General features: G+C 45.1%; 1 long non-coding RNA gene across 1 annotated transcript; it reads left to right on the top strand.

Moving 5' to 3' along the window:
* Positions 1–13,146: 13,146 nt before the first annotated feature.
* Positions 13,147–14,665, top strand: LOC147988844 (uncharacterized). Its single transcript, XR_015598924.1, has 4 exons — positions 13,147–13,598; positions 13,698–13,774; positions 14,343–14,403; positions 14,558–14,665. It is a non-coding gene; the product is annotated as an uncharacterized LOC147988844 (long non-coding RNA).
* Positions 14,666–72,089: the final 57,424 nt, after the last annotated feature.

The raw sequence follows: 72,089 nt of genomic DNA on the forward strand, positions 1-72,089 counted from the left end.
AGACACCTGTAGAGCTCCTTTATAATCACCCAGTTACGTTGTGATGTTTGGTAGCACACAAAGTGTTCCTCCGGCAAACGGGAGTTGCATAATCTCATAGTCATAGGAACATGTATAAGTCATGAAGAAAGCAATAGCAACATACTAAACGATCGGGTGCTAAGCTAATGGAATGGGTCATGTCAATCACATCATTCTCCTAATGATGTGATCCCGTTAATCAAATAACAACTCTTTTGTTTATGGTTAGGAAACATAACCATCTTCGATTAACGAGCTAGTCAAGTAGAGGCATACTAGTGACACTTTGTTTGTCTATGTATTCAAACAAGTGTTATGTTTCCGGTTAATACAATTCTAGCATGAATAATAAACATTTATCATGATATAAGGAAATAAATAATAACTTTTGTATTATTGCCTCTAGGGCATATTTCCTTCATGTTCTCTTCCTCATACGTGCTCCAGAGCTTCTCTAGGCACATCTTCAAAGACTGTGGCCACTCTTGATCAACCCACTCCAAGTAACAACACTTCCGTTCATCCTATAATATTTAAAAGTAGATCAGTAAGAATTGTAGGGGAAATGGGTTTATAGCAACATAGAAAATCACCAATGCTTATTTTGAAAAGTTGAAGAAACATGTTAATTATGACATATCTTCTCAAAAAGATCAATGTGCAAATGAAATAATTGGTAGTGAGACAACAACCAAATTCTAGAACATCAGAAGCTATAATTAACTACAATTACACTACAAGTTCTTACTCATGTACAATAAATAAAAAATTGATCATTTTAAGAGGAAGGTAAATATAACTGCAATAGCATAGCGAGAGTGTTTGGATGATAGCAAATTGATACTAACAGGTGTGTACATGCACAAATTTAGTAACATAGAACTAATAGCACTAAGGTCGTCCACTATGTATGCCAAAACTAGGGTAAAGACAACTGTTGCTACATATCGCACCGGTGCCTTGCACTGGCGAGCCGATGCAGCAGAAAAAAAATCAGGGGCACGAACTCCGGAGCATGTAGTTGCTCGATGGACAGTTCCTTTATGCCATAAAGATTTAGTATTTTACTGCTTGGCTGCTCGGATGTGTGAACCAAAGTTGGCTGCACAAACTTCTGAAGCGGTGCCAAATAATTTTCTAATGGCACCGCTGATGAGATGGCAACAATTTAAGATACTAGGTACAAACTGTGACACTGCCTTAGGATGCGGTTGGTTGAAGGTGTGGTATGAATGGGTTGGGACCGTGACAGTGTCTGAATCACATCTAACAAATGATTTGTAACAACGAAAGAGGGTCTAACCTTCTCTGCACATGCCAGAAACTTCCTGCCACTGTCCACAGAATCAAACACAACTAGCTTCACGCATGGGGATTGATGGTGACAACGAGCATATAGATATTAAGCTACCCCGCTCCATTCGTTGCCATTGATGGTCCTAGGGAGATACAAGAGGAAGAAATGATTCAAATCGACCGACGGGTAAAAATCCTTCATTCCAAGTCATAGCCCGAGAGAGAGAAGAGAGGCATACCCGGGTGGTGAAGGAGTAGTCGCCGAAGGAGGAACCACTGGAGAGGTCTTTGAAGAAGACCATGTGATGACCCACAAGTATAGGGGATCTATCGTAGTCCTTTCGATAAGTAAAAGTGTTGAACCCAACGAGGTGCAGAAGGAAATGATAAGCAGTTTTCAGCAAGGTATTCTCTGCAAGCACTGAAATTATAGGTAACAGATAGTTTTGTGATAAGATAATTTGTAACGAGCAACAAGTAGCAAAAGTAAATAAAGTGCAGCAAGGTGGACCAATCCTTTTTGTAGCAAAGGACAATCCTGGACAAACTCTTATATAGAGAAAAGCGCTCCCGAGGATACATGGGAATTATCGTCAAGCTAGTTTTCATCACGTTCATATGATTCGCGTTCGGTACTTTGATAATTTGATATGTGGGTGGACCGGTGCTTGGGTGCTGTCCTTACTTGGACAAGAATCCCACTTATGATTAATCCCTATTGCAAGCATCCGCAACTACGAAAGAAGTATTAAGGTAAACCAAACCATAAACATATGGATCCAAATCAGCCCCTTACGAAGCAACGCATAAACTAGGGTTTAAGCTTCTGTCACTCTAGCAACCCATCATCTACTTATTACTCCCCAATGCCTTCCTCTAGGCCCAAACAATGGTGAAGTGTCATGTAGTCGACGTTCACATGACACCACTAGAGGAGAGACAACATACATCTCATCAAAATATCGAACGAATACCAAATTCACATGACTACTAATAGCAAGACTTCTCCCATGTCCTCAGGAACAAATGTAACTACTCACAAATCATATTCATGTTCATAATCAGAGGGGTATTAATATGCATAAAGGATCTGAACATATGATCTTCCACCAAATAAACTAACTAGCATCAACTACAAGGAGTAATCCACACTACTAGCAACCTACAGGTACCAATCTCAGACTTAGAGACAAGAATTGGATACAAGAGATGAACTAGGCTTTGAGAGGAGATGGTGCTGGTGAAGATGTTGATGGAGATTGGTTCCCTCCCGATGAGAGGAGCGTTGGTGATGACCAATGTTGGGGATATCGCTTATCGGGAACTTATCTGTCGACCTACGATAAGGGGTAAATCGGCCAGTTTATCGGCATATCGGCCGATTTATCGCCATATCGGTTGATTTATCGGCCGATTTATCTGATCGGTCAGACCATGATAAGCGATAAATCGGCCGATTTATCGGAATATCGGAAGATATCTTGAACAGTGGTGATGACGATGGCGATGATTTCCCCCTTCCGGAGCGAAGTGTCCCCGGCAAAACAGCTCCGCCAGAGCCCTAGATTGGTTCTGCCTCGTGGCGGCGGAGTCTCGTCCTGAAAGCTTGCTTATGTTTTTTCTTCGGATGAAAGACTTCATATAGCAGAAGATGGGCACCGGAGGGCCAACAGTGGGCCCACGAGGCAGGGGGCGCGCCCAGGCGGGTAGGGCGCGCCCTCCACCCTCGTGGCCAGGATGTGGGCCCCCTCTGGTATTTTCTTCGCTCAGTATTTTTTATTATTCCAAAAAATAACTTCCGTGGAGTTTCAGGACTTTTGGAGTTGTGCAGAATAGGTCTCTAATATTTGCTCCTTTTCCAGCCCAGAATTCCAGCTGCCGGTATTCTCCCTCCTTATGTAAACCTTGTAAAATAAGAGAGAATAGGCATAAGTATTGTGACATAACATGTAATAACAGCCCATAATGCAATAAATATCGATATAAAAGCATGATGCAAAATGGACGTATCAACTCCCCCAAGCTTAGACCTCGCTTGTCCTCAAGCGGAAGCCGATAACGATAAATATGTCCACATGTTTAGAGGTAGAGGTGTCGATAAAATAAAATACGGACATGAGGGCATCATGATTATTCTTATAACAGCAACATATATGGATATTGTCATATGATTTCTTATGCTTAAGTAACAATCTATTCACAATGTCAAGTATGAATTATAAACTTTATTGAGAACTAACAAACTATAATCTCAGTCATTGAAGCAATTGCAATTTATCATAACATCGGAAAGAGTCTATGTCAGAGCTTTTTAGCAAGTCCACATACTCAACTATCATTTAGTCTTTCACAATTGCTAATACTCACGCAATACTTGTAGTTATGGAGTTTTAATCGGACACAGAAAGATAGGGGCTTATAGTTTCGCCTCCCAACCTTTTACCTCAAGGGTAATGTCAACAATAATAGTTCATGCTAACTTACATCCAATTATATATATATATATATATATATATATATATATATATATATCAGGATCTTTCCAACACACTGTGCTTGCCAAAGGATAAAAAGTAAAAAGGACAGGTGAAGATCACCATGACTCTTGCATAAGGTAGAAGATAAAAGTAAAAGATAGGCCCTTCGCAGAGGGAAGCAGAGGTTGCCATGCGCTCTCAGGGTTGGATGCACAAAATCTTAATGCGAAAGAATGTCACTTCATATTGCCACTTGTGATATGAACCTTTATTATGCAGTCCGTCACTTTTATTTCTTCCACATCACAAGATCGTATAAAGCTTATTTCCTCCACACTAATCAATCATACATATATAGAGAGCAATTTTTATTGCTTTGCACTGATGACCACTTACTTGAAGGATCTTACTCAATCCATAGGTAGATATGGTGGACTCTCATGGCAAAACTGGGTTTAAGGGTATTTGGAAGCACAAGTAGTATCTCTACTTGGTGCAAAGAATTTGGCTAGCATGAGGGGGAAAGAAAATCTCAACATGTTGGATGATCCATGACAATATACTTTATCTCAGATATAGGAAAACCTAACCCATTACATTGTCTTCCTTGTCCAACATCAACTCTTTAGCATGTCATATTTTAATGAGTGCTCACAATCATAAAAGATGTCCAAGATAGTATATTTATATGTGAAACCTCTCTTTCTTTATTACTTCCTATTAATTGCAACGATGACCAAAGCTATGTTTGTCAACTCTCAACAATTTTTAATCATCATACTTTTTCTATGTGAAGTCATTACTCTCCATAAGATCAATATGATCTCTTTGTTTCTTTTTATTATTTTTCTCTTTTCTTTTATTCCCCCAATATCATAGCAAAATAATCAAGCCCTTGACTCAACACTAATCTTTATTATTTAGCTCACGGACTCGATTACATAAAAGGGATCATAAAGCAAAACTCAAAACTAGATCACAAAAAAACTTTATTCTACTAGATCAAGATACTACTAAAAGGATCGAACTAAGAAAAACGGTAAAGATAGGAGTGTGATGGTGATACGATACTGGGGCACCTCCCCCAAGCTTGGCAGTTGCCAAAGGGAGTGCCCATACCCATGTGATTATATCTCCTTTGCCGGTGAAGAGGGTGGTGGAGTTGTTGATGATGTGGGCTTGTCGTCCATCTTCCAAGGCATAGGCTCGCCATCATAGAAGGATGATCGAGTCTCCGGGATCCTCAAATCTGCAGCCAAACTCATCCTCTTGAATCTATATTCATACTGACAGTTTTGGTTTTGCAGGTCATAGATTTGAGCTTGGAGGTGCTCGATCTTCTCGTGAATTTTCAAGATGGTCTCCCCAATGTTCTTGGCATCCATCTTGTGGTTGTTGGTGAACTCCGCGATCATCATATGGTTGGCGTTGAGTCCATGTTCCACCATCCCCTGACACTTGAAAACTTGTTGCTCCATTGCTTCGAGTCTCGTCTCCACGCTTCCGGTCCTCCGTGGTCCCTCAACATCGCGGATGTGCAGCAACCCATCACGCATCTCAATGATTTGAGGGTGTTGCAGCACCTCCGCGAGGTAGGGGTTGATGACCTTCTCGAAGAACTTGTCCTTGGGGGCGCTTGGAGATGTCATGGTGATCTAAATCTGTCAGAAAAACAGCTTGAAACGAAAACATAGGATATTTGCGTGATACAGGAGTCAAAACCTACGAGGTGCCCACGAGGTAGGAGGGCGCGCCCTCCACCCTCGTGTCCTTCCCGGACTGCTTCTTATTTTTCTATTTTTCTAAATATTCCAAAACGGAGGAAAATTGCCATTAGAACTGTTTTGGAGTCGGTTTACTTACCGTACCATATACCTATTCCTTTTCAGAGTCTGAAACGCTCTGGAAAGTGTCCCTTATGTATTCCTCTGGTGTTATGGTTTCAATAACATTGGTTTCAACATTTATAGGGTTACCTGAGATATAATGTTTGATTCTTTAACCGTTCACCACCTTCGGATTTGTGCCTTCGAAGTTGTTGATTTTTATGGCACCAGAACGATAGACCTCCTCGATAACATAAGGAACCTCCCATTTAGAGAGAAGTTTTCGTGCAAAAAATCTTAAACGAGAGTTGTATAATAATACATAATCACCTATGTTAAACTCACGCTTTTGTATCCTTTTGTCATGCCATCTTTTAACTTTTTCTTTAGATAGCTTGGCATTCTCATAAGCTTGGGTTCTCCATTCATCAAGTGAGCTAATGTCAAATAACCTCTTCTCACCGGCAAGTTTGAAATCATAATTGAGCTATTTAATATCCCAATATGCCTTATGTTCTAGTTCGAGAGGTAAGTGACATGCTTTTCCATAACCATTTTACACGGAGACATACCCATGGGATTTTTATATGCAGTTCAATAGGCCCATAATGCATCATCAAGTTTCTTGCACCAATTCTTTCTAGATCTGTTAATAGTCTTTTGCAAAATTAATTTGAGCTCTCTATTGCTCAATTCTATTTGACCACTAGACTGTGGATGATATGGAGATGCAATTCTATGATTAACATCATACTTAGCAAGCATTTTACGGAAGGCAGCATGAATAAAGTGTGAACCAACATCGGTCATTAAATATCCAGGGACTCCAAACCTCGGAAAAATAACTTCTTTAAGCATTATAATAGAAGTTTTATGACCAGCACTACTAGTTGGAATAGCTTCTAACCACTTAGTAACATAATCAACAGCAACTAAAATATATGTATATCCATTAGAGGCAGGAAACGGTCCCATATAATCAAAGCCCCAAACATCAAATGGTTCAATAACAAGTGAATAATTCATAGGCATTTCTTGACGTCTACTAATATTATCAATTCTTTGACATTCATCACAAGATAAGACAAACTTATGGGCATCCTTGAAGAGAGTAGGCCAATAAAAACCGGATTGCAATACCTTATGTGCAGTTCTATCTCCAGCGTGGTGCCCTCCATAAGCCTCGGAGTGACACTTGCGTAGGATCTGTTCCTGTTCATGCTCAGGAACACAATGTCTAATAACACCATCTACTCCTTCTTTATAAAGATGTGGGTCATCCCAAAATTAATGTCTCAAATCATAGAAAAACTTTTTCTTTTGTTGGTATGTGAAACTAGGTGGTATAAATTTAGAAACAATGTAATTAGCATAATCAGCATACCATGGAGCAGTACGAGAAGCATTTATGACATTTAATTGTTCATCAGGAAAGCTATCATCAATAGGTAGTGGGTCATTAAGAACATTTTCTAATCTAGACAAGTTGTCTGCAACGGGGTTCTCAGCTCCCTTTCTATCAATAATATGCAAATCAAATTCTTGTAGTAAGAGAACCCATATAATAAGTCTAGGTTTAGCATCTTTCTTTTCCATAAGATATTTAATAGCAGCATAATTAGTTTGAATAGTTACTTTAGAATCAACAATGTATGGTTTGAACTTATCACAAGCAAATACAACTACTAAGAATTCTTTTTCAGTAGTAGCATAATTTCTCTGTGCATTGTCTAGAGTTTCACTAGCATATTGAGTAACATTTAATTTCTTATCAACTCTTTGCCCTAGAACAACACCTACAGCATAATCACTAGCATCACACATAATTTCAAAAGGTAAATTCCAATCAGGTGGCTGAACAATGGGTGCAGAGATCAATGCTTTCTTAAGTATTTCAAATGCTTCTACACAATCATTATCAAAGAAAAATGGTATGTCTTTTTGTAATAAATTAGTCAGAGGCCGAGAAATTTTTGAGAAGTCCTTAATGAACCTCCTATAAAACCCGGCATGACCAAGGAAACTTCTTATACCTTTGATGTCCTTGGGACACGACATCTTTTCAATAGCATCAACTTTAGCTTTATCAACTTCGATACCTCTTTCAGAAATTTTATGCCCCAAGACAATACCTTCATTAACCATAAAGTGGCACTTATCCCAATTCAAGACAAGGTTAGTTTCTTCACATCTCTGCAAAACTCGATCAAGGTTGCTCAAGCAATCATCAAAAGAGGATCCATAGACGGAGAAATCGGTCATGAAAACCTCACAAATCTTTTCACAAAAGTCAAAGAATATAGCCATCATGCATCTTTGAAAGGTAGCAGGTGCATTACATAAACCAACAGGCATACGTCTATAAGCAAAAGTACTGAAAGGACAAGTAAATGTGGTCTTAGCTTGATCATCAGCTGACACAGGTATTTGAGAGAAATCAGAATAACCATCTAGAAAGCAAAAGTGTGTATGTTTGGATAATCTTTCTAGCATTTGATCAATAAAAGGTAAGGGGTAATGATCCTTTTTAGTAGCCTTATTTAATTTGCGGAAATCAATTACCATCCTGTAACCTGTAATAATTCTTTGCAGAATCAATTCATCTTTATCATTAGGAATGACAGTAATACCTCCCTTCTTAGGAACACAATGGACAGGACTTACCCACTGACTATCAGCAACGGGATAAATTATACCTGCCTCAAGGAGCTTTAATATTTCCTTTCTTACCACTTCTTTCATCTTAGGATTCAGCCGTCGTTGGTGATCAATAACTGGTTTGGCATCTTTCTCCAAATTTATTTTGTGTTGGCATAGAGTGGGACTAATGCCCTTAAGATCATCAAGAGTTTATCCAATAGCAGCACAGTGTTTCTTCAGAGTTTTCAATAATTTCTCTTCCTCCTTCTCTGAAAGGTTAGCACTAATAATAACAGGATATATCTTCTTTTCATCAAGATAAGAATATTTAAGAGTATCAGGCAATGGTTTAAGCTCAAACACGGGATCACCTTTGGGTGGAGGAGGATCCCCTAGGATTTCAACAGGCAAATTGTGTTTCAGAATAGGTCCTTGTTTAAAGAACACTTCATCTATTTCCCTTCTTTCATTCATAAACATATCATTTTCATGGTCTAGCAAATATTGTTCTAAAGGATCACTAGGAGATACGGCAATAGAAGCAAAACCAATAATTTCATACTAGGCAATTCCTCTTCGCGGTGTTGTTTACGAAATTTAGAGAAATTAAATCATGATTCATATCACCCAAACCAATAGTAACAACATCCTTTTTGCAGTCTATCTTAGCATTAACAGTGTTTAAGAAGGGTCTACCAAATATAATGGGACAAAAGCTATCTTGTGGAGAACCAAGAACAAGAAAATCAGCAGGACATTTAGTTTTCCCACACAAGACTTCAACATCTCTAACTATTTCCATTGGTGATATAGTATCTCTATTGGCAAGTTCAATTGTGACATCAATATCTTGTAACTCAGCAGGTGCAATATCATGCATAATTTCTTTGTATAAGTCAATAGGTATTGGACTAGCACTAGCACCCATGTCACATAAGCCATGATAACAATGATCTCCTATTTTAACAGAAATAACAGGCATGCCTACCACAGGTCTATGTTTATCTTTAGCACAAGGTTTAGCAATTCTAGCAGTCTCATCACAGAAATAAATAACATGCCCATCAATATTATCAGCCAAGAGATCTTTGACAATAGCAATATTAGGTTCAACTTTAACTTGCTCAGGAGGTGTATAAGTTCTAATATTGCTTTTACGAACCACCATTGAAGCTTTAGCATGATCTTTTATCCTAACAGGAAAAGGTGGTTTCTCAACATAAGCAGTAGGAACAATAGGATCATTATAAGTGATAGTCTTTTCTTCAACTTTAATAGGTGCAACTACTTTTACTTCTATGGGAGGATGATATTTAAACCACTTCTCCTTAGGGAGATCAACATGAGTAGCAAAAGATTCACAGAAATAAGCTACTATCTCAGAGTCAAGTTCATATCTGGTTCTAAATTTATGGAAAACATCGGTATCCATAAAAGACTTAACACAATCGAACTTAGGTGTTATACCAGGCTCTTTACCTTCGTCGAGGTCCCAATCTTCAGAGTTGTGTTCAATTCTTTCCAATAAATCCCATTTGAATTCAATAGTCTTCATCATAAAAGAACCAGTACAAGAAGTGTCGAGCATGGTGCGATTGTTGTTAGAAAGCCGAGCATAAATTTTTTGAATAATCATTTCTCTTGAGAGCTCATGATTGGGGCATGAATATAACATTGACTTAAGCCTCCCCCAAGCTTGAGCGATGCATTCTCCTTCTCGAGGCCAAAAATTATATATATAATTACGATCATGATGAACAAGATGCATAGGATAAAACTTCTGATGAAATTCCAATTTCAATCATTTGTAGTTCCATGATCCCATATCATCACATAGCCTATGCCATGTCAATGCATCTCCCTTCAAAGATAAAGGGAAGACCTTCTTCTTGATAACATTATCGGGCATACCTGCAAGCTTAAATAATCCACAAACTTCATCCACATATATTAGGTGCTCATCAGGATGTAATGTTCCATCTCCTGCAAAAGGATTAGCTAGCAGTTTTTCTATCATACCCGAAGGAATTTCAAAGTAGACATTTTCATTTTCAGTAGGTTCAGTAGGTTGAGGAGCAACTCTTTGCTCTACCGGTCGGGGTGAAGATACCCCAAACAAGCCCCTCAGAGGATTACTTTCCATAGTAACAAGTGACAGTAAATTTCAACACACTATATAAATTTTCCTTACCAAATTCCACCTACCAAAGGCGCTTCACTCACCGGCAACGGCGCCAGAAAAGAGTCTTGATGACCCACAAGTATAGGGGATCTATCGTAGTCCTTTCGATAAGCAAGAGTGTCGAACCCAACGAGGAGCAGAAGGAAATGATAAGCGGTTTTCAGCAAGGTATTCTCTGCAAGCACTGAAATTATAGGTAACAGATAGTTTTATGATAAGATAACTTGTAACGAGCAACAAGTAATAAAAGTAAATAAAGTGCAGCAAGGTGGCCCAATCCTTTTTGTAGCAAAGGAAGCCTGAACAAACTCTTATATAGAGAAAAGCGCTCCCGAGGACACATGGGAATTATCGTCAAGCTAGTTTTCATCACGTTCATATGATTCGCGTTCGGTACTTTGATAATTTGATATGTGGGTGGACCGGTGCTTGGGTGCTGTCCTTACTTGGACAAGAATCCCACTTATGATTAATCCCTATTGCAAGCATCCGCAACTACGAAAGAAGTATTAAGGTAAACCTAACCATAAACATATGGATCCAAATCAGCCCCTTTACGAAGCAACGCATAAACTAGGGTTTAAACTTCTGTCACTCTAACAACCCATCATCTACTTATTACTCCCCAATGCCTTCCTCTAGGCCCAAACAATGGTGAAGTGTCATGCAGTCGACGTTCACATGACACCACTAGAGGAGAGACACCATACATCTCATCAAAATATCGAACGAATACCAAATTCACATGACTACTAATAGCAAGACTTCTCCCATGTCCTCAGGAACAAACGTAACTACTCACAAATCATATTCATGTTCATAATCGGAGGGGTATTAATATGCATAAAGGATCTGAACATATGATCTTGCACCAAATAAACCAACTAGCATCAACTACAAGGAGTAATCAACACTACTAGCAACCTACAGGTACCAATCTCAGACTTAGAGACAAGAATTGGATACAAGAGATGAACTAGGGTTTGAGAGGAGATGGTGCTGGTGAAGATGTTGATGGAGATTGGTCCCCTCTCGATGAGAGGAGCGTTGGTGATGACGATGGCGATGATTTCCCCCTCCCGGAGGGAAGTGTCCCCGGCAGAACAGCTCCGCTAGAGCCCTAGATTGGTTCCGCCAAGGTTCCGCCTTGTGGCGGCGGAGTCTCGTCCCGAAAGCTTGCTTATGATTTTTCTTGGGACGAAAGACTTCATATAGCAGAAGATGGGCACCGGAGGGCCAATAGGGGGCCCACGAGGCAGGGGGCACGCCCAGGGGGTAGGGCGCGCCCCCCACCCTCGTGGCCAGGGTGTGGGCCCCCTTTGGTATTTTCTTCACTCAGTATTTTTTATTATTTCCAAAAATAACTTCCATGGAGTTTCATAACTTTTGGAGTTGTGCAGAATAGGCCTCTAATATTTGCTCCTTTTCCAGTCCAGAATTCCAGCTGCCGGCATTCTCCCTCCTTATGTAAACCTTGTAAAATAAGAGATAATATGCATAAGTATTGTGACATAACGTGTAATAATAGCCCATAATGCAATAAATATCAATATAAAAGCATGATGCAAAATGGACGTATCACCATGGCGACCCCAGCGGTAGGATGCGAGACGGCGAGAGCGAGGAAGCGACAATAGCTTAGCAAGGAAGGAAGGAGGAAACAGGGGAAATGTGACTTGTGGTCGGGGAGAAAAGGGGGTGGGGAAGGGGGGCGTGGGTAGATATTCGGCGATAGGCCAAAAAATTTGAAATGTGGAGGGAAACTTTGCACGCGGTGCCGCCGAACCATTCACTTTGAACGATTGTGTGCATCGCAAACGTCTTCTGCTTTACGCGCATGGGATGAGTTTGATAATTCAAATTTTGGTCTCAAGGCATGGGCACATTCACTTTGAACGCGCGCGGTGCCGCCGGACCATTCACTTTGAACAATTATGTGCATCGCAAACGATTCTTCTGCTTTACACGCATGGGATGAGTTTGATAATTCAAATTTTGATGGAAATTTTCCTGGGTACGTCATTGCATAATTTAACATCGTTTGCTAATTTGGGCACACAAAAGAGCGTACAACAGACAGAACACACTTCGCTAGTTTTTTTTCGTCACCTCCCCCACCCCATCCCACGCAGCCACTCAAAAACACCCACGCCCAACAAAAAAAATCCATCGACCCCATCCTTCATTGCCCAATCCCATCGATCCCGTCTATCGTTTCCGCCGCCGCCGCCGCCGTGAGAAAACTCCATCGATCCCCATCCTTCCTTGCCCACTCCCATCGATCGTTGCCACCACCGCCACCGAATCCTCCGCCCTGCCGCCATTCCGCTCGTACGCCGCTGCCGCCATTCCGCTCGCACGGTGCACCCCTCCCGCATGCCGCCGCCATCTCCCATCGCAGTTGCTCGGGCGTGGAGCTCGTGTGCCATGGGCCATGAACGCCATGGCATCCATGGCTGACAAGAAGGGACCCTCGGCCTCGGCCGTGGGCGCCTGATCGGGACACGGGGTCGCCACGTCGGCCGCCGCCAGCGCCTCATGGATATGCCTAGCGCCCTCTATGCCGCCGCCCATGATCGGATCACCACACCACCCGCGGAGGACGATGCCTCCGTGCCTGGCCGTCGGCTCCTACACGCCCGATGGGGCTGCCTCTCCATGCATTGAGGATGTCGTGGATGTGACGACGTGGAGACGAGGATTGCATTGTTGTGCCCCCGTAGCCGCCGCCACTTCCTACAGACTCCCTGACTCACAGTGCAAGACATCCCAACTCGGGTCCATCCGGGTAAACGCCGCCGCCGCCTTGGCAAGATCCCTTTTTGGCGGCTTGGATCCAGGCAAAAGAGGAGCGGAAGGAGAGAAGTACTGGTCTATGACTCGGGTCATGGGGATGGATGGATCTCTCGGTAATGGTGGATCCAGAGTTCCAGACTCAGTTCATCTTATAGGCTTAATTCGTACTGTATCATTTTGATGAATACGTTGCCCCCCTATTTTTTCTACAATCAAGATGATTTTCCTCTGTGGGGTATGCATATCATCTTCTTTCGTTTTCATTAGAACATATCATATTTTGTTTGAGAGGCAGGTACAACGATGTCAAATATTTGTTTTCATCAGAGGTATATTTTCATGAGATACAATGGCAATCAGGTTTGTGTTTCACGAGCTTTCTTCATATCAATGCTTCTCCCTAATCCGCCTTCACTCTAACACATGGCCACCCAACATTGTCTTCTCCTCGGTTTGCAGGCGGCACATGCAGAAGAGTTGTGGAAGGTTGATTGAGAAGTCATAAGGACTGGGTGAAGCAAAATGCAATCTCCAAGGTTAGGTTACCTCTCAATGCCCTTGATGATATGAGTGCAACTAAACTAATGTTTGTTTCTTGTGATCTATGGTTCCCACCTGCCATACTCATACATTTCTGTTTCCACATGATATATCTTCTGTATGAAATTATATTCTTTGATACAGTAAGTTATTCCTTCAAATTTAACAGTCATGGAAGAATCTGAATATGGCTACGATTTTTTTCTTTCCTAAGCACTTCTCTCCTATTAGAACCCAGCATGTGCTTACCCACTGCTGCTTTAATGTCTAAATCTTTTGGTTTATAGTTTATGGCAAACCAAATTATGAATCAAGTGTTCATCTCTGAAGTTCATAACAGTGGTCGGTTTTTAGTGTGTCTAAAGGAAATGCACCAAGCTTTTCTACTGAAAGATTATCCTGACATGGGATTTTTTATTCTTGAATGAACATGGTAGCCTTTATTATTACTTTTAGAGAAGATGTACACAGCTAGGATACAAAGCTACATTCTTACTCTGATTGGCTTAATGCAACTAGACCAAGGTTCCACAAGGCTATGTTGATTTGTTAAATTCCTTTCAGTTTCAGGTTTCAAAATGAGAAATTGGAGCATTGAGACCTTTGAACTGAAACCTAAATGAAGGTATACATATTTATGTTGGTCTAAAGCCACCATGTTTTATCTGCAGAAAATAGAAATCGCCGTTCGGTTCCATTTAAAAACTAAATTAAACTATAGACATAGTCCACGACGTCGGAACAAATAGAGTAACTAATTATTTGTATGTTTTTTCCAGCAAAGAACTTATTATAAAACGGGACACCAGAAAATCCAGTAGGGAAATTGATGGGCTCCCCTCTTTGTAAAAAAATTACTTCACGGCATTGCCTAATGTACAGAGAAATCACAGGTTCAAAAATTGCTTTCCCGTCCATGACATAATTTATTCAGCATCATAGAGTGCTTTTTTAATGCATAATCGACTTCCCTCGGAATAGCATTTGTATGATAGCTAATTAACATGTCATTTGTTCTTAATTCAGAATTGTGCATGCATCCAGCAGAGAAAGGTGCGTACATATCCTGAGGGACAATAAAAAATGTGAGTTCTTTATGGCATAATATCAGGCACCGTTCTGAGTGATCTCTTTGCAACTCAAGATACCGATTAGTTATATTATTTCCTACCGGTAACCAATTTCTGCACACCAAAACACAGAGTCAAGTCAGATCTATAGGAGGATAAGTATTCTTGGTGTGATTACTAATGAGACAATGTAGGGAATTGTTTCTAGAACTCAATTTTATTATAAGTTCAATATCAGCACCACACAATCTTTCTACTACCATTCCTAGAGAAATATCAACCTGTTACACAGGACAATGCAAGAAAACATATGTCACACAAGACTATTCTATTACCGTGCGCTTCACCGCTGCCGCCGGTGTTGCCAGCAGGCCACATATCCTAAAATGGCAATCTCATGAGTCATCTGATGAGACCGATATGAACCAAACTTTTAGCTTAATGATGCATGGTTAGATATAGATAGAAGAACCGGTTGTACTATATCTTTTTTTTGCCCTGAAGTAGCGCTTCTACTTCTAATTCATGTAATGAATATCGAGTGTGTATATAGTTCATGTCTACTTTATGGTTGACATCTTAAAGAAAAAATACTCTAAATTAAAAGGTGCAAAGATTCTGTGGATGACATCCATGCATTGATGCATATAGCTCCAACTAGACTGAATCTTACTTTTCTCTTATATGTGAATCTATAATCTGCTTTTGTCCAATTGTACAATTTCTCAAGTTCAACAAGGGTGTGGTTAGTGCCTTTTGTCCATTCAATCCAAAAACGGATCGGGTTCTACTATCGAAAGCGATAACGAAAAAAAACAGGAAAAATCAACCAGGTTAGTTCCTTTTTTGCTAAGATTTACTATTAAAGTCAAATTAGTACTTAATGTAATGAAGGTCAAACTTTTGTCTTTAATGATTTTTGTCTGGTTCGCAGGAGAGAGGGAGGAGTTTCCGGGCATGGGGTCATGAGTGGTACAAACTGGAAGATGCATGCCGATGGTTCTGTCAGTACAATTTACTTAGATTTTCAGTTCTTTTCACCTCATAATTATCTTTTCTTTATGTGTTAGTGCGGTTAAACTTCTTTATCTTTAGTTCCTTCCTACTTGAGGCCTTCGTGTGCACCTTGATTAAGTTCTGGTGTTTATTCGGTGCCAATGTCTTAAGACAATAGTTTCATGCATGGATTTATTCCAGCATTCTAATTTAGAGACCTTTGTGCCAGACAGTTTGTTGCATTCACCTTAATGGAGATAGTAAAGTCTTACTGAGTAACAAGCATAATGATGGAGGAATGGACGTCAAGTTAAAGGTGCATATTATTCAGCTTGATTCATTGCTGAGGATTTTTTAATATATGGCTTCTAATTCCAGACCAAGAACTTAATTCAGAATCTAAAAATTGAAGGGGAGGTAGAGGGATATTGTTGGTGCTGTCTAGAAGCAATGCTCATTTATTTATTACAGTCGATGTATTTCTTGTGTGTCTCATTGATTGAGTATTTGAGTTGGAGCATAAGTATATTAGTGTCTTAGAATTTGCACATATGCTTTATCCACTTGTCATTGCTATTTACAAGTCACATATTCATATTTGGATTACAGATTCTTTGTACTTATTATTGTACTTCGTGTTTTCTATTGAGTGTGGTACCTCTTGAAGGAGGGAAAGCTAGGATTCATTGATGACTGAGGTGCAGAAACTGCTGGATACGTACAAGGACGAGGAGGTGAGCATCACGGTAATGGGTCACAGCCTCGGGGCGGAGCTGGCCACCCTGAATGCGTTGTACATCACCGAGAATGGCCGGTCACGGTGTTTGCGTTCGACAGCCCACGACCGTGTGCAGCCGGCTTCAAGAAGCGGTTCGACGTCACTGCGGCCTTCGCGGCCGCAACGCCGGGACATCGTGCCCAGGTACTCGGTGCTGCTGTAACATGATATGGGCTCCGAGCTGGCCATCGACATCGGCACATCACCATACCTGAGGCCTGAGGGTGTCGCAAGGTCAGTCCAATCAATCTCGTACGCCATAGACGATGCCCCGACTTTTTTTATGTCCATCGACAATGATTCCTCACATATAAACCATCCGACAACCATGGACGACCTTTTGCTGAAGAATCTATTGTTTGCTCCGGTGGATTTGATCTTTAGTCTTCCCTTTCTTTTCTATGGTTGTGAGTAATCAAATCCAATTCGCAGCTCCATGCACGATCAGGGCTAGGGTGTGAATTATGACTGTGTCATATGAGGCCATGATTGTGGCAGGGATGTTTGGTTGGTGGCACGAAGTTGTTTAGTAACAAGATGGGTCTAAACTCAGCTACTAGAGATTTGAGCTGAAGCACAGGAGGAGTTCCTATCATCAGTGCTGGCCGTAAAGCCGAATGCCTATGTTGGTGAGCTCTATAATCCAAACACCCGGAAGATGGTACCCCTTCGTTCCCTAATATAAGATCTTACTACATTTGATGTAATAAATGTAATAAGATGTTATATTATGGGATAGAGGGAGTAGATGTTATTTTGTACTCTTAGCACATAAGTTGTTTTTAACTTTTTATAAGCAGCTTGTGACATTTCTAAAAAATAAGGTCATGTAGGCACATGGAGCGCTCCTTTTTTTCGTCACTTTCTACTCAATTGTAGAGGTTTATTTATTGCAGTATAATAATTACTTCTTGTTGAGGGTACTCTGCAGCACTTGCTGTCCTTGCCTTTTCTCATATCAAGGGGCCAATACAACTTCTCTGATTATAAATGCGTGCAACATGACTATTTGAAAGAAGCTCTGTTTGAGAAATTGAGGCTAGAGTTCTGATGTAAGTACGGCATCAGCATTTGTGAGCACCTTTATGTGCTGACCATCTCATCTTTGCAGCAAGTAAGCAGTTTGATATACTGCTCGCTTTGATATAGGCATTTTGCGATGAAAATTGTCATCTATTCATGTTTACATATACTTTATCTGATGGAGACATGAGCCTGCCGAATGCCTCCACGTTAGTAATGCACATCTCAGACGATACACTCTTCTTCTTTCTTGACTAAACTTTCACACTGATTATGCATCATGGAACAGATCCAACATATTAGTTTATTTGCATGTACGTAGACGGATGACAAGTAAAATAAATTCAAGGATCTTAGTGCAGTTTGACAGCTACAATTTCACGATCATTTCTGGGCTTAGGGAGTCATCATCGTCTCCCCCTTCGCCTTAACTGTCATCACCTACAGTCCAACAACCTCCTGGAGCTCGATTTTATGCTCGGTTTCAGATTTGTTAGTAAGAGCATCTCCAGCCGCGCCCCCAACAGGCCCTCCCCAGGTGTTTTTGCCGTGCCGGTGCCGAAAAAACGGCCCAGTCGCGCCCTCAGAAGCCCGTTTTTAGCCGGCTCGGGCCAAAACTGGTGCCGGCGAACCCAGGCCGAACCCGGTGCCCTGGGGGCGTCTGGGGAGCCGGCAGAAGCAAAAAGGGCGCGTGGGTCCGCCCTGTCGGCAAGTCGAGCACCTCTTCCCGCCGTTTCTTGCCGCTTTTCCCCCACTTCCCTCCCGCTCGCTCGCCTTCCTCCCTCCATTCTCTTCCTTCCTCCCGCCAAACTCCCTCCCGCCCGCCTTCCAGTCGGCCGCCATGCCACCGAAGAAGTACGCCGCCCCACGCGCGGCGGCAACCGTGACCGGCACCGTGGCCCAGCCGAAGCAGAGGAAGCCGAGGGCACCGCCGTCCAAGCCATCGGGGGGCGGAAGTTCAGCGACGCGAGGCTATCACCGCCGACCGACAGAACAGGGCCATCGCCAAGAAGGCCCGCGACAACGCGGCGCGCGCGGCTGCGGCTGCCTCCTCATCGGCAGACCAGGTGGGGATGATGAGTCCACCCGGCAGCCACGCCCAGTACGCGCCTTGGGGACAGCAAGGCGTCGGTTCTCCGCAGCCATGGGGATCGCCCTCGCCGGGCTACGCCGACGGCGACGCGCATGGTGGTTTCAACCCAAACGTGACCTTCCCCATGGCCATCCGGCCCAGCGCACACCCTCGCCCGCCTTCGCCGGCGTGCAGTACCCTCCATACAACTACTCGCCGCCCGCCTACGCGTCCTCACCGACGCCCCCTTTCCGCCGTGGCCCGCTGCCCTTCTTGCACCCCGGCGGGATCAGGTATGCCACGCTGTTCTCCCGCCTCTCTTCGTCGTCCACGCCCGCCAACTGTTTGTTCCTCCGCGTAGTTGCTGCGCATGTTCGCCCTGTATCGGCATGACAACCGCGACATCGACTTCAAGTACCTCCACATTTACAAGCGCATTGATAAGTGTGAGAAGTGGGCGGAAGTCCGGCGCACCCTCGACAAGGCCAAGGAGACATACAAGCCGGACGTGCCGACTCCGGGCGCGTCAGAGGGGCGGCCGGACGGCAACAAAGGGGCCAAGAAGGGGAAACATGCCGACGCGGCTACCGCGTGAGTGCATGAGTCCATCGAGCATTGCCTTGCCGACGCACAGGCCTGGGCCGTCCTGCGTGAAGAGAAAACCGCGGCGGGGTGGTCGTCGTTGATGACGAACAGCGCCATCAAGCTCGACCTGCTTCGGACCAACATCGCCGCGAAGAAGAGGAACACCGACCTGGCTTTTTTGATGGGCGGGGCGGACATGCTCCAGAGCAACGACAAGAAGCTCAAGGCGTGGTACATGGTGGAGCGCGGCCTCATCCTGAACCAGTTGCCGACAACGCCAACTCCCGCGCCCACGGCCACGCCGACGCCAAGCCCGAGTGATGACGCCTCCACGACGCCGCCCAGCAGCACCGAAGCCGCGCCGACACCGCCCAGCACCGAAGCAGCTCCGACACCGCCGAGCCCGCGCACGCCGACTCCGCCGACGCCTGAAGCCAACCCCGCCGAGTGATTCGTTGCGCACGCGAACTTGCGGCGCTCTGGTTTTTGTACGATCGCCGAACGGTGACTTGTGATCGGCGGATTTGTGGCGTCTATTGTGATGAGTGGGAACGACCAAGTTCGAAATTTTCGCATCCTGGGGCCGGCGCCTGGGGTGTGACTGGGAGCTAGGTCGCCCCCAGGGGCCGAGTTAGCGCCGGTTCGCCCCCAGGCCACTCTTTTTAGGCGCCCTGGGGGGCCGAACGGCTGGAGATGCTCTAAGGGACTGCTGATCATATTTGTTTGTTCTCAGAACAACGAACATGTGAACTCCCATGACCACTCTTTATTCTATTTGTAAATTGATCTGATTCTTTCTATATGTATGTACAATGTTCTCGTTGCGGAGCACATGAGAGACGTGATACTCCAAACTCCCACTAAATTGCATAGTTAATGATTCAAATCTTAGCATCTCAAAATGGATGTTGAATTATGTTCAACTAATCTTATTCGTATATGGTGATCTGTTGTAGTGTACAGATCATTTTTCATATATATCATGACCTCTTTGTAATGTTTCTTACCATTTCTAAATGGGCACAGGTTTCTGCTATCACTTGCAATTATTTCTTAGGTAATTTTCTGGACCAGTACACAGCCAGATTTTCAGGATTAAGAACACCAGTGGGTTAATATGTTACTAAAACTGTTGGTACCTCATCTGGTTGGTTGGGGGCTTAATCTTGTTCTAAAAAAATACCAGTACACACATCAATTTATTTTAATGTTCTGGGATATATAATAAATCTGTCATGTTTTTGAACTGTGTTTCACATGGAACTATTGATGTTGTTCTGAACAAAGAAAAAAGTTTGCTTGGTAGGGTTTGAGTCCTTGTTGTTATTACTAGTAAGCGTGCACGTGCAGCGCACGATTTAGTCATAGTAACAAATTCCAGCATTCTGCATATTCAAATAGGCAATTATTTATCATTCGACATGAATGGATAGCTATCTTTAAAAAAAGTAAAATAGTCAATAAAATAAAAAATCTAATATTGTATGAATATAACAAAATCAATAGGTATGGTGAATGATGAACCATTACAGTAATAGGCGATATCAATAGTGTCTTTGTCAATCTCATGCCCTCAAATAGTAGTCCAACAACCAAACAATCCCATGCCCTCGAATAGCAATCCGGAATTCAAGATGAGAATTTTTATCTTTGCTCATAAAGTTTCACAAATCATATTGGATCAAAGTATTCTTTTGTTGTAAATTTTAAAATTTACAAATCCATGTACTTTTAACATTATCATCGCAAGCAAGCATTGTCACTCCCTCAAAGCCCAGACTATTAATTCTAGTAACACCTTCAGTAATGACATGCAACTTCAATGAGAACTAAACATCCGTCAAGACAAAAAATATACTCCACACAATAAGAGGCGTAAAGTATTTACTACATATTGGGATCACCAAGGCTATTTATACACCTAAAATTCAGCAAGAAACTTTTGAGAAATATAGGCATCCGTAAATTTTATCTACATCAACAAAAAAATTAAAAAAATTATAATAGTTGATATAGGATACCTGACTCACATAGAAAAATGTGTATGGTACCTATTTTATGTGGGATGCACTCCGTACTGACTGATACTATTGGTGTTAAGTTTTCAGATAAGTTCTGTGTTAAGATTCCGAACAATAAATATTTTATATATGCTATATTAGAAAAATAATCTCAACTGGTAAAAATAGAATTATGTATTAACAACATAACCTTATTAGTGATTCGGATTAGAAAACGGTCATTAAATTTGCTAAGTAAGAAGTTAGAAAGCTACTAATGGAGACACGAAAGAGGCATAAATTTCACACCCAGATTCGTGATGGATAGTGAACAATAAAAAAACAATTGTCTTGCACTACATTTTTCCAAGGTTAAGCTCATCTAAAAAACTGCAACATGGTCATTAATTAAGTAGGTGTCAGGAAAATGTCTATTGCAGTAGCAATTGCAAAGCCAATCTGACTAACATTTCTTTTTTTGAAACAGAACCTGGCTAATAATAAAGCACGTTCAGAAAACTAAACGGGGGCATCCCATCTCATGTTTGAATTTGTCGTGTGCAAGCTGCTGCTCTGTGAACCATTTTCTACAGCCCACTCCTGGAGTCTTGGTCAACTATATGAGCTTGATGCAAGCTCGAGTGGAGTCGAACAAAATATGAATATTAATTAAACTAACGCAAAAAAATAAATAGAAAATTAATGGACACAAGACATTAGAACCGTGGAGTGTACCCTTTCTCCTCGAGAAGCCCGGTCCACAAGATTTTTATTCACCTGAAACAATCAACAACATCTCTTACTAACAGTAGGTGTATAGAACAACAAATATTGCTACACACAGTTTGTGTGGCTACATTCGTTAACCTACTACCTAATCCAGCAAAGGCTCGAACCAGACACAGACAACATTGCGGCTAACCAGAGAAGACACTGCCTAAATCCAACACAGACTCTAACCAGGGCCTTGAAGAAATTAATCAGCCCAAAAGGTTAATAAGCCACACCACGCATCACATACTGATCAGTGGTGGTGGGATAATATGTGATCTGAGGCATGTGCTCGGAAGAGGTTGACAATGATGTGGTCGGGGAGGCAAGAGAGGTTGTGCAGGGTGGCAAGGCAGAGGAGCATGTCGCCCAGGGTGAGGGTGAAGGAAAGCAGGGTGGGAATTGCCGCATAGGCTTGGATCTGGATTGGCCTTGCTTGATAGGCCATCTTCCCTTCGCTATTGAAAGCTGATGCGAGGAGAGAAGTTGTGGCTACCGCCGCCGCTCCGTGCTCTTCTTCATGATAAACGATACGAAAAATATATGACTATGAGTATTTTTTCCCAAATGAGTTCCAGTAATATATCAACTCTTACAGAAATGAAGGTCTCAAATTGTTCCTTTTAGATCTACTATAGCAAAGAAATTTGAATAAGATACATTATTCAGCTTCAACAGATTTGAAAAGTAGAAAAAGTCAATGAACAACAGCTACAACATGTGTTTCTCATCATTTAAGGGTTACCAAATGCCATAAGAAGTCTCCAAAAAACAACATGCAGATGTCACTGTCCTTCTTTACAAGGCAAGCATGCCTCTTTTTCCTGATGAAAATGGTCAGTATATATCTCTTAAGAAACTGCAGCAGCAAATACATATATGAAACACTGGATACCTCAACAAAAGATGATGTTTCATGGAAGCCACCCGGTGAATCCCAAAACTATAAACCTCTCAGCCTCGGGTAAATGTTTTTCATCTTCACAATTATCTTGACATCTTGCACAAGCCATTCTGAAGCACATAAACAAGATTATGTGCCAGACATAATAGCTAAGACTTTCTTCAAGAGAAAACTGCAACAATTCTATGCAGATTCTACTACCAACAAGCCTATAAACATGTTCATTACTATTGCATCTCTCAACTCAACGTCTAGAAGATAATTTTAATAAACATGCACTTATTTTGCGGTAATTCGTCACCACAGTTGTATGTCTGTTTGGTACTTCCTCTGCAATGATGCCAAGTTAGGAAACTTCACTTGCATTCTTAAGTCCAAGAAACTTATGTGTTTGAAGTATTATTGATTACCTTCCCGTTGTGTTGGTATGCTCCTGTGGGAATGAGAATTCAGATCAAGCAACATTGATAAAGTCCAGGATTGGAATCATATTCTGTACATGTATCCCATTATGCAGTCCAGCAATACATATATTTGCAAATGTTTTAACTGTGGCACTCTAGGAAGCAAGCCTAGAACTGACAGCAAGCCTAGAACTGACAGCAGCAAAAATGGCAGCAGAAATTAGAAGGTATTGAACATGCGTACAATTAAACCAAAAGTTGTGACTGCAAGTAGGAAGAATCTGAGGGCAAAGCACACACCTGCAGCGTGGAGGTCCGGCGTGGGCTGTGTCCTGGAGGCGCGTGGACACGGCGACCCTTGTGCCTGGAGCGTGGACGGAGCGGTGGCCCGGGCGGCGCATGGCGCATGGACGGTGCGGCGGTTCGGGCGGCGAGTGGACAGCGCGGCGGTCCGACGGCGGGGAGGCTGTAGGGAAGAGGTGGGGCGAGGTGTGGGGGCGGTGGCCAAAACTGCCCCGACGGCGTGGGTCGCGAGAGGGCAGAGGGCAGCCACGTGTTCGTGACGGGGTGTAGACCATCAGATTGTTAACTTAACCCAATGGCATGGTGGGTAATTAATTAACGTAATGGCATGGTGGGTAATTAAAGCATAAAACGCGTTTAGTATGCTGGAGGGATGTAAACCATCAGATTGCAGGTTTTGATGGATAGGATGATTTGGTTCTCCGCCCTCTCGTGCTTTTATAGGGGTAGTAGATGAAATTTATATTTCAGCATCTTGAGAACTATGACATTTTAAACTCCTAAAACTTATGAAGCAGAATAATATTTAAAGTTGTTTACAATTAGGGTGGATAGGCAATAAGGCTTCTTGAACCTGACACAAGTCATGTACATTTGACAAGTGAAGATAGACCACTGAGATTTTGGCCAAGCCCAATAAATACATAGACCCCACACGTAAAAGCACTAAGAGCAAGGTTTATCCTCCATTCATCTTAACCTACCTTATTATTTTTCTTTCTAGGGCATATCGTCGATCTCTTTTTTAATACTGATTATTTTGTTTTTTATCTAAATTTTTTGCATGCCATACATCCAACTTTAGTAGTTAAGTTATGCTAACGTAAAGTAGTGAGTTTTGCTACATAAGAATATGAAGAGGGCGGTGAAGGAGGTATATTGGAAACACAATTTTGATAGCAATTCCATTGGAAACATTATCGTAAGAACCGCCCAAGGCATTTTCCAACTTGTCAAATTCATGTGAATAGAGTAATTATTTTAGGGGACTAAATACATTTTTGCATATAAATAGAACTTGCATTGCAGCCATACTTGAAAAACCACCACAAATACATGCCAATATCAGGGCCTCACTTATGAAATTGGTACATACAGTTCAAATTCTTTGTCCATAAAGTTCAAATTCTTTGTCCAGGTTTCTGGGTTCTAAAAATGCTCAAGGTTCCGCAATGCATCAATCAACTTACTCCCAGTGATGATCAAGACTCCCAAAATGCCTTTTTTCATGGTGAAAGATGCTCAAGCACACATCATTGTTGGTTTTCTCACATCATGCCATGCTTGGTTGTGTAACCGAATCTCGAAAATTCATAGGATGTTCGGCGAATGTGGAACCAAACTTGGACGACTTTATGTACAAATGCATTATTCATAATGAAAAAAATATCATTGTATGTGTCTAAAAAATTATGTCATACTTTCGTAAAAATATGGCATCTACTACCAGATAAAGAAGTGATAATGGCAAAAAAAATACTTCCTCTGGGTAATCTCCATGACTAGAAGGTTGCGTTGTTGAGATATCAGGGGGTGTGTGTAACGTCCCGAGGCCGAGGTGCCAGGTGTCTTCCAGTTATTCGCTGTCGTTATCATGTCATTTGCTTGCATGTTGCATCTTATCATGTCATCATGTGCATTGCATCATCATGTTTTGAAACTTGCATTCGTCCGGGTTCTCCGAGTTCTCTTCGTTGTCCGTTCTGAGCCCAACCACACTTGCACGCGCCCGCGGCATGTCTGAAATATTATTTTATTAGTGGCCGGAGAATGTTCTCGGAAAGGGATGAACGTTGGCGTGCGGTCTTATATTAGTGTAGGTAGGCCGCGTGCCAAGTTTCATCGCATTCGGAGTTCGTTTGACGCCCCAACGATTAACTATAGTGGGATTATAGCCGGTCTAACGTCGGACGTTTTCGGTCTCCGGAAACAGATGCCGGGCCCTCTCTCTCTTCTTCCCCTCGCAGTCTCGCCACAACCCACCTAGTCCATCCTCCTTCCCCTCTTCACTTCCGGAGTTGTCCGATGCGACCGCACGGTCTGAAACCCTCTCTGCACTATGCATCGAACCCCTCACGTGCGCGTCCGAAACTGTCTCGGACCCGACCCGAGCAGTCGTCACCGTTGGATCCGGAACATCCCGAAACATCTACAAAACATCACCGTTTTCTTATTTGGACTTCCTAGCTATTTTATTCGCGATCGTTCGATTGCGATCGGAGGGACGATATACCCCTAAGTCAACCCACCTACCATATATGTAGTCTATCCCTAGTCCATTTTGGACAACCCTAATTTCTAGGGATCCTACCCTAGCGCCGCCGCCCACTTTCTCCCCAATTTCAGTGCCCGACCAACCACCGCACCCCGTTCCTCGATCCCCTCGCTTCTGCGCCCCCGGACGCGTCCAGCGCCCGCCGCTCCTCACGACAGCGCGCCCACAGGGGCAGCATCGCCGGTCGCCCTTCCCCATCTCGATCATTCTAGGACCCCGTCGCCTCTCCCTTTCCCTACTTTTTCCCATCTCTTCAAGCTCTCTCTCAGTTTTCTCTCATCTCTCTCTTTTCTCTCTTTCTACAGGAACGTGAGGACGCCATGGAAGCCGTCCTTCCGTACCTCGTCTCCGGCCCCTGCCCGCCAGAGCCGTGCCTCCCTGGAACCGTGGCTGTGGAGTCGGTTAACAGTCTCGCCATGCCCACCTTGCCTCGCTCAACATCGTCGCCGGAAACTCCAAGCCGCCTCCCTGTTCGAATCCTTCGTCGTGGATCGATTCCATGGCGCATGTCGAATGCCGGAGCAGCCCGCCCTCAGACCGTCCTTGCTCCTTCCTGTCTCCCCCGTAGCTTCCTCTCCTTCTTCTCTCTCATGATCTCTCTCTCTCTCATGGCGTTCGCAGGTAGCGCCATCTCCTCCCGGCACCAAGCCGCAGCGTCGCCGCCCATGGAGCACCACCACCCACCGGATCCAGTGCCCCAAGGCCCATCCGTCCGTTCCAGCCGCCGCCGGACCGGCAAGTCCCTGCACCTCTTCCGCCGGAGCAGCCCGTCCTGCAGTCCCCTGCCTTCGTCGTGCCCTGCTTCTGCTCCTCCCGCTCGTCTCTGTGCGCGAGGAGAACGAGCGAGGCAACCGCTCGCGTTGACCGCATCTCCCTCTTCGCTAGGCCCAGCGCCAGGCCTCCTCTATTTTTTTGAACGGGCCAAGCCCATGGTAAGCCAGATCCAGCGCCCCGCCTTGCACTAATGGGCCAGCCAGTTTTGGCCCAGATCATTTTTTTCCTTAGCTGCGATTTTATCAATTTCCAGGGAATTGCACTTTTGCAGATGAGCCCCTAAACTTCATGCATTTCATTACTCGCTAACCATGCATCACATGGAAAAACTTTATATATGAAATATTCTTAGAATTTTGTTTAGTTCATAATATGCAACTTTCACCCATGTTTAAAATGCTTAAAATGTTGTTTGACTAAATTTTGCTCCTATGCCATGTTAAAAATGATTTAATTCATAACTAAATAACCGTAACTCGGAATTTAATAATCTTTATATGTAAACAGCGCAGAATTTTGCCTAGTTTAACATGGTGACCTTACTTTGCATGTTTAATAACTATAAAATATGGTTTAGAGCAGAACAGTACCAAACCTAATATATGCATATGAGGATTTTTCCGGATTTGTTGTTCGTTGTTTCCGGCCTCATTTAAACTTGACTAGATAGGTAGTTTTACTTTGCTTCACCCTCTTGCCATGTTTAACAACATTTAATATTGTTGGGTACATAAACGAGATCGCACTAAATAACTCGAATGTGGTGTTTCGTCAATATGCAACGGCGTTGCATGTTGAGCTCCACTTAATTTGTAGGATTGTTTGTGCATTTTGCCATGCCATGCTTCATTAAACCGGACATGCATCATACTTGATTGTGCTTCATGCCATGTTATGTGGTGGTTGTTTACTATGTTGTTTGCTTTCTTTCTGGTGTACTTCATCTCGGTAATCCGGTAACGTCGTGTTGTGAGGATTCGTTCGACTACGTCAGTTTGTCTTCTTCATGGACTCGTTCTTCTTCCTTGCGGGATTTCAGGAAAGATGACCATACCCTCGAAATAACTTCTATCTTTGCTTGCTAGTTGCTCGCTCTTTTGCTATGCCTATGCTGCGATACCTACCACTTTCTTATCATGCCTCCTATATTGTTGAACCAAGCCTCTAACCCACCTTGTCCTAGCAAACCGTTGTTTGGCTATGTTACCGCTTTGCTCAGCCCCTCTTATAGCGTTGTTAGTTGCAGGTGAAGATTGAAGTTTGTTCCTTGTTGGAACATGGAGATGTTGTTCCTTGTTGGAACATGTTTACTTGTTGGGATATCACAATATCTCTTATTTAATTAATGCATCTATATACTTGGTAAAGGGTGGAAGGCTCAGCCTTATGCCTGGTGTTTTGTTCCACTCTTGCCGCCCTAGTTTCTGTCATATCGGTGTTATGTTCCCGGATTTTGCGTTCCTTACATAGTTGGGTTATAATGGGAACCCCTTGACAGTTCGCTTTGAATAAAACTCCTCCAGCCAGGCCCAACATTGGTTTTACCATTTGCCACCTAGCCACTTTTTCCCTTGGGTTAGGCCAGCCCAAGGGTCATCTTATTTTAACCCCCCCGGGCCAGTGCTTGTCTAAGTGTTGGTCCAACCCAGAGCACCGTGCAGGGCCGTCCCTTGGCAACTTGGGTTACATTGGCTCCCATACGCTTAGCTTATCCGGTGTGCCTTGAGAACGAGATATGTGCAGCTCCTATCGGGATTTGTCAGCACAGCGGGTGGTCTTGCTGGACTTGTTTTACCATTGTCGAGGATGTCTTGTAACCGAGATTCCGAGTCTGATCGGGTCTTCCCGCTAGAAGGAATATCCTTCGTTGACCGTGAGAGCTTGTGATGGGCTAAGTTGGGACACCCTTGCAGGGATTTGAACTTTCGAAAGCCGTGCCCGCGGTTATGGGCAGATGGGAATTTGTTAATGTCTGGTTGTAGAAAACCTGAAGATGATCTTAATTAAAACACATCAACCGCGTGTGTAACCGTGATGGTCTCTTTCCGGCGGAGTCTGGGAAGTGAACACGGTGTTGGAGTAATGCTTGACGTAGGTTGTTCTAGGATCACTTCTTGATCATAGTTTTAACGACCGTGCCTTGCCTTCTCTTCTCGCTCTCATTTGCGTATGTTAGCCACCAAATATGCTAGTCGCTGCTGCAGCTCCACCTCATACCTTTTACCCTTCCTATAAGCTTAAATAGTCTTGATCGCGAGGGTGTGAGATTGCTGAGTCCCCGTGACTCACAGATACTTCCAAAACCAGTTTGCAGGTGCCGATGTTACCGAGCAGGTGGCGCAACCAAGCTCAGGAGGAGCTCGCTGAAGATATTGTCCTTGGTGTTGTTTCGTTTCAGTTGATCAGTAGTGGAGCCCAGCTGGGACGATCGGGGATCTGTGTAGCTTTTGGGGTAGTCTTCTTTTATTTTGGTTCCGTAGTCGGACCTTGATTGTATCTGGTTGATGTAATGCTTTATTCATGTATTTGTGTGAAGTGGCGATTGTAAGCCAACTATGTATCTCTTTCCCTTATGTATTACATGGGTTGTGTGAAGATTACCTCACTTGCGACATTGCTTTCAATGCGGTTATGCCTCTAAGTCGTGCTTCGACACGTGGGAGATATAGCCGCATCGAGGGCGTTAAAAGTTGGTAATCAGAGCCTTCCCCGACCTTAGGAGCCCCCACTGATTGATCGTTTTTAGCAGCCGTTGTTGAGTCTAGAAAATGTTTTGAGTCATTTAGGAATTATATATCGGAGAGTTTAGGAATTCTTTTTAATCCCTTGTCCCCTCATCGCTCTGGTAAGGCATCCTGACGTAGAGTTTTGACTCTTCTCTTCTCAAATTTCACTAAATTTTTTTTAGGATCACGCGGGTATCTTGTAATTGTTCCGATCGATTTGTGACGAGAACATTGTTCTTGGTGCCTCCTATCATTTAGGGGTTGTGGCAGTGTCCCGGGGAGTTGAGCTCCGAGGTGTTGTCGTCACAATTTTATCGTTGCAGTTCTGGAATACCTGAGATTAGTTTCGCCGACATCGAAAATCTCTTTTATGCAGTTGTTGGTGAGATAACCTCGATGCCACCCAGTACTGGGGCGGGAGTTCGGGAGTATTGCCATAACTTGTATAACGGATGCTTTTCGAAGGTTGAGGTAGACGATTTCCGAAGGTTTCTTGGTTATGTGTTGAAGGATGGATACAGCTGGATGTAGGATTTGCTAGTTTTGGGTGAGATATTATGCTTCCCCTGTATCCCCAACACCTGATTGCATAACCGGGAAAATTTCAGGAGTTTATAAGTGGGAATTCAAGTAGCTCTTAGGATATCTTTCGACAGATGTATGATATGAAATGGGGGTTCGACGTCTAGTGGTCCGCCTATTCACGGTTGGTTTTACAGTGGTCTCGTTGTGTCTTAAAGAGTCCTTGGCTATGCCGACTCGGGGACACTTCGTATGTCATGTGCACTGCCTTGTACATGATGGTGCTGTACGATCGAGCCCGTGTAGGCCCCACCACGAAAACTTCGGACGAAATCTCTATCATATGTTTGTTCCGGCTTATTCCGCAAGCCAATCCTTTGTTTTTGTTTTGAGTTGTGGTATTCGAGTTGCTTCGAAGTCAAATGTTGATTCCATACCTTCCCCAAATGGTGCTCTCATACTCCGAGGTGAATACCAATCCTTCATGATCATCGAGATTGCCATGTCAATCCTTTTTAACCGGTGTACTTCTCTTCAAGAGGATCCGATCATTGCAACATCCGCAAGATCAAGTATCAATTTTCTCAATGTTGTTTGTTTCATCCATCTCCAAGTTGTCTTTGTTTTTCCCGCCCTCCCTCCCTTGTTTTTTTTCTCCGAAGACTCATATATCTCAATCAAGTATCATTTTATCGATGGGGAGTCTCTTCTTTCTTTCCTTTCAATGTTCTTACCCGGTGATTCTCATGAAGATTCTAACGGAGTTTCAAGTTCGTCACTTTTCACTCGTTTTCTTCTCCAGTGGATTCAATTCAAGGTTTTGATGCTTCTTTACCCTTTTTCCTCATTTCTATGACTTTTCGTGCCAGTGGACCTCTTAATCGTCCATTTCTCGCTATTCAATGATTCCGGAGTGCTAAAGATATCTTAGAAAGATCTTCTTGTCATTCAAGATCCGTTCAACCTATTTCGAGATTGGTATCTCATTCAAGCCATTTAATTCAACCAGTGCAATCTATCTTTTAAATCATTCAACGGTGTTTCTTTTGAGTGAGCCCTAACCCACAGGTCTTTTCCCAGGATCTTACCTGACTCTTCTTATTTTCCCGGAGCTATCCTCAAATTTATTTTCGAAGTTTGACGTAAGAATGATTTTTCATCAGTCAAATGCCTTTCTCCAAGATCTTTCTTTTCTTTTCATCGTTGGTTCAACCTTTCTAATTTTCATCCCAGAGTATCTCTATAATTTGGTGGTATTTCTCGTCGGCATTCTCAGTTTGGAAGACCGAAGAAGATTCTTCTTTCAACCTTGCTCCATTCTCTTCAAGATTCGTCATTCGAGATTGTTGCCATCCTATCATAATTGTTTCGGTTGTGAGAATTTCTTTTCACCCATCCGGAGTAATTCAAGAGTCTTCTCAGTTTGATTATCCAAAGTCCATCATTTCAGGTTTTTTTTCATTCCCAGCTTTCAGCTCTCTTTCTCTAAATTTTACTGGTGCATCGATCAAATATCCTCTAATCAGTGCATGATCTCTTCGTTCTCTCATATATAATTTCTCTCAAGCATCTTCATTCATTTGCTATTTTTTCCTGGTGTTTCTTTATCTTCTCTTCATTCATTTTCAATTCTTACGGTGGTTCGTTCAAGAGTTCCTCTTCCTTCATTTATCATATCAATTCATTCGTTGTTTCAATCCTACCAGCGGTTCATTGAAGACCTTCCCAAGTTTCTGCTATATCTCTCTTAATCCTTGCTACGAGAATAAGTAGTGTGCCAAATCCATTGTTTGTCATCAATTAAATTGGTGAAGGATAAGCATAATGTAATTCTTATTCTTGTTTCTTCCATATGTTAATCTTTTCTCCCGGAGTTTGTTCACGATGATTAAATTCTTGGTTTCAAGTGCTCATCTTTCTTTTCCCGGAGATCCAAGCTCTCGCAATTATATCACCACGAAGCTCCATCTAAATCATCGCAAGGTTTCACCTTGTATTTTCAACTTCTCTTTCTTTCGTTTGATCATTCTTTTGTTTACCGGAATTCTTCATGGAGGCTCTACATGATGGTTCACCAAGGATTTAATTCCTTCTCGAAGTGTTCATCGAGATTCTTTTCAGAGGAGCTCAAGTATTCTTTATCTTGCATTTTAAAGTGCAATTCTTTCAACCGTATCATTCGAGGTGGTATTATGTCATTCTTGATAATTTGAGTTCATGTCTCATGATTCACATGTTGTTCTTCGCCTAAGCACCGCTACAATATTATCGAGGACTATGGTGGAAGGGGGCACCGCACACGGCTAAGAATATGATCACGTGGATCAACTTGTGTCTCTAGGGGTGCTCCCTGCCTCCGTATATAAAGGATCAAATGGGAGGTGCGGCCGGCTAGGAGAGGGCGCGCCAGGAGGAGTCCTACTCCCTCCGGGAGTAGGATTCCCCCCATTTCCTAGTTGGAATAGGATTCGGGAGGGGGGAAAGAGGAGAGAGAGAAGGAAGGGGGGCGCCACCCCCTCTCCTTGTCCTATTCGGACTAGGGGGGGAGGGGCGCGCAGCCCAGCCCTGGCCACCTCTCCTCTCTTCCACTAAGGCCCACTAAGTCCCATATACCTCCCGGGGGGTTCCGGTAACCTCTCGGTACTCCGGTAAAATCCCGATTTCACCCGGAACACTTCCGATATCCAAATATAGGTTTCCAATATATCAATCTTTATGTCTCGACCATTTCGAGACTCCTCATCATGTCCCCGATCCCATCCGGGACCCCGAACTCCTTCGGTACACCAAAACTCATAAACTAATAATATAACTGTCATCGAAACCTTAAGCGTGCGGACCCTACGGGTTCGAGAACAATGTAGACATGACTGAGACATGTCTCCGGTCAATAAACAATAGCGGAACCTGGATGCTCATATTGGCTCCTACATATTCTACGAAGATCTTTTATCGGTCAGACCTCATAACAACATACTTTGTTCCCTTTGTCATCGGTATGTTACTTGCCCGAGATTCGATCGTCAGTATCTCAATACCTAGTTCAATATCGTTACCGGCAAGTCTCTTTACTCGTTCCGTAATACATCATCTCACAACTAACTCATTAGTTGCAATGCTTGCAAGGCTTATGTGATGTGCATTACCGAGAGGGCCCAGAGATACCTCTCCGACAATCAGAGTGACAAATCCTAATCTCGAAATACGCCAACCCAACATGTACCTTTGGAGACACCTGTAGAGCACCTTTATAATCACCCAGTTACGTTGTGACGTTCGGTAGCACACAAAGTGTTCCTCCGGCAAACGGGAGTTGAATAATCTCATAGTCATAGGAACATGTATAAGTCATGAAGAAAGCAATAGCAACATACTAAACGATCAGGTGCTAAGCTAATGGAATGGGTCATGTCAATCACATCATTCTTCTAATGATGTGATCCCGTTAATCAAATAACAACTCTTTTTGTTCATGGTTAGGAAACATAACCATCTTCGATTAACGAGCTAGTCAAGTAGAGGCATACTAGTGACACTCTGTTTGTCTATGTATTCACACATGTATTATGTTTCCGGTTAATACAATTCTAGCATGAATAATAAACATTTATCATGATATAAGGAAATAAATAATAACTTTATTATTGCCTCTAGGGCATATTTCCTTCAGTCTCCCACTTGCACTAGAGTCAATAATCTAGTTCACATCACCATGTGATTCAACACTAAGAGTTCACATCACCATGTGATTAACACCCATAGTTCACATCGTCATGTGACCTATACCCAAAGGGTTTACTAGAGTCAATAATCTAGTTCACATCATTTATGTGATTAACACCCAAAGAGTACTAAGGTGTGATTATGTTTTGCCTGTGAGAGAAGTTTAGTCAATGGGTCTGCCATATTCAGATCCGTAAGTATTTTGCAATTTTCTATGTCTACAATGCTCTGCACGGAGCTACTTTAGCTAATTTCTCCCACTTTCAATATGTATCCAGATGAAGACTAAGAGTCATCCGGATCAGTGCCAAAACTTGTATCGACGTAACCTTTTTACGACGAACCTTTTGTCACCTCCATAATCGAGAAACATATCCTTATTCCACCAAGGATAATTTTGACCGCTATCCAGTGATCTACTCCTAGATCACTATTGTACTCCCTTGCCAAAATTAGTGTAGGGTATACAATAGGTCTGGTACACAGTATGGCATACTTTATAGAACCTATGGCCAAGGCATAGGGAATGATTTTCATTCTCATTCTATTTTCTACCCGGTCGGGCTTTGAGTCTTACTCAACTTCACACCTTGTAACACAGGCAAGAATTCTTTCTTTGACTGTTCCATTTTGAACTACTTCAAAATCTTGTCAAGGTATGTACTCATTGAAAAAACTTATCAAGCGTCTTGATCTATCTCTATAGATCTTGATGCTCAATATGTAAGCAGCTTCACCGAGGTCTTTCTTTGAAAAACTTCTTTCAAAACACTCCTTTATGCTTTGCAGAATAATTCTACATTATTTCCGATCAACAATATGTCATTCACATATACTTATCAGAAATGCTGTAGTGCTCCCACTCACTTTCTTGTAAATACAGGCTTCACCGCAAGTCTGTATAAAACTATATGCTTTGATCAACTTATCAAAACGTATATTCCAACTCCGAGATGCTTGCACCAGTCCATAGATGGATCGCTGGAGCTTGCATATTTTGTTAGCACCTTTAGGATTGACAAAACCTTCTGATTGCATCATATACAACTCTTCTTTAAATCCATCAAGGAATGTAGTTTTGTTTATCCATTTGCCAGATTTCATAAAAATGCGGCAATTGCTAACATGATTTGAACAGACTTAAGAATCGCTACGAGTGATAAAATTTCATCATAGTCAACACCTTGAACTTTGTCAAAAACCTTGTTTTTGACAAGTCTAGCTTTGTAGATAGTAACACTACTATTAGCGTCCGTCTTCCTCTTGAAGATCCATTTATTTTCTATGGCTTGCCGATCATCGGGCAAATCCATCAAAGTCCATACTTTGTTCTCATACATGGATCATATCTCAGATTTCATGGCCTCAAACCATTTCGCGGAATCTGGGCTCATCATCGCTTCCTCATAGTTCGCAAGTTCGTCATGATCTAGTAACATGACTTCCAGAACAGGATTACCGTACCACTCTGGTGCGGATCTCACTCTGGTTTACCTACGAGATTCGGTAGTGACTTGATCTGAAGTTACATGATCATCATCATTAGCTTCCTTACTAATTGGTGTAGTAGTCACAAGAACAGATTTCTGTGATGAACTACTTTCCAATAAGGGAGCAGGTACAGTTACCTCATCAAGTTTTACTTTCCTCCCACTCACTTCTTTCGAGAGAAATTCCTTCTCTAGAAAGGATCCATTCAAAGCAACGAATATCTTGCCTTCGGATCTATGACAGAAGGTGTACCCAACATTTTCTTTTTGGGTATCCTATGAAGACGCACTTCTCCAATTTGGGTTTGAGCTTATCAGGTTGAAACTTTTTCACATAAGCATTGCAACCTCAAACTTTAAGAAACGACAGTTTAGGTTTCTTGCCAAACCATAGTTCATACGGTGTCGTTTCAACGGATTTAGATGGTGCCCTATTTAACGTGAATGCAGCTGTCTCTAATGCATAATCCCAAAACGATAGTGGTAGATTGGTAAGAGACATCATAGTTCGCACCATATCTAATAAAGTACGCTTATGACGTTTGGACACACCATTATGCTGTGGTGTTCCAGGTGGCGTGAGTAGTGAAACTATTTCACATTGTTTTTAACTGAAGGCCAAACTCGTAACTCAAATATTTTACTTCTGCGATCATATAGTAGAAACTTTTTATTTTTGTTACGATGATTCTCCACTTCACTCTGAAATTCTTTGAACTTTTCAAATGTTTCAGACTTGTGTTTCATCAAGTAGATATACCCATATCTGCTCAAATCATCTGTGAAGGTCAGAAAATAACGATACCCGCCGTGAGCCTCAACACTCATCGGATCACGTACATCAGTATGTATTATTTCCAATAAATCAGTTGCTCGCTCCATTGTTCCGGAGAACGGAGTCTTAGCCATCTTGCCCATAAGGCATGGTTCGCAAGCTGATAGTGATTCATAATCAAGTGATTCCAAAATCCCATCAGCATGGAGTTTCTTCATGCGCTTTACACCAATATGACCTAAACGGCAGTGCCACAAATAAGTTGCATTATGATTATTAACTTTGCATCTTTTGTCTTCAATATTATGAATATGTGTATCACTACGATCGAGATCCAATGAACCATTTTCATTGGGTGTGTAACCATATAAGGTTTTATTCATGTAAACAGAACAACAATTATTCTCTAACTTAAATGAATAACCGTATTGCAATAAACATGATCAAATCATATTCATGCTCAACGCAAACACCAAATAACACTTATTTAGGTTCAACACTAATCCTGAAAATATAGGGAGTGTGCGATGATGATCATATCAATCTTGGAACTACTTCCAACACACATCGTCAGTTCACCCTTAACTAGTTTCTGTTCATTCTGCAACTCCCGTTTTGAGTTACTACTCTTAGCAACTGAACCAGTATCAAATGCCGAGGGGTTGCTACGAACACTAGTAAAATACACATTAATAATCTGTATATTAAATATACCTTTGTTCACTTTGCCATCCTTCTTATCTGCCAAATACTTGGGGCAGTTCCGCTTCCAGTGACCAGTCCCTTTGCAGTAGAAGCACTTAGTCTCAGGCTTAGGACCAGACTTGGGCTTCTTCACTTGAGCAGCAACTTGCTTGCCGTTCTTGAAGTTCCCCTTCTTCCCTTTGCCCTTTTATTGAAACTAGTGGTCTTGTCTACCATCAACACTTGATGCTCTTTCTTGATTTCTACCTTCATCGATTTCATCATCATGAAAATCTCGGGAGTCGTTTTCGTCATCCCTTGCATACTATAGTTCATCACGAAGTTCTACTAACTTGGTGATGGTGACTAGAGAATTCTGTCAATCACTATCTTATCTGGAAGATTAACTCCCACTTGATTCAAGCGATTGTAGTACCCAGACAATCTGAGCACATGCTCACTAGTTGAGCAATTCTTCTCCATCTTTTGGCTATAGAACTTGTTGGAGACTTCATATCTCTCAACTCGGGTATTTGCTTGAAATATTAACTTCAACTCCTGGAACATCTCATATGGTCCATGACGTTCAAAACGTCTTTTGAAGTCCCGATTCTAAGCCGTTAAGCATGGTGCACTAAACTATTAAGTAGTCATCATATTGAGCTAGCCAAACGTTCATAATGTCTACATCTGCTCCTGCAATAGGTCTGTCACCTAGCGGTGCATCAAGGACATAATTCTTCTGTGCAGCAATGAGGATAAACCTCAGATCACGGATCCAATCCGCATCATTGCTACTAACATCTTTCAACACCATTTTCTCTAGGAACATATCAAAATAAACACAGGGAAGCAACAACGCGAGCTATTGATCTACAACATAATTTGCAAAATACTACCAGGACTATGTTCATGATAAATTTAAGTTCAATTAATCATATTACTTAAGAACTCCCACTTAGATAGACATCCCTCTAATCCTCTAAGTGACTACGTGATCCAAATCAACTAAACCATGTCCGATCATCACATGAGATGGAGTAGTTTCATTGGTGAACATCGCTATGTTGATCATATCTGCTATATGATTCACGCTCGACCTTTCGGTCTCCGTGTTCCGAGGCCATATCTGTATATGCTTGGCTCGTCAAGTATAACCTGAGTATTCTGCGTGTGCAACTGTTTTGCACCCGTTGTATTTGAACGTAGAGCCTATCACACCCGATCATCACGTGGTGTCTCAGCACGAAGAACTTTCGCAACGGTGCATACTCAGGGAGAACACTTCTTGATAATTAGTGAGAGATCATCTTATAATGCTACCGTCAATCAAAGCAAGACAAGATGCATAAAATATAAACATCACATGCAATCAATATAAGTGATATGATATGGCCACCATCATCTTGTGCTTGTGATCTCCATCTTCGAAGCACCGTCATGATCACCATCGTCACCGGCATGACACCTTGATCTCCATCGTAGCATCATTGTCGTCTCGCCAATCTTATGCTTCCACGACTATCGCTACCGCTTAGTGATAAAGTAAAGCATTACAGCGCGATTGCATTTCATACAATAAAGCGACAACCATATGGCTCCTGCCAGTTGCCGATAACTCGGTTACAAAACATGATCATCTCATACAATAAAATTTTAGCATCATGTCTTGACCATATCACACCACAACATGCCCTGCAAAAACAAGTTAGATGTCCTCTACTTTGTTGTTGCAAGTTTTACGTGGCTGCTACGGGCTTAAGCAAGAACCAATCTTACCTACGCATCAAAACCACAATGATAGTTTTTCAAGTTGGTGATGTTTTAACCTTCGCAAGGACCGGCGTAGACACACTCGGTTCAACTAAAGTTGGAGAAACTGTCACCCGCTAGCCACCTTTGTGCAAAGCACGTCGGGAGAACCGGTCTCGCGTAAGCGTACGCGTAATGTCGGTCCGGGCCGCTTCGTCCAACAATACCGCCGAACCAAAGTATGACATGCTGGTAAGCAGTATGACTAATATCGCCCACAACTCACTTGTGTTCTACTCGTGCATATAACATCAACATATAAAACCTAGGCTCGGATGCCACTGTTGGGGAACGTAGTAATTTCAAAAATTTGCCTACGCACACGCAAGATCATGGTGATGCATAGCAACGAGAGGGGAGAGTGTGATCTACGTACCCTTGTAGATCGACAACGGAAGCGTTAACACAACGTGGTTGATGTAGTCGTATGTCTTCACGGCCCGACCGATCAAGCACCGAAACTACGGCACCTCCGAGTTCTAGCACACGTTCAGCTCGATGACGATCCCCGGACTCCGATCCAGCAAAGTGTCGGGGAAGAGTTCCGTCAGCACGGCGGCGTGGTGACGATCTTGATGTACTACCGTCACAGGGCTTCGCCTAAGCACCGCTACAATATTATCGAGGACTATGGTGGAAGGGGGCACCGCACACGGCTAAGAATATGATCACGTGGATCAACTTGTGTCTCTAGGGGTGCTCCCTGCCTCCGTATATAAAGGATCAAAGGGAGGGTGCGGCCGGCCAGGAGAGGGCGTGCCAGGAGGAGTCCTACTCCCTCCGGGAGTAGGATTCCCCCCCTTTCCTAGTTGGAATAGGATTCGGGAGGGGGCAAAGAGGAGAGAGAGAAGGAAGGTGGGGCGCCACCCCCCTCTCCTTGTCCTATTCGGACTAGGGGGGCAGGGGCGCGCGGCCCAGCCCTGGCCACCTCTCCTCTCTTCCACTAAGGCCCACTAAGGCCCATATACCTCCCGGGGGGTTCCGGTAACCTCCCGGTACTCCGGTAAAATCCTGATTTCACCCGGAACACTTCCGATATCCAAATATAGGCTTCCAATATATCAATCTTTATGTCTCGACCATTTAGAGACTCCTCATCATGTCCCTGATCCCATCCGGGACTCCGAACTCCTTCGGTACATCAAAACTCATAAACTCATAATATAACTATCATCGAAACCTTAAGCGTGCGGACCCTACGGGTTCGAGAACAATGTAGACATGACTGAGACATGTCTCCAGTCAGTAACCAATAGCGGAACCTGGATGCTCATATTGGCTCCTACATATTCTACGAAGATCTTTTATCGGTCAGACCGCATAACAACATACGTTGTTCCCTTTGTCATCGATATGTTACTTGCCCGAGATTCGATCGTCGGTATCTCAATACCTAGTTCAATCTCGTTACCGGCAAGTCTCTTTACTCATTCTGTAATACATCATCTCACAACTAACTCATTAGTTGCAATGCTTGCAAGGCTTATGTGATGTGCATTACCGAGAGGGCCCAGAGATACCTCTCCGACAATCAGAGTGACAAATCCTAATCTCGAAATACGCCAACCCAACATGTACCTTTGGAGACACCTGTAGAGCACCTTTATAATCACCCAGTTACGTTGTGACGTTTGGTAGCACACAAAGTGTTCCTCCGGCAAACGGGAGTTGCATAATCTCATAGTCATAGGAACATGTATAAGTCATGAAGAAAGCAATAGCAACATACTAAACGATCGGGTGCTAAGCTAATGGAATGGGTCCTGTCAATCACATCATTCTTCTAATGATGTGATCCCGTTAATCAAATAACAACTCTTTTTGTTCATGGTTAGGAAACATAACCATCTTCGATTAACGAGCTAGTCAAGTAGAGGCATACTAGTGACACTCTGTTTGTCTATGTATTCACACATGTATTATGTTTCCGGTTAATACAATTCTAGCATGAATAATAAACATTTATCATGATATAAGGAAATAAATAATAACTTTATTATTGCCTCTAGGGCATATTTCCTTCATCACAGTCTCGCCACAACCCACCTAGTCCATCCTCCTTCCCCTCTTTGCTTCCGGAGTTGTCCGATGCGACCGCATGGTCCGAAACCCTCTCTACACAGTGCATCGAACCCCTCACGTGCGCGTCCGAAACTGTCCCGGACCCGACCTGAGCAGTCGTCACCATTGGATCCGGAACATCCCCAAACATCTACAAAACATCACCGTTTTCTTATTTGGACTTCCTAGCTATTTTATTCGCGATCGTTCGATTGCGATCGGAGGGACGATATACCCCTAAGTCAACCCACCTACCATATAATTAGTCTATCCCTTGTCCATTTTGGACAACCCTAATTTCTAGGGATCCTACCCTAGCGCCGCCGCCCACTTTCTCCCCAATTTCAGTGCCCGACCAACCACCGCACCCCGTTCCTCGATCCCCTCGCTTCTGCGCCCCCGGACGCGTCCACCACCCGTCGCTCCTCACGACAGCGCGCCCACAGGGGCAGCATCGCCGGCCGCCCTTCCCCATCTCGATCGTTCCAGGACCCCGTCGCCTCTCCCTTTCCCTACTTTTTCCCATCTCTTCAAGCTCTCTCTCAGTTTTCTCTCATCTCTCTCTTTTCTCTCTTTCTACAGGAACGTGAGGAGGCCATGGAAGCCGTCCTTCCGTACCTCGTCTCCGGCCCCTGCCCGCCAGAGCCGTGCCTCCCTGGAACCGTGGCTGTGGAGTCGGTTAACAGTCTCGCCTCGCCCGCCTTGCCTCGCTCATCATCGTCGCCGGAAACTCCAAGCCGCCTCCCTATTCGAACCCTTCGTCGTGGATCGATTCCATGGCGCATGTCGAACGCCAGAGCAGCCCGCCCTCAGACCGTCCTTGCTCCTTCCCGTCTCCCCCGTAGCTTCCTCTCCTTCCTTCTCTCTCTCACGATCTCTCTCTCTCATGGCATTCGCAGGTAGCGCCATCTCCTCCCGGCGACAAGCCGCAGCGTCGCCGCCCATGGAGCTCCACCACCCACCGGATCCGGTGCCCCAAGGCCCGATCCGTCCGTTCCAGCCGCCGCCAGACCGGCAAGTCCCTACACCTCTTCCGCCGGAGCAGCCCGTCCTGCAGTCCGCTGCCTCCGTCGTGCCCTGCTTCTGCTCCTCCCGCTCGTCTCTGTGCGCGAGGAGAACGAGCGAGGCAACCGCTCGCGTTGACCGCATCTCCCTCTTCGCTAGGCCCAGCGCCAGGCCTCCTCTATTTTTTTGAACGGGCCAAGCCCATGGTAAGCCAGATCCAGCGCCCCGCCTTGCACTAATGGGCCAGCCAGTTTTGGCCCAGATCATTTTTTCCTTAGCTGCGATTTTATCAATTTCCAGGGAATTGCACTTTTGCAGATGAGCCCCTAAACTTCATGCATTTCATTACTCGCTAACCATGCATCACATGGAAAAACTTTATATGTGAAATATGCTTAGAATTTTGTTTAGTTTCATAATATGCAACTTTCACTGGTAGAAAAAGGGCCTTTAGTCCCGGTTCGTAAGGGCCTTTAGTCCCGGTTCTGGAACCGGGACTATAGGGTCGGTACTAATGCCCTGACCCTTTAGTCCCGGTTCAATCCAGAACCGGGACTAAAGGCCCTCCATGTGGCCGGTCCACCTTTAGTCCCGGTTGGTAACACCAACCGGTACTAAAGGAAATTTTCTGATTTTTTTTTGAAATTTTTTGTGAAATTTTTTTTTGAAATTTTTTTTGAAATTTTTTATATTCAAATTTCTGAATTTTTTTAACCTCTAATCTCTAATCACCCCTCATCACTGCTCAATTTAATCTCTAATCACCCCTCATCATTCCAAATCATCTCACTTCCCGAACGGTTACCCATCCTCTCACTACTCCAGCCTGAGCACGCTTAACTTCCGGGTTCTATTCTCCCTCGTTTCCAAGTCTGCACTTGTTGTTTTCCTGACAATAGTAAGATGTCAATCCTATTAACCCTCAGGAATTTAGCTTGAGCATGAAGTCACATATTTCACTGTTTGAGTTTAAAACTATTGTTCTAAAAAACAATAATTTTTTAGTAACACTAATATTTCTTGAATAAGTAGTTTGACCATTGTTTGACCACAGTTTGACCATAGTTTGACCAGATTTGACCAAAATTCAAAAAAGGTGAAATAATTATTTAATAACACTAATATTCTTGAATAATTATTTAGTAACACTAATACTTCTTGAATAAGTAGTTTGACCATAGTTTGACCAGATTTACTGAAAATTTAAAAAAACTGAAATTTGAGCATAATTTTTTTTCCTTTTGGAATTTGAGGATTCTACAAATTTGCAAACAGGCCGTAGGCGGTCTCCATCGGATGTAACTTTTCGAGTAGATGATTTTTCATATAAAAAACATTTTAATCCGAGTTCGTACGCAAAAGTTATGCCCATTTTACAAATTCCGGAGAGATTTTGTAAATAAAGTCGAAATTCATATTTGTAAATTTTCCCAACAACTAGACCACATATCACATGTGAAACTTATTTTATTGTATTTTTATTAACATTTCCATCATTTTCTTTTGTTTTTTCTAAAACTGAAAAGGCGGTCCACGGGGGGGGGGGGGGGGGAGTTTGAAAATGGGACCTTTAGTACCGGTTCGTGCCATGAACCGGTACTAATGCCTCAAAACCCATTAGTCCCGGTTGGTGGCACCAACCGGGACTGAAGGTCTAACCTTTAGTACCGGTTGGTGCCACCAACCGGGACCAATGGGCATCGCACCCTTTAGTCCCGGTTTGTGGCATGAACCGGGACTAAAGGGCCCAGGTGAACCGGGACTAATGCCTTAGCCGCACGAACCGGGATAAGTGCATCCATTGGTCCCGGTTCTGGACTAAACCGGGAATAATGGGCTTACCTGGCCTGGACCAAAGCCCCCTTTTCTACTAGTGAGTTCTAGCAGCCCCGGCAAGACCCTTGCCGCGGCGACTCGTCCCGCGCCTACGGAGCAAATCACCCTTGAGTCCACTGCCCCCAAAGGGCAAGGATTTGGGAGACATCCCCGTGGCGGCATGCAGATCTTTGTGAAGACATTCAATATCGAATACACACTAAGGAGACGACAACCCTTGGCGGGATCCCAGCCAAGGAAGACCACAAGGCCCCCGGCAAGCGCCTTGCCGGGGATGACAGCAGGTGCCTCGGCAAGACCCTTGCCGGGGCCCCGGTAAGGCCCTTGCCGAGGACACCCGCAGGGATACCATCAGGCCCACGCCGACTGAGCCTCCGCCACCGCATGCATGCAGCTGCCGACCCAACCAGCTGGGCAGGCACCTGCGTGGCGGCATGCAGATCTTCGTGAAGACCCACCACTGCGCCACCTCAGCTGCCTGCCTACCTACATGGCATCTCAGGCATCGCTGGCCAGGGCGTGTGTCGACACAAGAAGGAGCGACGACGGACGAGACAGATCTGTCCCTCGTCCCCGATAAAGCAAGGACACCTAAGAAAGACACATTAAAGGCGCCTTGTCATGTAATGCGAGGGATAACCTCGCATCACTGTATCGTTTCCACCTCCTGTGTGCCAGTGTGGCAAGCCCTTTTTCTATAAAAGGAGGCCTGAGGCGACCAGGAGAGGGATTCGGCTTTTTGGAGCTCCTCACGCCCCATAGCTAGCTCAATAACACAAATATACAATCCACCAAAGCAGGAGTAGGGTTTTACGCATCCTTGCGGCCCGAACCTGGATAAACGAACCGTGTGCTACCTGCTTGATCCGCTCTTCTCACGACCCCGCGCCCCGCTAACCGTAGTAGGTATTCTCGTGATCCCATAGGTGTCGTTCCCACTGACATCTTTGGCGCGCCAGGTAGGGGGCGCAGTTGTGAGAATCAGCTCTAGTAATCAGCCCAGCACTCCTTCGTCTTCGTGGTGTTGGAAATATGCCCTAGAGGCAATAATAAGAGCATTATTATTATATTTCTTTGTTCATGATAATTGTCTTTATTCATGCTATAACTGTATTATCCGGAAATCGTAATACACGTGTGAATACATAGACCATAATATGTCCCTAGTAAGCCTCTAGTTGACTAGCTCGTTGATCAACAAATAGTCATGGTTTCCTGGCTATGGACATTGGATGTCATTGATAACGGGATCACATCATTAGGAGAATGATGTGATGGACAAGACCTAATCCTAAGCATAGCACAAGATCGTGTAGTTCGTTTGCTAGAGCTTTTCCAATGTCAAGTATCTTTTCCTTTGACCATGAGATCGTGTAACTCCCGGATACCGTAAGAGTGCTTTGGGTGTATCAAAAGTCACAACATAACTGGGTGACTATAAAGGTGCACTACGGGTATCTCCGAAAGTGTCTGTTGGGTTGACATGGATCGAGACTGGGATTTGTCACTCCATATAACGGAGAGGTATCACTGGGCCCACTCGGTAATGCATCATCATTATGAGCTCAAGGTGACCAAGTGGTTGATCACGGGATCATGCAGTACGGTACGAGTAAAGTGACTTGCCGGTAACGAGACTGAACAAGGTATTGGGATACCGACGATCGAGTCTCGGGCAAGTAACATACCGATTGACAAAGGGAATTGCATATGGGGTTGTTTAATCCTCGACATCGTGGTTCATCCGATGAGATCATCGTGGAGCATGTGGGAGCCAACATGGGTATCCAGATCCTGCTGTTGGTTATTGACCGGAGAGTCGTCCCGGTCATGTCTGCATGTCTCCCGAACCCATAGGGTCTACACACTTAAGGTTCGGTGACGCTAGGGTTGTGAAGATATGTATATGCAGTAACCCGAATATTGTTCGGAGTCCCAGATGAGATCCGGACGTCACGAGGAGTTCTGGAATGGTCCGGAGGTAAAGAATTATATATAGGAAGTGCTGTTTCGGCCATCGGGACAAGTTTCGGGGTTATCGGTATTGTACCGGGACCACCGGAGGGGTCCCGGGGGTCCACCGGGTGGGGCCACCTGTCCCGGGGGGCCACATGGGCTGTAGGGGGTGCGCCTTGGCCTGCATGGGCCAAGGGCACCAGCCCCAAAAGCCCATGCGCCTAGGGTTCCACTTAAAGGAAGAGTCCAAGTGGTGGAAGGCACCTCTAGGTGCCTTGGGGGGGAGGGAAACCTCCCCTTGGCCGCCGCACCTAGGAGATTGGATCTCCTAGGCTGCGCACCACCCCCCTTGGCCCTCCTATATATAGTGGGGGAGAGGAGGGACTTCATACACCAGCCCCTAGCGCCTCCCTCTCTCCCGTTACGTCTCTCTCTCGTAGTATAGGCGAAGCCCTGCTACTGTGACGCCCTGCATCCATCACCACGCCGTCGTGCTGCTGGATCTTCATCAACCTCTCCTTCCCCCTTGCTGGATCAAGAAAGGAGGAGACGTCATCCGTTCCGTACGTGTATTGAATGCGGAGGCACCGTCCGTTCGGTGCTTGATCATCGGTGATTTGAATCACGTCGTGTTCGACCACATCATCCCCGTTCTTTGAACGCTTCCGCTCGCCATCTACAAGGTACGTAGATGCATCTAATCACTCGTTGCTAGATGAACTCCTAGATGGATCTTGGTGAAACCATAGGAAAATTTTTGTTTTCTGCTACGTTCCCCAACAGTGGTATCAGAGCTAGGTCTATGCGTAGTTCTCTTGCGCGAGTAGAACACAATTTGTTGTGGGCGTAGATGTTGTCAACTTTCTTGTCGCTACTAGTCTTATGTTGCTTCAACGGTATTGTGGGATGAAGCGGCCCGGACCAACCTTACACATATGCTTACGTGAGACCGGTTCCACCGACTAACATGCACAAGTTGCATAAGGTGGCTGACGGGTGTCTGTCTCTCCTACTTTAGTTGGAGCAGATTCGATGAACAGGGTCCTTATGAAGGGTAAATAGAAGTTGACAAATCACGTTGTGGCTTTCACGTAGGTAAGAAAACGTTCTTGTTAGAACCCTACTTCAGCCACGTAAAACCTGCAACAACAATTAGAGGACGTCTAACTTGTTTTTGCAGCAAGTGCTTTGTGATATGATATGGCCAAAGTTGTGATGAATGATGAATGATCTATATGTGATGTATGAGATGTTCATGCTATTGTACAAGGAATCACAACTTACATGTCGATGAGTATGACGGTGACAGGATGATCATGGAGCCCCAAGATGGAGATCAAAGGAGCTATGTGATATTGGCCATATCATGTCACTATTATTATTTGATTGCATGTGATGTTTATCATGTTTTGCATCTTGTTTACTTAGAACGACGGTAGTAAATAAGATGATCCCTTACAACAATTTCAAGAAGTGTTCTCCCCTAACTGTGCACCGTTGCTACAGTTCGTCGTTTCGAAGCACCACGTGTTAATCGGGTGTGATAGATCCTTACGTTCACATACAACGGGTGTAAGACAGTTTTACACAGCAAAAACACTTAGGGTTAACTTGACGAGCCTAGCATGTACAGACATGGCCTCGGAACACAGAGACCGAAAGGTCGAACACGAGTCGTATGGAAGATACGATCAACATGAAGATGTTCACCGGCGATGACTAGTCCGTCTCACGTGTTAATCGGACACGGCCTAGTCGACTCGGATCGTGTAGCACTTAGATGACTAGAGGGATGTCTAATCTGAGTGGGAGTTCATTAATAATTTGATTAGATGAACTTGATTATCATGAACTTAGTCTAAAATCTTTACAATATGTCCTGTAGATCAAATGGCCAACGTTGTATTCAATTTCAACGCGTTCCTAGAGAAAACCAAGCTGAAAGACGATGGCAGCAACTATACGGACTGGGTTCGGAACCTGAGGATCATCCTCATAGCTGCCAAGAAAGATTATGTCCTACAAGCACCGCTACGTGATCCACCCGTCCCACAGAACCAAGACGCTATGAACGCTTGGCAGACACGTACTGATGAATACTCCCTCGTTCAGTGCGGCATGCTTTACAGCTTAGAGCCGGGGCTCCAAAAGCGTTTTGAGAGACATGGAGCATATGAGATGTTCAAAGAGCTGAAAATGGTTTTTCAAGATCATGCCCGGATCGAGAGATATGAAGTCTCCGACAAGTTCTTCAGCTGTAAGATGGAGGAAAATAGTTCTGTCAGTGAGCACATACTCACTATGTCTGGGTTACATAACCGCTTGACTCAGCTGGGAGTTAATCTCCTGGATGACGCGGTCATTGACAGAATCCTCCAGTCGCTTCCACCAAGCTACAAGAGCTTTGTGATGAACTTTAATATGCAGGGGATGGTAAAGACCATTCCTGAAGTATTTGCTATGCTGAAATCAGCAGAGGTAGAATTCAAGAAGGAACATCAAGTGTTGATGATGAATAAAACCACTAAGTTTAAGAAGGGCAAGGGTAAAAAGAACTTCAAGAAAGACGGTAAGGAAGTTGCTGCGCCCGGCAAGCAAGCTGTCGGGAAGAAGTCAAAGCATGGACCCAAGCCTGAGACAGAGTGCTTTTATTGCAAAGGGAAGGGTCACTGGAAGCGGAACTGCCCCAAATACTTAGCGGACAAGAAGGCCGGCAACACCAAAGGTATATTTGATATACATGTAATTGATGTGTACCTTACCAGTACTCGTAGTAACTCCTGGGTATTTGATACCAGTGCCGTTACTCATATATGTAACTCACTGTAGGAGCTGTGGAATAAACGGAAACTGGCGAAGGACGAGGTGACGATGCGCGTCGGGAATGGTTCCAAGGTCGATGTGATCGCCGTCGGCACGCTACCTCTACATTTACCTACGGGATTAGTTATAAACCTCAATAATTGTTATTTAGTGCCATGTTTGAGCATGAACATTGTATCGGGATCTCGTTTAATACGAGATGGCTACTCATTTAAATCCGAGAATAATGGTTGTTCTATTTATATGAGAGATATATTTTATGGTCATGCTCCGATAGTCAATGGTTTATTCTTAATGAATCTCGAGCGTATTACTACACATGTTCATAGTGTGAGTACCAAAAGATGTAAGGTTGATAATGATGGTCCCACATACTTGTGGCACTGCCGCCTTGGTCACATAGGTGTCAAACGCATGAAGAAGCTCCATGCAGATGGACTTTTAGAGTCTCTTGATTATGAATCATTTGACACGTGCGAACCATGCCTCATGGGAAAAATGACCAAGACTCCGTTCTCAGGAACAATGGAGCGAGCAACCAACTTATTGGAAATCATACATACTGATGTGTGCGGTCCAATGAGTATTGAGGCTCGCGGTGGCTATCGTTATGTTCTCACCCTCACTGATGACTTGAGTAGATATGGGTATGTCTACTTAATGAAACACAAGTCTGAAACCTTTGAAAAGTTCAAGGAATTTCAGAGTGAGGTTGAGAATCAACGTGACAGGAAAATCAAGTTTCTACGATCAGATCGTGGAGGAGAATACTTGAGTCACGAATTTGGCACACACTTAAGAAAATGTGGAAAAGTTTCACAACTCACGCCGCCTGGAACACCTCAGCGTAACGGTGTGTCCGAACGTCGTAATCGCACTCTATTAGATATGGTGCGATCTATGATGTCTCTTGCCGATTTACCGCTATCTTTTTGGGGCTATGCTTTAGAGACTGCTGCATTCACTTTAAATAGGGCTCCGTCGAAATCCGTTGAGACGACACCGTATGAATTATGGTTTGGGAAGAAACCTAAGCTGTCGTTTCTAAAAGTTTGGGGATGCGATGCTTATGTCAAGAAACTTCAACCTGAAAAGCTCGAACCCAAGTCGGAGAAATGCGTCTTCATAGGATACCCTAAAGAAACTGCTGGGTATACCTTCTACCTCAGATCCGAAGGCAAGATCTTTATTGCCAGGAATGGATCCTTTCTAGAGAAAGAGTTTCTCTCGAAAGAAGTAAGTGGGAGGAAAGTAGAGCTTGATGAAGTATTACCTCTTGAACCGGAAAATGGCGCAACTCAAGAAAATGTTCCTGAGGTGCCTGCACCGACTAGAGAGGAAGTTAATGATAATGATCAAGATACTTCTGATCAAGCTCCTACTGAAATTCGAAGGTCCACAAGAACACGTTCCGCACCAGAGTGGTACGGCAACCCTGTCTTGGAAATCATGTTGTTAGATAACGGTGAACCTTCGAACTATGAAGAAGCGATGGCGGGACCGGATTCCGACAAATGGCTAGAAGCCATGAAATCCGAGATAGGATCCATGTATGAAAACGAAGTATGGACTTTGACTGACTTGCCCGTTGAACGGCGAGCCATAGAAAATAAATGGATCTTTAAGAAGAAGACAGACGCGGATGGTAATGTGACCATCTATAAAGCTCGGCTTGTCGCTAAGGGTTATCGACAAGTTCAAGGGGTTGACTACGATGAGACTTTCTCACCGGTAGCGAAGCTAAAGTCTGTCCGAATCATGTTAGCAATTGCCGCATTCTACGATTATGAAATATGGCAAATGGACGTCAAAACGGCATTCCTTAATGGTTTCCTTAAGGAAGAATTGTATATGATGCAGCCGGAAGGTTTTGTCGATCCTAAGAATGCTGACAAGGTGTGCAAGCTCCAACGCTCGATTTATGGGCTGGTGCAAGCATCTCGGAGTTGGAACATTCGCTTTGATGAGATGATCAAAGCGTTTGGGTTTACGCAGACTTATGGAGAAGCCTGCGTTTACAAGAAAGTGAGTGGGAGCTCTGTAGCATTTCTCATACTAAATGTAGATGACATACTTTTGATGGGAAATGATATAGAACTCTTGGACAGCATCAAGGCCTACTTGAATAAGAGTTTTTCAATGAAGGACCTTGGAGAAGCTGCTTATATATTAGGCATCAAGATCTATAGAGATAGATCGAGACGCCTCATAGGTCTTTCACAAAGCACATACCTTGATAAGATATTGAAGAAGTTCAATATGGATCATTCTAAGAAGGGGTTCTTACCTGTGTTACAAGGTGTGAAATTGAGCTCAGCTCAATGTCCGACCACGGCAGAAGATATAGAAGAGATGAGTGTCATCCCCTATGCATCAGCCATAGGTTCTATTATGTATGCCATGCTGTGTACCAGACCTGATGTAAACCTTGCCGTAAGTTTGGTAGGAAGGTACCAAAGTAATCCCGGCAAGGAACACTGGACAGCGGTCAAGAATATCCTGAAGTACCTGAAAAGGACTAAGGAAATGTTTCTCGTTTATGGAGGTGACGAAGAGCTCGTCGTAAAGGGTTACGTCGACTCTAGCTTCGACACAGATCTAGATGACTCTAAGTCACAAACCGGATACGTGTATATGTTGAATGGTGGAGCAGTGAGCTGGTGCATCTGCAAACAGAGCGTCGTGGCGGGATCTACATGTGAAGTGGAGTACATGGCAGCCTTGGAGGCAGCACATGAAGCAATATGGGTGAAGGAGTTCATCACCGACCTAGGAGTCATACCCAATGCGTCGGGGCCAATCAAACTCTTTTGTGATAACACTGGAGCTATTGCACTTGCCAAGGAGCCCAGGTTTCACAAGAAGACAAGGCACATCAAGCGTCGCTTCAACTCCATTCGTGAAAATGTTCAAGATGGAGACATAGAGATTTGTAAAGTACATACGGACCTGAATATAGCAGATCCATTGACTAAACCTCTCCCTAGGGCAAAACATGATCAACACCAGAATTCCATGGGTGTTCGATTCATCACAATGTAACTAGATTATTGACTCTAGTGCAAGTGGGAGACTGTTGGAAATATGCCCTAGAGGCAATAATAAGAGCATTATTATTATATTTCTTTGTTCATGATAATTGTCTTTATTCATGCTATAACTGTATTATCCGGAAATCGTAATACACGTGTGAATACATAGACCATAATATGTCCCTAGTAAGCCTCTAGTTGACTAGCTCATTGATCAACAGATAGTCATGGTTTCCTGGCTATGGACATTGGATGTCATTGATAACGGGATCACATCATTAGGAGAATGATGTGATGGACAAGACCTAATCCTAAGCATAGCACAAGATCGTGTAGTTCGTTTGCTAGAGCTTTTCCAATGTCAAGTATCTTTTCCTTTGACCATGAGATCGTGTAACTCCCGGATACCGTAAGAGTGCTTTGGGTGTATCAAACGTCACAACGTAACTGGGTGACTATAAAGGTGCACTACGGGTATCTCCGAAAGTGTCTGTTGGGTTGACATGGATCGAGACTGGGATTTGTCACTCCATATAACGGAGAGGTATCACTGGGCCCACTCGGTAATGCATCATCATTATGAGCTCAAGGTGACCAAGTGGTTGATCACGGGATCATGCGTTACGGTACGAGTAAAGTGACTTGCCGGTAACGAGACTGAACAAGGTATTGGGATACCGACGATCGAGTCTCGGGCAAGTAACATACCGATTGACAAAGGGAATTGCATACGGGGTTGTTTAATCCTCGACATCGTGGTTCATCCGATGAGATCATCGTGGAGCATGTGGGAGCCAACATGGGTATCCAGATCCCGCTGTTGGTTATTGACCGGAGAGTCGTCCCGGTCATGTCTGCATGTCTCCCGAACCCGTAGGGTCTACACACTTAAGGTTCGGTGACGCTAGGGTTGTGAAGATATGTATATGCAGTAACCCGAATATTGTTCGGAGTCCCGGATGAGATCCCGAATGTCACGTGGAGTTCCGGAATGGTCCGGAGGTAAAGAATTATATATAGGAAGTGCTGTTTCGGCCATCGGGACAAGTTTCGGGGTTATCGGTATTGTACCGGGACCACCGAAGGGGTCCCGGGGGTCCACCGGGTGGGGCCACCTGTCCTAGGGGGCCACATGGGCTGTAGGGGGTGCGCCTTGGCCTGCATGGGCCAAGGGCACCAGCCCCAAAAGCCCATGCGCCTAGGGTTCCACTTAAAGGAAGAGTCCAAGTGGTGGAAGGCACCTCTAGGTGCCTTGGGGGGGAGGGAAACCTCCCCTTGGCCGCCGCACCTAGGAGATTGGATCTCCTAGGCTGCGCACCACCCCCCCTTGGCCCTCCTATATATAGTGGGGGAGAGGAGGGACTTCATACACCAGCCCCTCGCGCCTCCCTCTCTCCCCGTTACGTCTCTCTCTCGTAGTATAGGCGAAGCCCTGCTACTGTGACGCCCTGCATCCATCACCACGCCGTCGTGCTGCTGGATCTTCATCAACCTCTCCTTCCCCCTTGCTGGATCAAGAAAGGAGGAGACGTCATCCGTTCCGTACGTGTATTGAACGCGGAGGCACCGTCCGTTCGGTGCTTGATCATCGGTGATTTGAATCACGTCGTGTTCGACTACATCATCCCCGTTCTTTGAACGCTTCCGCTCGCCATCTACAAGGTACGTAGATGCATCTAATCACTCGTTGCTAGATGAACTCCTAGATGGATCTTGGTGAAACCGTAGGAAAATTTTTGTTTTCTGCTATGTTCCCCAACACGTGGCTCTTGGAGAGGGAAGGAGGCCGGAAGATCAGCGCTCGAGCGACTACAAACAGAAGCTAAGTTGCACTGAACCCTTATTTGTTCTATCCTTCTTATATGAGGTTATTCCCCTCGGAGGTGTCACACCTTTGTATGAGAAACCTGCATGCCAGGGGGCTCTCCCACGATCGGCAACACCCTTGCCCTGTTTTGAGTCCGCTCAACAGCTCAAGCGGCTGCGTCGAGAATGGCAGAGTAGCCTTCCGCGATCAACAACGCTCTCGATTCTGACTCGAGTCAAGCTCGACAGTTCGAGCGGCCGCGTTCAGAACGGAAAGGTGGCTCGTCCGGCAGCACGCGTACCCAGCAGGCCCATGGGGATCCGTCCCCAAAACGCCGCTAGGGGCTTCCGCGCCGGCGAGCCTACCCAATCGGCGTAGGGCGCGCATACAAAGAGGAATTGAACGGGGAAATAACGTGCATGAAATTAAAAGTACTGCAAAGTTATATTACATCACATCATTGCTGCGGTTCTAACTAAAGATGAAATTTGTCTTGGTCATGAACCTGCAGCGGTGGTGAAGAACGGGATGCCTAATCCCGGCGCTGGCCTTCCACCCTCTTGATGTCATCGATGCTGCTGATGACGGGCTTGATGCGCTCCTTGAGCATCGTGAGGTCAATACCCTCCGGCAAGCTATCCATCGCGACACCGAAGTCGAGGTTGGGATTGCAGTATGCCATCTTGGTGAGGACCTTGGTCATGACCCCCCACTACTAGCGCTACTACTATAATTTCCACGGTGTTGCCTCCAGGAAAGATATAGTAGTAGCGCCCTTCCCGTGGACGCGCTACTGCTAAAGAACTCAGTAGTAGCGGTTTTGCTCAAAACTCGCTGCTGCTAAGTATGACCGCAACTAATTAAGTTTAGTCTCATACTGCTAAGCGAACAAGGTGTTTACCACCTTAAATATGTTGCTTCTCAACCTATCTCGAGCACTTGGTCTTCATTGAACTATATGTGTATGATTTGTGGTTGCAATATGAATCCTCGCCTGTACCTATACAGGTACAGTGAGGATTCATGTTGACTATTTAGATTATACACAAAAAGATCAATGATGACCAATGTATATTTTTGATGTTTTTACTAAACAAAAGAAATAACTGCTTCCATTAGCAGTAGCGGTTTTCCCCAAAACGTGCTGTAGATAAGTTAGCTATAGCACGTCTTCTGTACGTGCGCTACTGCTAGTTCGAGTTAACCACCCCCCGCATCAAAATTTTGCTAAGTCCTCCTTTCCCCCGTCCTGTTCCCCTACTCCCTGTCGTCGCCGCCCGAGCCCGAGCGCGCCTGCGCCCTCACCGCCGCCGCCGCCGCCCGCCCTCAACCTCACCGCCGCCGCTCTCGACCACACTGTCGCCGCCCTCGACCTCACCGCCGCCGCCCTCGACCGAGCCCGCCGAGCCCATCGCCCAGGACCGCCGCCCTCCCGATCCTGAGCCCGCCCTCGCCGCCCCTCCGTCGCCGAGCACCTCCCCGCCACCGTCTCTCCCTCTGTAAGCCCCCCACCCCTCCCCAACCCCCTCTCTCTTTGCTTAGTTAGTAGATGATTTTAGTAGTAGTAGATGTTAATTTAGGGTTCATAGATAATGATTTTTAGAAGTAGTGGATATTAATTACTAGTAGTGATGGTAAACTAGTTGTATAATTACCAGTAGTACATGTTAATTAGTAGTAGATGTAGTAGTTAGATGTTAATTAGTAGTAGTAGATGTGCTAGTTTCTTTCTATTTATAGTAAGTTTATATTTAGTAAGAACTAGTTGAATTAATAGAACTAGTTTACTTTTAGTTGAACTAGTTAAGTTTTAGTTGAACTAGTATAGTAAGTAAATTAATAACTAGTTGAACTACTTCATTTTTAGAAAGAACTAGTTTTTTTCTTTTTATACTAAGTTTATATTTAGTAAGAACTAGTTGAATTAATAGAACTAGTTGAATTAATAGAACTAGTTGAACATGCCATATTTGGTGTTATTTTTTAGTTTAAGCAATTATTTCATGTTTTGGTTACACCTCCAAGTGGCCTATGTTTTGCCGGAGTGTTGATTAATTTCCGTTCCGGCAAATTTCAGGCACTCGATATGTCCTTTTTTAGCAAAGGTCATGCCGGATTTTTCCGTGAATTCTGGCATGACTTGTGCTAGAATATGTACAAGTTTAATCTTTGAATTATGAACGTAGGAAATGTCGTACTCGGACGACGACAGTCTCCCGGGGGAGTGCAGTTGGTGCCACGATGATCGAGGTATGTGCGACAGGTTCGTTCAGCTGGATGAAGATCGGCACTTCAGCATTAAGCTCGAGGAGACCTTCGATGTTGAAATGGTATGCAACAACGACAAGTGTTTTTTCGTAATTAAGCATGACTTCAACTATTTCAACGTCTAATTTTCATATTTTACAATTCGACTAGCTTATCCCATGCCATGCAAGACGCTATGTCTTGGAGAGGATGGGTTTTGAAGACCATGAAAATTTTCAAACAAAGAAAATACACCTAAGGACCCATCATGATATCGATTTTTAAGTAAATCTGTACAATTCTCAGAGCGTAACCCATTTTGGTTGCCAAAATTGGGAAGCACTTTGCAAAATGTATGGTTTTTATGAGGGTATGATTGTCAGCATTGATCTTCGTGATCCTGACATCGAGCAAGACAATATGGACATTTGGGTCCTTGTTGATACGCTTCCGATTCTACCACAATGTGAGTTTCTCAAACATAGTTATTAACTAATTTATATTGTTTATTTTAAAATAGTTGACAGCTTATTTCCATTGACAGCTTATTTTGAATCTTCAAAGAATGTGCAGAAGATGGTAGACAAAACCCACTACACTGATGGCTCCGAATTAACTTATAAGGAGAAAAATCATGTGATTGCTTATTGTACTTTTTTTGAGAATTACAATACCTATTATCGAACTCCTCCAAATTATGGTGAATACGTGCCACTAGTGCACGTGTTGAACCACGATAACTTCTATGGAGATACCCTGGTAAGATATTTTACTATTACGACATCCGTGCATCTTTTGCATACTTCTAAAACTAGTACATCATTGCTAACTACGAAGTTATTACTATGTTTTTCAATAGAAAATCCCGATGGATTGTGTGCCTCATCTGATGTATTACAATGGTCGCCTTGAAGTTCTAAACCTACAGCCAAGTCATCCTACGGATCTCACCTGTGCATATCGAATTTCTGAAACCGGTGAACACATGCTAATCAAAGAGTGGAAAAAATGTTTGGACATTCGTAAGGAGGTTCTTGGAAGCAACATTAAGAGAAAGGAAAGAATTGGAGACAGGATAATCTGCATTCTCCATAATGGAGAGCGAGGGGCTATCTTGTTTTTTGCTATTTTACCTTAGAGAATATAGTAGGTCCTAAGAGAATGTAGTAGGTCCTATGAGGTACAATATGTTTATTATGTGATACAATGTGTTAGAGTTGAAGATGTGAGGAGTACTTGTGATTACGACTAGTGACCAATGATATGATGATGATGATGATAAGTTGTTAATGATATGATGATGATGATGATATTTATTATATCATTGGGTGAAAAAACCATGGATTAGTTTCAAGTGGATGTCCGTCCACTTGAAACTAGTCCACACAGTTCTTTCACCCCATGATGTAATAACTCATTATGATGTAAAAACAATTTGTAAATTCCTGTTGTATGAAAATTTGTGTAAAGGTGTACGAATACAACATGAAATAAAAAAGAAATAAAATATGAAATAATAGTAGCAGCGCGGGCAGAGAGAAGCGCTACTACTAATTACCAGCAGCGCTCCTCCTAGAACTCGCTGCTACTAAGTCGATTTAGCCTTAGCGTGGGTGGAGGCACGCTACTGCTATTCGTTAGCTGTAGCGCCTTATCAGTAGCGCACCACCCCGCGCTACTGATAGGTCTAAAACCCGTGCTGCTGCTAGCCTTTTCCCTAGTGCCCCGGCAAAGTCGCCGGGCTTCCCCGGCCAACGTGGCCGCTCGGTTGGAGTGAAGATAAGCCAAGGCTCCGAGGACGCCCTCGAAGAACAGGGTCAGCTTGGTGTTGATGGTCCCGCTGCGCTCAGGGGCGTACCTCACGTTTGGCATCCCCATGGTGGCCAACTACGAGGTGACCCTGCTGGCGACCTCCTCTAGACGGCTGATCCATCTGTTCTCGCCCGCCACATAATCCTAGTGGGAGGCAGCCTCGTTCGCCCGCAGTTGCTTCCCCTCCTCCAGACTCCTGGTCAAGGTCTCCTCCCGAGCCCTGCTCTCCGACAACATCTTCTCGAGATCCTCCAGATTCAGCTTGAGATCTCTGACGGAGTTTTGCGCTTCGGAGAGCTCCCTAGCCCTGCTGATGACCGCTCCTTGCGCCTCCACCAAGGCGCTATTGAGCGTGCTCTTCTCGTTGGACAGCTTGAGGGCCTGCTCCTTCAGCTCGTCCTGCGCCACCTCCAACTCCCTTAATTTGCCGGCATGGGCCAGAGCCTGGGCATCGAGTGCCTCCTTGTGCCTCTGCTCCAGCTCGCGAGTCCGCCACGCGACAAGGGCCTCGAGCTCCTCATCCTTGCCACGGAGCGCTGCGGCAAGCTTCGCCTCACGCACGGTGAGGTCCTCTTCCTGGGAATCCAGTGCGGCTTGATGCTGGTTCTAGACGGCCTCGGCCGCGGCAGCCAAGTTCGCCGCCTTTTCCTGGGCCTTCTTGATATGAGCCATCTTCATGGTGAGCTCGACATTGCGCTTGGCCAATTCCTCCTGAAAGGCCCTCCGCTCCTCGCGAGCCTGGTGGAACCAGGTCTTCGTCTCAGCAACACGCGCCTTGAAATCCACCTCTGCCTGGTCCACCCTTGCCGTCCTGGACTTAACCTTGTCCAGACGGACACGGTAGAGCGCCTGTAGTTTTCGGAAGTTGGCCCCCATAGCACGGAAAAGCTGCTCTTCTAGAGAACCATCACCACCAACGCCCGGCTCATCAACAACCTCGAGCCCGGTGGCGGCAAGCACCTCGCCGTCAAAGACTTCCCCTTCGGCGGGCGCCCGGGAACTTGACGCCCCTGGGAGATGGATGAAAAGATCGTCGCCCACCTTCAGATACCTGCTGGGGCCCGAGGTTAAGGAGGAGGGAGGCTGATCATCAACCATCTCTTCCTCGGCAGTGGCCTTGCCGGCTTCCCCGGCAGGCCCACCATTGGCGGCCCCCGCAGTGGTGTCCTCGGCAGCATCCTTGGCGGCCTCATCAGCGGCGACCTCGTCAGCATCCTTGGCGGCCTCCTCAGCAACGTTCCCAACAACAGTATCCACGTCCTCCATACCTATTGAAGGAGGGCCTGGGTAGTAATGGGAGCATTGAAGCCAAGAAAAAGAATAAGGAAAAAACAGAGACGGAGGACAGGCGACTCACCAGTGCCGGGCTGTGAAGCAGAAGTCCCCTTCCCGCCAGCATTTGGCGCCGTGGCAGAGTCACCAGCGCCCAAGTTCCCCTCTTCCTCCATGGGTGTGGGCTCCATGCTTGGTGCCCTTGCCGGGACGCCCATCACGGTGGCGTAGCCGATGGGGGTGGTGTGTTGGGGGTAGCCCTCTACGGCTCCTCCTGCTGCCGCTCCCCTCCTGCAAACCCGACAAGGTCAACACCATAGCATCGAATGCCTACCACGTGTCGAATAAGAGGAGGGTGAAGAACTTACGCTGGGGGCTGCGCCGGGGGCTGCTGTCCGGGCTGCTCAACACCACCAGTGGCGTCTTTGAAGCCCCAGCCGGGGGCTGACTGCTCGCCGAGGCCTTCGCCCTCTTCACCCTCCGGGCCAACGTCTCTGCATCCCTGCAAAAGCAAAAACGGATCAAGATAAGTGACTTGATTCAGGGGAATGGAAATGGCAGTAAGGGACGGAGTACTTACTCGTCATCTATCTCCTCTTCCTCCGCCACTTTCCTTTTGCTCTTCGGGCTGAGAGGCCCGAGATCAAAAGTGACCTCCGCGTCAACATACGAGTCGACATCTGCCGGAGGAGGCGAAGACGGCGGGGTTTGTGCGCGCCCAGATGAGGAAGGGGTTGTTGTCTTCTTCTTCTCAGCGGCCTTCGTCAGCCTCTTGGCTGCCGTGGCCCTCGTATGGCGCCCAGACCCCTCCAGGGTCAATTGAGGCCGCGTAGCCCTACCAGGCCGAACCGGCTCGCCGGAGTCAGCCCGCCGCTGGACTCGCCCTCTTCCCCTAGTTGGCGTCGAGCCCGCCGCCGCGTCCTCCTCCTCCGACGACTCGTCGGCCGCGTCTTCGACAAGCGGAGCTCCCATGTCGGCGCTGCTGACCTCCTTGGAGGCTGCCGCCCACCGGGTGGGCTCCTCTTCCTCTGCAGCAGTTGCGGCCTTGTCCTCCACACCCCCGGCGCTGCCGGCCTCCATGGCAAGCTGTGCCTCCCTCGCCCTAGTGGTGATGTAGTCCAGCTCTGCCTGGGTGGTGTCCATGACAAGCCACCGCTCGGCGTCAGGATTGACATACACCTCGATCAGGGTGTCAAAGAATTGCTGCACATCCGCGTCCCTCGGCTCCTTCTAGCTTGGGACAGGGCCATGCGCATTACAGTCTGGCATCATGGCGATGATCTCAGAACGACGTGAATTGTTGCACAATGGGACCACCCTTGCTGGCAGCTTGAAAAACGGCCCCTTGAGGGCCTTGCCAATCTTTGCGGCAGCCCTCGCGGCCTTGCCGGTCCGTTCGACCTCGCCATCGCGACCCACATCAAGCTGGAAAAGCCGCTGGCAGAAGTGGGCATGCGCCAACACTATGAAGTTGTGATCGAGGCCGGGGCGGAATCGCATAATGTCAGCCGGATTCGTAAAGAGCCAAGCTGGCCTCCCCTTGTTGTGTAACGGGACGATCCAGTGGCGAATGAAGTCCGCCCTGATCATCTCAAGGGTGAGTCCGGCCCGGGTGAGCCGGAGAATCCTAGTAGTGGCAACAGTGAGCCTCCCGTCGGCGGCGTCAACATCGCTCCAATCGCTGCCACAGACCGGCGGCACTCGGTGGACCTTGCAGAATTCCGGCGGGATTGCATCCTCAATCCAGCACCACCGCCCACGCCATTCCTCCCACCTCTCCTTCACGGCACCGTCTGGGTACGCCCCCTTGGATCATGGGATCCAGGTGACGCAACCAGAGACGGCACCTCCCGGCTGGATCCGAGGGAATAAATAATGGCGGAAGAGCGCCGTGTTGGGCTGCACCCCGGCAAAGCCTTCGCAAAGATGCGCGAAGAAAGCCATGCATGCCACCGCATCGGAGTAAAATCCAAGAGGCACAAGCTGAAGGTGTGCATAATGTCGCAGAAGAAATCGGAGAAAGGGGGGCATAACCCACAAGAAAGATAATCGATGAAAAAGGGATACCGATTTGGAGCAGGATCGGCGCAAGCAGCAGGAATGACGCGCGTCGCCAGGTGTCCCGAATTCTCTCCCCCCATCTTTGCTCACCATAGGGGCCTGAAGGAGGCCCGGAGCTCTTGAACATCAACCATCAAGGGGAAGAAAAAGGCGGACTTCGTTCGGTCCCCCGACAGCGCGCTCTCCGGCGGCTCCACAGTTCCAGCGCCCTTAGCCACCCCCTTGCCCTTGACGGATTTGGGCGCCATGGCGACCAAGAAGTTTAGAGGGCTGAGGAATGGGGATGGCAAAGCAACGACGGAGGGCGACGGCGGAAGCTTCGGAAGGAAGGAATAGAGGAAACGGCGGCTCTGAGATTGGAAAAGGCACGAGGAAAGAGGAGGAAGTGAGCAGCGTGCCTGCGGTTATTCCTTTCTTATGGGGGAAAACACGGGCCGCCTCCTTTCACATTAACTGTGGTGTGACACATGCCCGCGGGAACCAACCCCATGCATGCTGCCCATGTCACACGCACCTCCCCACGCCGCGCCACGCGCGGGAATCGAGGGAAGCGCAGCGCGCGAAAAATCTTACCACGGTAAAAACCGCCCCGCCTGCCCGCGCACCGTTTTTGGGCCTAGCCCAAACAACGCGTTGCGCTTATGTGTGGACCAGGCCCGGGGGCTCCTGTCGGTGTACAAAAAGAGGGGTACACTTTTTGTACCCCTATAACTGTGCACGGGCAGTCTAAGCCGCGGGCACCACCACACCAAGCAAGGCAAGGGAGGTGAGCCAGGGTAAGACCGAAGCTCAAGAGAACTAGAATGACGCCAAGGCGAAGACCACGAAGAGCAAAGGGGACGAAGCGAACTCCCCCGGCAAGATCCTTGCCGGGAGACAGTTCTAGCAGCCCCGGCAAGACCCTTGCCGCGGCGACTCGTCCCGCGCCTACGGAGCAAATCACCCTTGAGTCCACTGCCCCCAAAGGGCAAGGATTCGGGAGACATCCCCGTGGCGGCATGCAGATCTTTGTGAAGACATTCAAGATCGGATACACACTAAGGAGACGACAACCCTTGGCAGGATCCCAGCCGAGGAAGACCACAAGGCCCCCGACAAGCGCCTTGCCGGGGATGACAGCAGGCTCCTCGGCAAGACAGTTGCCGGGGCCCCGGCAAGGCAATTGCCGAGGACACCCGCAGGGCCATCATTAGGCCCACGCCGACTGAGCCTCCACCACCGCATGCATGCAGCTGCCGACCCAACCAGCTGGGCAGGCACCTGCGTGGCGGCATGTAGATCTTCGTGAAGACCCACCACTGCGCCACCTCACCTGCCTGCCTACCTACGTGGCATCTCAGGCATCACTGGCCAGGGTGCCCGTCGACACAAGAAGGAGCGGCGACGGACGAGACAGATCTCTCCCCCGTCCCCGATAAAGCAAGGACACCTAAGCAAGACGCATTAAAGGCTCCTTGTCATGTAATGCGAGGGATAACCTCGCATCACTGTACCCTTTCCACCTCCTGTGTGCCACTGTGGCAACCCCTTTTTCTATAAAAGGAGGCCCGAGGCGACCAGGAGAGGGATTCGGCTTTTTGGAGCTCCTCACGCCCCATAGCTAGCTCAAGAACACAAATATACAATCCACCAAAGCAGGAGTAGGGTTTTACGCATCCTTGCGGCCCAAACCTGGATAAACGAACCGTGTGCTACCTGCTTGATCCGCTCTTATCACGACCCCGCGCCCCGTTAACCGTAGTAGGGATTCTCGTGATCCCATAGGTGCTGTTCCCACCGACACCTTTACCTTCACCGCAAGGGGCTGAACCAGTATAAACTCTCCGTGTACTTTGTCCCGTTTAACCCCTTTAAGCTAACCTCATCGCGATGGCTCCACAACTATGTCCTTCCATGAGGACATCTGCCATGGCGCTTCCACGATAGTTGGCGCCCACCGTGGAGCTCGCGCATGGTGGTTTCGAGTTCTTAAAGGGCAGCTTCGAAGGGCTCAAGGGATAATCTATGGACCGGATGACCAAGAGTCGTCGCGGCAAGCACTACATCGACGATGCAGGTGTTGGGAAACGTAGTAATTTCAAAAAAATTCCACGCACACGCAAGATCATGGTGATGCATAGGAACGAGAGGGGAGAGTGTTGTCTACGTACCCTCGTAGACCGGCAACGGAAGTGTTGACACAACATAGAGGAAGTCGTCATACGTCTTCCCGATCCGACCGATCCAAGTACCGAACGTACGGCACCTCCGAGTTCTGCACACGTTCAACTCCGTGACATCCCTCGAGTTCCGATCCAGCAAAACGTTGAGGAGAGTTTTGTCAGCACGACGGCGTGATGATGGTGATGATGTTCTACCGACACAGGGCTTCGCCTAAGCACCGCTATGATATGACCGAGGTGGAATATGGTGGAAGGGGGCACCGCACACGGCTAAGGAACGATCACGAGGATCAACTTGTGTCTCATGGGGTGCCCCTTGCATCAGTATATAAAGGAGGCAGAGGGGGAGGTGCGGCCGGCCCTATGGGTGCGCCTGGAGGAGTCCTACTCCAACCGGGAGTAGGACTCCCCCCTCTTGCCTTGTTGGAAAAGGAAGGAGGAAGGGAGAAAGAGGAAAGGGGGGCGCCCCCCCCCTTCCTTGTCCTATTTGGACTACGGGGGAGGGGGCACGCGGCCTGCCCTGGCCGGCCCACCTCTTCTCCATTATGGCCCATGTAGGCCCAATAACCCCCGGGGGGGTTCCAGTAACCCCCCAGTACTCCGGTAAAATCCCGATTTCACCCCGAACGTTTCCGATATCCAAATATAGGCTTCCAATATATCAATCTTTATGTCTCGACCATTTCGAGACTCCTCGTCATGTCTGTGATCACATCCGGGACTCCGAACAACCTTCGGTACATCAAAACACAAAAACCCTAATTACGATCGTCACCGAACTTTAAGCGTGCGGACCCTACGGGTTCGAGAACTATATATACATGACCGAGACATGTCTCCGGTCAATAACCAATAGCGGAACCTAGATGCTCATATTGGCTCCTACATATTCTACGAAGATCTTTATCGATCAGACCGCATAACAACATATGTTGTTCCCTTTGTCATCGGTATGTTACTTGCCTGAGATTCGATCGTCGGTATCTCAATACCTAGTTCAATCTCGTTACCGGCAAGTCTCTTTACTCGTTCCGTAATACATCATCCTGCAACTAACTTATTAGTTGCAATGCTTGCAAGGCTTGAGTGATGTGCATTACCGAGAGGGCCCAGAGGTACATCTCTGACAATCGGAGTGACAAATCCTAATCTCGAAATACGCCAACCCAACAAGTACCTTCGGAGACACCTGTAGAGCACCTTTATAATCACCCAGTTACGTTGTGACGTTTGGTAGCACACAAAGTGTTCCTCCGGTAAACGGGAGTTGCATAATCTCATAGTCATAGGAACATGTATAAGTTATGAAGAAAGCAATAGCAACAAACTAAACGATCAAGTGTTAAGCTAACGGAATGGGTCAAGTCAATCACATCATTCTCCTAATGATGTGATCCCGTTAATCAAATGAAAACTCATGTCTATGGTTAGGAAACATAACCATCTTTGATTAACGAACTAGTCAAGTAGAGGCATACTAGTGACTCTCTGTTTTTGTCTATGTATTCACACATGTATTATGTTTCCGGTTAATACAATTCTAGCATGAATAATAAACATTTATCATGATATAAGGAAATAAATAATAACTTTATTATTGCCTCTAGGGCATATTTCCTTCAGTCTCCCACTTGCAGCAGAGTCAATAATCTATATTACACAGTAATGATTCTAACACCCATGGAGCCTTGGTTCTGATCATGTTTTGCTCATGGAAGAGGCTTAGTCAGCGGGTCTGCAACATTCAGATCCGATTGTATCTTGCAAATTTCTATGTCTCCCACTTGGACTAAATCCCGAATGGAATTGAAGCGTCTCATGATGTGTTTGGTTCTCTTGTGAAATCTGGATTCGTTTGCCAAGGCAATTGCACCAGTATTGTCACAAAAGATTTTTATTGGACCCGATGCACTAGGTATGACACCTAGATCGTATATGAACTCCTTCATCCAGACTCCTTCATTTGCTGCTTCCGAAGCAGCTATGTACTCCGCTTCACATGTAGATCCCGCCACGATGCTTTGTTTAGAACTGCACCAACTGACAGCTCCACCATTCAATAAAAACACGTATCCGGTTTGCGATTTAGAATCGTCCGGATTAGTGTCAATCGTAGGGTGCATGATCAATGTAACCATTTACGATGAGCTCTTTGTCACCTCCATATACAAGAAACATATCCTTAGTCCTTTTCAGGTATTTCAGGATGTTCTTGACCGCTGTCTAGTGATCCACTCCTGGATTACTTTGGTACCTCCCTGCTAGACTTATAGCAAGGCACACATCAGGTCTGGTACACAGCATTGCATACATGATAGAGCCTATGGCTGAAGCATAGGGAACATCTTTCATTTTCTCTCTATCTTCTGCGGTGGTCGGACATTGAGTCTTACTCAACTTCACACCTTGTAACACAGGCAACAACCCTTTCTTTGCTTGATCCATTTTGAACTTCTTCAAAACCTTGTCAAGGTATGTGCTTTGTGAAAGTCCAATTAAGCGTCTTGATCTATCTCTATAGATCTTAATGCCCAATATGTAAGCAGCTTCACCGAGGTCTTTCATTGAAAAACTCTTATTCAAGTATCCCTTTATGCTATCCAGAAATTCTATATCATTTCCAATCAATAATATGTCATCCACATATAATATCAGAAATGCTACAGAGCTCCCACTCACTTTCTTGTAAATACAGGCTTCTCCAAAAGTCTGTACAAAACCAAATGCTTTGATCACACTATCAAAGCGTTTATTCCAACTCTGAGAGGCTTGCACCAGTCCATAAATGGATCGCTGGAGCTTGCACACTTTGTTAGCTCCCTTTGGATCGACAAAACCTTCTGGTTGCATCATATACAACTCTTCTTCCAGAAATCCATTCAGGAATGCAGTTTTGACATCCATTTGCCAAATTTCATAATCATAAAATGCGGCAATTGCTAACATGATTCAGACAGACTTAAGCATCGCTACGGGTGAGAAGGTCTCATCATAGTCAATCCCTTGAACTTGTCGAAAACCTTTTGCAACAAGTCGAGCTTTGTAGACAGTAACATTACCGTCAGCGTCAGTCTTCTTCTTGAAGATCCATTTATTCTCAATTGATTGCCGATCAACGGGCAAGTCAACCAAAGTCCACACTTTGTTCTCATACATGGAACCCATCTCAGATTTCATGGCTTTTAGCCATTTTGTGGAATCTGGGCTCACCATTGCTTCTTCATAGTTCGTAGGTTCATCATGATCTAGTAGCATGACTTCCAGAACAGGATTACCGTACCACTCTAGTGCGGATCTTACTCTGGTTGATCTATGAGGTTCAGTAGTAACTTGATATGAAGTTTCATGATCATTATCATTAGCTTCATCACTAATTGGTGTAGGTGTCACAGAAACCGGTTTCTGTGATGTACTACTTTCCAATAAGGGAGCAGGTACAGTTACCTCATCAAGTTCTACTTTTCTCCCACTCACTTCTTTCGAGAGAAACTCCTTCTCTAGAAAAACTCTGAATTTAGCAACAAAAGTTTTGCCTTCGGATCTGTGATAGAAGGTGTACCCAACATTCTCCTTTGGGTATCCTATGAAGACACATTTCTCCGATTTGGGTTCGAGCTTATTAGGTTGAAGCTTTTTCACATAAGCATCGCAGCCCCAAACTTTCAGAAATGACAACTTTGGTTTCTTGCCAAACCACAGTTCATAAGGCGTCGTCTCAACGGATTTCGATGGTGTCCTATTTAACATGAATGCAACCGTCTCTAAAGCATAACACCAAAACGATAACGGTAAATCAGTAAGAGACATCATAGATCGCACCATATCTAATAAAGTATGATTATGACGTTCGAACACACCATTATGTTGTGGTGTTCCGGGTGGAGTGAGTTGCGAAACTATTCCGCATTGTTTCAAATGTAGAACAAACTCGTAACTCAAATATTCTCCTCCACGATCAGATTGTAGAAACTTTATTTTCTTGTTACGATGATTTTCAACTTCACTCTGAAATTCTTTGAACTTTTCAAATGTTTCAGACTTATGTTTCATTAAGTAGATATACCCATATCTGCTTAAATCATCTATGAAGGTGAGAAAATAACGATATCCGCCACGAGCCTCAACATTCATTGGACCACATACATCTGTATGTATGATTTCCAACAAATCCGTTGCTCTCTCCATAGTACCAGAGAACGGCGTTTTAGTCATCTTACCCATGAGGCACGGTTCGCAAGTACCAAGTGATTCGTAATCAAGTAGTTCCAAAAGTCCATCAGTATGGAGTTTCTTCATGCGCTTTACACTGATATGACCTAAACGGCAGTGCCACAAATAAGTTGCACTATCATTATCAACTCTGCATCTTTTGATTTCAACATTATGAATATGTGTATCACTACTATCGAGATTCATCAAAAATAGACCACTCTTCAAGGGTGCATGACCATAAAAGATATTACTCATATAAATAGAACAACCATTATTCTCTGATTTAAATGAATAACCGTCTCGCATCAAACAAGATCCAGATATAATGTTCATGCTCAACACTGGCACCAAATAACAATTATTTAGGTCTAATACTAATCCCGAAGGTAGATGTAGAGGTAGCGTGCCGACCGCGATCACATCGACTTTGGAACCATTTCCCACGCGCATCGTCACCTCGTCCTTAGGTAATCTTCGCTTAATCCGTAGCCCCTATTTCGAGTTGCAAATGTTAGCAACAGAACCAGTATCAAATACCCAGGTGCTACTGCGAGCATTAGTAAGGTACACATCAATAAAATGTATATCACATATACCTTTGTTCACTTTGCCATCCTTCTTATCCGCCAAATACTTGGGGCAGTTCCGCTTCTAGTGACCAGTCTGCTTGTAGTAGAAGCACTCAGTCTCAGGCTTAGGTCCAGACTTGAGTTTCTTCTCCTGAGCAGCAACTTGTTTGCTGTTCTTCTTGAAGTTCCCTTTCTTCTTCCCTTTGCCCTTTTTCTTGAAACTAGTGGTCTTATTCACCATCAACACTTGATGCTCCATCTTGATTTCTACCTCCGCGACTTTTAGCATCGCGAAGAGCTCAGGAATAGTTTTATTCATCCATTGCATATTATAGTTCATCACGAAGCTTTTGTAGCTTGGTGGCAGTGATTGAAGAACTCTGTCAATGACACTATCAATAGGAAGATTAACTCCCAGTTGAGTCAAGTGATTATGATACCCAAACATTTTGAGTATATGTTCACTGACAGAACTATTCTCCTCCATCTTGCAGCTATAGAACTTATTGGAGACTTCATATCTCTCAATCCGGGCATTTGCTTGAAATATTAACTTCAACTCCTGGAACATCTCATATGCTCCATGACGTTCAAAACGTCGTTGAAGACCCGGTTCTAAGCCGTAAAGCATGGCACACCGAACTATCGAGTAGTCATCAGCTTTGCTCTGCCAGACATTCATAACATCTGGTGTCGCTCCTGCAGCAGGCTTGCCACTTAGTGGTGCTTCCAGGACGTAATTCTTCTGTGCAGCAATGAGGATAATCCTCAAGTTACGGAACCAGTCCGTGTAATTGCTACCATCATCTTTCAACTTTTCTTTCTCAAGGAACGCATTAAAATTCGCCGGAACAACAGCAGGAGCCATCTATCTACAATCAAACATAGACAATCAAGATACTATCAGGTACTAAGTTCATGATAAATTTAAGTTCAATTAATCATATTACTTAAGAACTCCCACTTAGAAAGATATCCCTCTAATCCTCTAAGTGATCACGTGATCCAAATCAACTAAACCATGTCCGATCATCACGTGAGATGGAGTAGTATCAATGGTGAACATCAATATGTTGATCATATCTACTATATGATTCACGCTCGACATTTCGGTCTCCGTGTTCCGAGGCCATATCTGTTATATGCTAGGCTCGTCATGTTAAACCTGAGTATTCCGCCTGTGCAACTGTTTTGCACCAGTTGTATTTGAACGTAGAGCCTATCACACCCAATCATCACGTGGTGTCTCAGCACGAAGAACTTTCGCAATGGTGCATACTCAGGGAGAACACTTATACTTTGATAATTTAGTGGGGGATCATCTTATAATGCTACCTTCAATCAAAGCAAGATAAGACACATAAAAGATAAACATCACATGCAATCAATATAAGTGATATGATATGGCCATCATCATCTTGTGCTTGTGATCTCCATCTCCGAAACACCTTCATGATCACCATTGTCACCGGCGCAACACCTTGATCACCATCGTAGCATCATTGTCGTCTCACCAATCTTATGCTTCCACAACTATCGCTACCGCTTAGTGATAAAGTAAAGCATTACAGCGTAATTGCATTGCATACAATAAAGCGACAACCATATGGCTCCTGCCAGTTACCGATAACTTGGTTACAAAACATGATCATCTCATACAATAAAATTTAGCATGATGTCTTGACCATATCACATCACAACATTCCCTGCAAAAACAAGTTAGACGTCCTCTACTTTGTTGTTGCAAATTTTACGTGGCTGCTACGGGCTTAGCAAGACCTGTTCTTACCTACGCATCAAAACCACAACGATAGTTTGTCAAGTTGGTGTTGTTTTAACCTTCGCAAGGACCGGGCGTAGCCACACTTGGTTCAACTAAAGTTGGAGAAAATGACACCCACCAGCCACCTGTTTGCAAAGCACGTCGGTAGAACCAGTCTCGCGTAAGCGTATGCGTAATGTCGGTCCAGGCCGCTTCATCCAACAATACCGCCTAACCAAAGTATGACATGCTGGTAAGCAGTATGACTTATATCGCCCACAACTCACTTGTGTTCTACTCGTGCACAACATCAATGCATAAAACCTAGGCTCGGATGCCACTATTGGGAAACGTAGTAATTTCAAAGAAATTCCTACGCACACGCAAGATCATGGTGATGCATAGCAATGAGAGGGGAGAGTGTTGTCTACGTACCCTCATAGACCGGCAACGGAAGTGTTGACACAATGTAGAGGAAGTAGTTGTACGTCTTCCTGATCCGACCGATCCAAGTACTGAACGTACGGCACCTCCGAGTTCTGCACACGTTCAACTCCGTGACGTCCCTCGAGTTCCGATCCAGCAAAACGTTGAGGAAGAGTTTCGTCAGCACGACGGCGTGATGACGGTGATGATGTTCTACCGACGCAGGGCTTCGCCTAAGCACCGCTACGATATGACCGAGGTGGAATATGGTGGAAGGGGGCACCACACACGGCTAAGGAACGATCACGAGGATCAACTTGTGTCTCATGGGGTGCCCCTTGCCTCAGTATATAAAGGAGGGAGAGGGGGAGGTGCGGCCGGCCCTACGGGTGCGCCTGGAGGAGTCCTACTGCAACCGGGAGTAGGACTCGCCCCTCTTGCCTTGATGGAAAAGGAAGGAGGAAGGGAGAAAGATGAAAGGGGGGCGCCCCCCCCCCTTCCTTGTCCTATTCGGACTAGGGGGGAGGGGGCGCGCGGCCTGCCCTGGCCGACCCTCCTCTTCTCCCTTATGGCCCATGTAGGCCCAATAACCCCCGGGGGGGTTCCGATAACCCCCAGTACTCCGGTAAAATCCCGATTTCACCCGGGAACATTTCTGATATCCAAATATAGGCTTCCAATATATCAATCTTTATGTCTCGACCATTTCGAGACTCCTCTTCATGTCCGTGATCACATCCGGGACTCCGAACAACCTTCGGTACATCAAAACACAAAAACTCTAATTACGATCGTCACCGAACTTTAAGCATGTGGACCCTACGGGTTCGAGAACTATGTAGACATGACCGAGACACGTCTCCGGTCAATAACCAATAGCGGAACCTGGATGCTCATATTGGCTCCTACATATTCTATGAAGATCTTTATCGGTCAGACCGCATAACAACATACGTTGTTCCCTTTGTCATCGATATGTTACTTGCCCGAGATTCGATCGTCGGTATCTTAATACCTAGTTCAATCTCATTACCGGCAAGTCTCTTTACTCGTTCCGTAATACATCATCCTGCAACTAACTTATTAGTTGCAATGCTTGCAAGGCTTGAGTGATGTGCATTACCGAGAGGGCCCAGAGATACCTCTCCGACAATCGGAGTGACAAATCCTAATCTCGAAATACGCCAACCCAACAAGTACCTTCGGAGACACCTGTAGAGCACCTTCATAATCACCCAGTTACATTGTGACGTTTGGTATCACACAAAGTGTTCCTCCGGTAAATGGGAGTTGCATAATCTCATAGTCATAGGAACATGTATAAGTTATGAAGAAAGCAATAGCAACAAACTAAACGATCAAGTGCTAAGCTAACGGAATGGGTCAAGTCAATCACATCATTCTCCTAATGATGTGATCCCGTTAATCAAATGACAACTCATGTCTATGGTTAGGAAACATAACCATCTTTGATTAACGAGCTAGTCAAGTAGAGGCATACTAGTGACTCTCTGTTTTTGTCTATGTATTCACACATGTATTATGTTTCCGGTTAATACAATTCTAGCATGAATAATAAACATTTATCATGATATAAGGAAATAAATAATAACTTTATTATTGCCTCTAGGGCATATTTCCTTCAGCAGGCTGGGGCCCCGAGGCCGGCTCAATTGAGTACGGATACCGGGTCCCCTTCGGCGGGATCCACGTCTTCATCGGCAAGATCGGCTCACCGGGCCCTGAGCCAGACGTCTGCACCGACATCATCTAGACGGCTCAGCGTGCACGACCCGCCCGGCTCAGCCGGCCGTATTTGCTTGAAATATTAACTTCAACTCCTGGAACATCTCATATGGTCCATGACGTTCAAAACGTCTTTTGAAGTCCCGATTCTAAGCCGTTAAGCATGGTGCACTAAACTATTAACTAGTCATCATATTGAGCTAGCCAAACGTTCATAACGTCTGCATCTGCTCCTGCAATAGGTCTGTCACCTAGCGGTGCATCAAGGACATAATTCTTCTGTGCAGCAATGAGGATAAACCTCAGATCACGGATTCAATCTGCATCATTGCTACTAACATCTTTCAACACAATTTTCTCTAGGAACATATCAAAATAAACACAGGGAAGCAACAACGCGAGCTATTGATCTACAACATAATTTGCAAAATACTACCAGGACTAAGTTCATGATAAATTTAAGTTCAATTAATCATATTACTTAAGAACTCCCACTTAGATAGACATCCCTCTAATCCTCTAAGTGATTACGTGATCCAAATCAACTAAACCATGTCCGATCATCACGTGAGATGGAGTAGTTTCATTGGTGAACATCGCTATGTTGATCATATCTGCTATATGATTCACGCTCGACCTTTCGGTCTCCGTGTTCCGAGGCCATATCTGTATATGCTTGGCTCGTCAAGTATAACCTGAGTATTCTGCGTGTGCAACTGTTTTGCACCCGTTGTATTTGAACGTAGAGCCTATCACACCCGATCATCACGTGGTGTCTCAGCACGAAGAACTTTCACAACGGTGCATACTCAGGGAGAACACTTCTTGATAATTA

The sequence above is a fragment of the Triticum urartu genome, chromosome 1A (genome assembly GCF_056163025.1).
Source record: "Triticum urartu cultivar PI428250 chromosome 1A, HENAU_Tu73, whole genome shotgun sequence".
NCBI classification, from domain to species: Eukaryota; Viridiplantae; Streptophyta; class Magnoliopsida; order Poales; family Poaceae; genus Triticum; species Triticum urartu.